Source organism: Schistocerca serialis, chromosome 3 (genome assembly GCF_023864345.2).
Source record: "Schistocerca serialis cubense isolate TAMUIC-IGC-003099 chromosome 3, iqSchSeri2.2, whole genome shotgun sequence".
NCBI lineage: Eukaryota > Metazoa > Arthropoda > Insecta > Orthoptera > Acrididae > Schistocerca > Schistocerca serialis.
This window is the reverse complement of record NC_064640.1, coordinates 511,584,721-511,656,809: the sequence shown is the minus strand read 5'-3', so window position 1 is coordinate 511,656,809 and position 72,089 is coordinate 511,584,721.

Sequence of the window (72,089 nt, the reverse complement as noted above, 5' to 3'; positions counted from 1 at the left end):
CGACCAGGCTGGGCCACGCCCCTTCGATCAGCTGTGGAGGGTCCAGGCAAGCGGTTTCTTGTTATTTGAGCCATTCAATATGCCCACAGCGTAAGCATAGCTGTTGTTAGGCGCGACTGCTCTGTTGTGACGTACCGGTCCGGCCAGCCCTTCCGATCCCTTGTAGGTTCATACTTGGATCGTCTTCAGGATTCTGTCTCACACTCGTCCCATTCCCTTAGATGAAACACAAGCAAGCAGCAAGATACACACTGTACTTATATGTGCCTCAAACATGAGTCGGTTACTTAAGGAGGAAATTGTCATGACATGATCCACTGCACAACACATGACAAATTCTTATGGTAGTAAGTGTAGATTTACAAAAGATTAAACAAAGAAACAGCATGCAACGGAATAAACATTGGTTGTAAAATTCAAGTAATAAAAAAGTAAAGTTCTTAACAAACAAGTTTAACAAAAATAGGCATGGACCAGCATTACAATCTCTGTTACCGCGTTGGATCCACGTGGAACTTTACAGTGTGCTGCCGTAAATGATAAATTAGGCGAGTAAAATTGCTTCCCACATGCAGACAATAACTACGCCACTTGATTTAGCTGGAACTGTTCAAGTACACACTTATGGTTTCTATAGTCAGCGATAACGCTACGCGAAATCACCTGTTGGAGCACAGAAAAAAAAGAGTGAGAGCGTTAATGCGCATTTTAGCATCCTAGTGCTCGTAATCCATAAATAGTTACCACGCAGGACCTAGGTATCATCAAAAGAAAGAAAAAGTAATATCAACCTGGTAAGGTATTATGAAAACAAATCTTATATCACTACTGAAATAGGGCCAGAGGGGTTCGTGTATAATAGGATTTATGGTTAGTAGTGCTTCTGCCGCACACACCACAGGTAGTTTTCCAGCATCATCTTTAAGATATTCTACAGTAAGACACATATATGTAAGTTCATGTTCAGAAACAACAGAACACCTTGAACGACGAGAGATACATGTACATTAGTATGTTCTGCTGATATGATTAGCATTTCAGTCACTTCGGTTCAGCATGTGTCCTGTTTCCTAGTAGGCACAATGACCGCCATGGGTCCTAATGACTTGTCCCGTGCGTGATGGCGTCGATGCGTATAAGGTGCGAATAGCCTCTTGTCGTATAGCTATCAATGCTGCATTCACCTAAGTTTATCTGTGGTAGTTGGCATTGGGTCACAACACTACACCTGTCATTTCACCATATCATACACATTTTCGATTGGCAAGAAGTCTGGTGATCTGGCGAACCAAGGCAAAAGATGACATCCTACGACACCAAGAAGGGACATGTTTGTACAGCAACATGTGATCGTGTATTGTCTTGCTGTAAAATGGTGCCTGGGTTATGTACGGAAAGCGTATGTCTACGGATCACAAGATGTCATTCATGTAGATCACCCTATTCGCAGTGCCTTGGACACGCACCAGCTGTGATATGTGGTTGTACGCTATAACACCCCACACCATAAGGACTTCAGCTGGTGGTGTATGTGTTGAGCAAATGCAGTCACTGTGATGCCGCTTCTCCTGTCTGCGGCGAACAAAAATGCGGCCACCATTTTCAAACAAACAGAACCTGGATTCGTACGGAAACACTATCTAATGCCATTCCTGTATCTAGTGACGTCGTTGCATACACCGTTGCCGTTTAGCATGTTTTTGCACATTCGTCAAAGGTAGGCGGAGAAGGGGACGACGCGCACGTAACCCATCTACATCTACATCTACATTGATACTCCGCAAGCCACCCAACGGTGTGTGGCGGAGGGCACCTTACGTGCCACTGTCATTACCTCCCTTTCCTGTTCCAGTCGCGTATGGTTCGCGGGAAGAACGACTGTCTGAAAGCCTCCGTGCGCGCTCTAATCTCTCTAATTTTACATTCGTGATCTCCTCGGGAAGTATAAGTAGGGGGAAGCAATATATTCGATACCTCATCCAGAAACGCATCCTCTCGAAACCTGGCGAGCAAGCTACACCGCGATGCAGAGCGCCTCTCTTGCAGAGTCTGCCACTTGAGTTTATTAAACATCTCCGTAACGCTATCACGGTTACCAAATAACCCAGTGACGAAACGCGCCGCTCTTCTTTGGATCTTCTCTATCTCCTCCGTCAACCCGACCTGGTACGGATCCCACACTGATGAGCAATACTCAAGTATAGGTCGAACGAGTGTTTTGTAAGCCACCTCCTTTGTTGATGGACTACATTTTCTAAGCACTCTCCCAATGAATCTCAACCTGGTACCCGCCTTACCAACAATTAGTTTTATATGATCATTCCACTTCAAATCGTTCCGTACGCATACTCCCAGATATTTTACTGAAGTAACTGCTACCAGTGTTTGTTCCGCTATCATATAATCATACAATAAAGGATCCTTCTTTCTATGTATTCGCAATACATTACATTTGTCTATGTTAAGGGTCAGTTGCCACTCCCTGCACCAAGTGCCTATCCGCTGCAGATCTTCCTGTATTTCGCTACAATTTTCTAATGCAGCAACTTCTCTGTATACTACAGCATCATCCGCGTAATCAACGGCGACGGACTATCGCCGCTCATAGTGTAAGATGTTTTACACCGTTCCACTGTTGCGTCAGAGCCGAGGAGGACGCAGGTCTGTCCTGCAGTGCCATCAGGATGAGGTGTCGATCTTCTCCGTGAGTTTGTGTGGGTAATGCGACATGACCCATCTCATCGTGTTCTACGGCCTTCCGTGAACTATTTTCTCACACCCATTACACTGGGGAAACACTTCGTCCCACAAGAACAGCAATTTCCTGAATGGGTGTATCACATTCTCTCACGGAAATAATGCCCCCTCTTTCAAACTCACTGATTTGACGGTAAGGTTCCGCATACGGGGATCCTGCACGTCTGCTCAAGTCACACTGATCCTATCCCTTCGGTTTATAGCGATAACGAGAGCCGCAGGCACATTTTACCGGTAGGTGGCGTTGTGAAACGATATCGAAGTTGACATCGAACCCACGGGGCGACATGTTTCAAATTCGAATCATTCCTGCAGAACATAATAATGTATGTGTCCTGCGAATATGAACGCCCTATTTCTAGACGTCCAAGGTTTCTAAACACGAGTGTGCATCACAGCACTCTCCTTGATACTTTGATTCCAGATCAGTGGCTTAGTATAATCCTCATTGTGGATAATCCACAATGTAGTGTAAGTACTGAAAGTAATCCACAAATGCACCTATATATTGAAAAGTACTGTTTTATAGAATTCATAAAAGTGGTGGAATGATATGTATCAGTCCATAACTGCGACTTATAAGTTTATCACAATATTGATACTAATGTGCCTATCTTCTCCTTCAATCGATATGTAAAGGTAAGAACAATTTAAACAATCCTAGCCTTTTTCTAATGAAATGTATGAATCCCTATTATAAAATAAACTACCATTGACTTAGTGAAGCAGAAACATTAGTAATAATACTTGATGAGCGTAATCTGATGTCAGTTACAAGAACAACATCAGCAAAAGTCATTACTATCATCTGAAACACGCCACCATAAGTAAATCGTATAAACGAAACAATATACATATACAGATATCTAATCTTGGAATCTTCAGATCGTCAAGTTTTGTGAGGTTACAAGACGTCTCATTCTTAGAGCTCCATCCCATCACTGCTGAAGAAACTCCAGTCACCAAAACAACGCTAGCTGAGCTCAGACAGAATGATGGAAATTGTTTAGAATAAACGTAAAGTAATGTGTCCTTACAGTAAGAGTCTTATTTGGATCTGTAGAAAGATAATTCACTTGAACCTGTGTCTAAAAATGTGCAAATCATCAATAATAACCGAAACCCAACATCCTGAATACATCGTCACAGACTTCTAGACGGTACCACAGGTCACTCTGAGTCAATGGCAATCAATAAGCTTCATTATTCATCATAAGGAGCATGCTCCTTTTCACCAGTAACTTCCCCATGTAGTACCTCATAAGTGTCACAGGACGTTCCTAGACACTGGCATATAAATATATTTCCCTCATGACAAGAAACCTCAACACCGCAACAACAGAGCACCCAATCCTAATACACTTAGTCCCAGGAGGACCCGTCAATATTCAGAGATAGGAGGGGAACGAGCATTTGAAGCAAAAAGCTTGTTATGGACAACTGTCCCTTTTCGAATGGTTTCCGATATAAAATAAATTTAATGTATATTGTTATTTACACTTCGTATTATTCAGTATCTTCCCCCATGAACCATGGACCATGCCATTGGTGGGGAGGCTTACGTGCAAGAGCGATGCAGATAGACGTACCGTAGGTGCAACCACAACGGAGGGGTATCTGTTGAGAGGCCAGACAAACGTGTGGTTCCTGAAGGGGGGCAGCAGCCTTTTCAGCAGTTGCAGGGGCAACAGTCTGGATGATTGACTGGTCTGACCCTGTAACATTTACCAAAACGGCCTTGCTGTGCTGGTGCTGCGAACGGCTGAAAGCCAGGGAAAACAACAGCCGTAATTTTTCCCGGGGTCATCAAGCTTTACTGTATGGTTAAATGATTATGGCATTATCTTGGGTAAAATATTCCGGAGGTAAAATAGTCCCCCATTTGGATCTCCGGACGGCGACTACTCAGGAGGACCTCGTTGTCAGGAGAGAGAAAACTGGCGTTCTACGGATCGGTGCGCGGAACAACAGATCCTTTAATAGTGCAGGTTAGAAAATTTAAAAATGGCAATGGATAGGTTAACGTTAGACATAGTGGGAATTAGTGAGGTTCGCTAGCAGGAGGAACATGACCTCTGGTCAGGTGAAACAGGGTTATAAATACAAAATCGAATAGGGTAATGCAGGAGTAGGTTTAATAATGAATAAAAAATAGGAGCGCGGGTAAGCTACTACGAATAGCATAGTGAACGCACTATTTTTGCCAAGATAGATGCGAAGGCCACGCCCTCCACAGTACTGCAAGTTTATATGCCAAATACCTCCGCAGGTGATGAACAGATGGAAGAAATCTATGATGTGATAAAAGAAATTATTCAGATAGTGAAGGGAGACGAAAATTTTATAGTCATGGGGAACTGGAATTCGATAGTAGGAAAAGGCAGGGAAGAGAAGGAAAAGTAGTAGGTGAATATGGAATGGGGGTAAGGAATGAAAGAGGAAGCCGCCTGGTACAATTTTGCACAGAGCATAACTTAATCACAACTAACACTTGGTTTAAGAATCATGACAGAAGGCTGTATACGTGGAAGAGGCTTAGAGACAGTGGAAGATTTCAGATAGATTATATAATGGTTAAAAATTAATTTAGGAACCAGATTTTAAATTGTGAGACATATTCAGGGCAGCTGTGGACCCTCGCCACAATTTATTGATTATGAACTGTAGATTAAAACTGAAGAAACTGCAAAAAAGTGGCATTTTAAGGAGATGGGACGTGGATAAACTGAACGATCCAGAAGTTGTAGAGAATTTCAGAAAGGGCGTTAGGGAACGATTGACAAGAACGGAGGAAAGAAATACAGTAGAAGGAGAATGAGTAGCTTTGAGAAATGAAATAGTGAAGGCAGCAGAGCTTCAAGTAGGTAAAAAGACGTGGGCTAGTAGAAATCCTTGGGTAACAGAAGAGATATTTAATTAAAAAATACGGTAAATGAGGCAGGTGCAAAGGAATAAAACGTCTCAAAAATGAGATCGACAAGAAGTGCAAAATGGCTAAGCAGGGATGTCTAGAGGACAAATGCAAGAATATAGAGGCACATATCACTAGAGGTAGGATGGATACAGCCTACAAGAAAATTTAAGAGACCTTTGTAGAAAAGAGAAATACCTTTATGAATATCCAGAGCTAATTTGAAAAACCCTTTCTAAACAAAGAAGGGAAAGCTGAAAGGTGGAAGGAGTATATAGAGGGTCTATACAGGGGCGATATACTTGAGGATAATATTGTGGGAATGGAAGAGGACGTAGGTGAAGACGCAATGGGATATATGATACTGCGTGAAGCATTTGACAGAGCACTGAAAGATCTAAGTCGAAACAAGGCCCCGGGAGTAGACAACACTCCATCAGAATTACTGACAGCCTTGGGATAAGCAGCTCCGTCAAAACTCTACCATCTAGTAAGATGTAGGAGACAGGCGAAATACCCTCAAACTTGAAGAAGAATATAATAATTCCAATCGCAAAGAAAGCAGGTGTTGACAGGTGTGAAAATTACCGAACTATTAGTTTAATAAGTCACAGCTCCAAAATACTGACACGAATTCTGTACAGACGAATGGACAAATTGGTAGAAGCCGACCTTTAGGAAAATCAGTTTGGATTCCTTCGAAATGTTGGAACACGCGAAGCAATAATGACACCACGACTTATCGTAGTAGATAGATTAAGGAAAGGCAAAGCTACTTTTCTGACATTTGTAGAGTTAGAGAAAGCTTTTGACATTGTTGACTGGAATACCCACTTTCAAATTCTGAAGGTGACAGGAGTCAAATACAGGGAGCGAAAGGATATTTACAATTTGTACAGAAACCAGATGACAGCTATAAGAGTCGAGGGGCATGAAAGGGAAGAATTGACTGCGAACGGGGTGAGACAGGGTTGTAGCCTATCCCAGATTGTATTCAATCTGTATATTGAGCAAGCAGTGAAGGAAACAAAACTAAAATTCGTAGTAGGAATTAAAATTCATGGAGACGAAATAAAAACTTTGAGGTTTCCGGTTGACATTGTAATTCTGTCAGAGACAGCAAAAGACCTGGAAGAGCAGTTGATCGGAATGGACAGTGTCTTGAAAGGAGGATATACGATGAACATCAACCAAAACAAAACGAGGATAATGGAATGTAGTCGTATTAAATCAGTTGTTGCAGAGAGAATGAGATTAGGAAATCAGACACTTAAAGTAGTAGATGAGTTTTGCTATTTGGGGAGCAAAATAACTGATGATGGTCGAAGTAGAGAGGATATAAAATTAAGATTTTAAATGTAGATTTTAAATTTTAATTTTTTTCTGAAAAAGAGGGACTTGATAACATCGAGTATAGATTTAAGAGTCAGGAAGTCATTTCTGAAAGTATTGGTACGGAATGTAGCCATGTATGGAAGTTAGACATGGACGATAGAGGAAGAACCATGCACAGGTTAGGGTAGCATGGAGAGCTGCATCAAACTAGTCTCTGGGCTGAAGACCATAACAACAACTACATCATTCAATATATTGTCAGGTTTACAAATGTAAACAAGTGCAAGAGATAGTGAACATTGCAACACGGGTTTTACAAAGTGCCAAAGAAAGAATACTAATTTTTGAGTCATTCACCTATAAGCATTATCGTAGATGTCGCATTACAACTTTTGTGTGTTACACAATAAATGTTCGAGAATCGCACAGTTAACTTTTAGACATTTGTGTACTCTTGGGAGAGCATGTCTTTTTGCTTGTCTGAGTGCCCCTTCTCGTTCCGTAATGAGGGCAACAGTGTCCATGACGTGGCAAAGCATTTCATGTCGCGTATTCACCTTACTTTTGTGCACCCCAGACTTCATCCAACCCCATCAACAAAAATATAATGGCATAAGGGCTGGCGATCTTGATGGCCAGTGAACGGTACTATCATGACTTGCCCTACGATTAGGGTAAATACGGTTGACATATTCCCTTATACGCGGGGTAAAATTCAGAGGTGCTCCGTCATGCTGGAAATACATTGAAGACCGCGTGGTCAAAGGAACGTCCTCAAGATGATCAACAAACGAATTTTCCAAAAATGCAACTAATTCTGTCGCTTCATTAGCTGTTCTAAAAGGATTGGACCATTCAATATGTTATTGATAACGCCATACAAAAAATTTATCAGGAAACGAACTAGTAAAGTGTTTTCCACCATAGCGTGTCGATTTTCCTTCAACCACCGATGTTGGTGATATGTGTTCATTTCATGCCGTAGTCCGTGTAAACGTGGCTTCATCAATGAATGGTATTAACAGAAGCAAATGACGAGTGTCACTTAATCAGTGCCAAAATTCAAATCGTTTATCGCTGTAGCTAATTTGAATATCTTTGACACGCTGTATGTGAAAAATGTACAAAGTTTCTCAAGTAATGTTCACCATACACATGTTCGTGGGACACTCATATGTCCAGAAAGTAGATGTGTAAGGGTAGTAGGACTGAGCTGCAGCATTTCAACAATACTGTTCCTACATGCATTGAACCAGACGCTCAAAAGAAAAATGGTACTCTGCAGTGTACCTTGGAACAAACTCTCGTAAATACTCTACGATCAGAAATAAGATGCGTCGGAAAAGCGCCGATGGTATTCTTCGACAGCAGTAGGAGTACTACCGTCGGAGAATCTGTACGTATACTTCATATCTATATATTCTTCATTTGTGTAGGTGTGTGGCATTTTAACCAATGTCTGTACAAATACAGAAAAACGATACTTCTCCCTGATACAATCTCAGTCCCTCGCACAACTCCACTCAGAACACATCTGCGCGTTTAAAGTGCTAGTTTAATGGCACAAAGACATCAACAGCAACGCCATTGAAAGCAACGAGGTAGATTGGGGCAGAATAAAACGTAAAATTTTTGTCGGCTAAGACACATACGTGCGTGTCACTAGATCAGTTATAAGTGTAAATTAAATATGTTCTATCTCGGAAACCATTTGAAATAAGGCATTTCTTCAAATGAGCTCTTTTGCTTCAGATGAGCATTCCCTTCACATCCCCGATTATTTACTATTCTTTAGAGGATACTCAGTACGTCTGCACACAACATCTCATCATTGTCTCAATATATCCCAGTCAGGCAACCATTCCCATCAAAATACTTAACACTTCATAAATTATGTTCCTCCAATTTCATAAGCAATCTCAGTAAGATGCCAGGTACACAAATGTAAGTTCGTGAACACAATACAACTACGGTAATGTCCCACAAGTAACAAAAAGGTTTCATTAAATTTGACTCTACAGACCAATTTGACATCTGAGATAGTAAAACGTGCGTTCACAAAGATGGATAAAGTGCAGCCTGTACACCTACATTATTTCTAGCTAATATTGTATTCCTCGTGCTGTATCTACCCATTCACAGAATCTTCTGCTGGAGCAATTTCATTCGAATATGGCTAGCCAAAAATGTCTCTGTGACAATGGAAGTAGCATTACATGGTATTTTCATATCTGTAACCATATAGACCATTCTCGAGAAGAATAGCCAACTCAGTAGTCCTTAATGTTTGAAGAGAAATGTTATATTTGTTTGTGAAAAGAAAATGCTAAATTGAACCCTAAGTGACATAACTAGGATCTATGGCCATTAATATCTCTCAGCTGATCTCAGCAACCTTTCACCAACAATATGATGTTGTCGCACAATAAGTGATGTAAATGATTCTACAGTATTAAGTAAGAAAATGCAGCATAAGGCGCAAAAACAGACATAACAAAATTTAATTCAGCGAAAATTACACACCATATTAATGTCAACAGAGTATATAAAGAATGAGAAACAGAAAAGCGCTCACCACTATATCATATCTCACCTTACATGGAAATAACAGCATCATCATGTAAAAAATATTGAATTTTGTCCTAAGCTTACAGGTTCCCAGTTTTGTTCCAGATCCCATCTCAATGGACAGACTGTAGTCATGCTTGTCTGCTCAATATTATCACAGCTGAGTCCCAAATGGACAATTCATACTTGATCTAACAACTATCAGTCTTCTTAAAGAAGTGATTTTATACATGTACACCCTTATTACCACAAGTCATATCATAATTTCACAGTCAACACATGATGGAAATTTCCCAATTTACACATCTACTAAATCTCCACTTCAGTGACATTGGAATGTGTAATTCCCTGAATCTGAAATGGACCATTATACACAAAGTATAATTTATGTTTGAGGGACTTGCCATTGTTAGACAAAGGGTGGGACCTGACTAGTGCCCTTTGCCTCACACATAACTCCGTTATACTCACTCATGAATATTGCAAAATCTATTACTTGTTGCCCACCTCCTTGGTATTTGTGATTGCAGATCAGCCACCTCATGCGAATGTAAGCATCAATGCTTTGCTAGTGTCCCTAATTCCTTCACCCAATCTGGTGACTGCCTGTTTTTCAGTATAAAAATGGAAGGCAGTGAAGAAAATTTGTTGAATACTGTGTTCAAGACATCCTAAAAGTCACTCGAATATTGCCCCACACCTTATGTCGCTGAAGACAATATAATGCATAGCTTTCCTTATTCCTTCATCACACACCCTGGTGGATTTGAGGTGGGATGGTAGTGGGAAATTAAAACTAGTTTTATCTTTATGCCTCATGAAGTTTGCATCCAGTGGTGCAAACAGAACCGAGATCCATTGTTAGCTATAACGTTGGCGACGTAATCAAGTTCACGGAAGAAATGCATCACATATGCTACAGACACTTCTTTGGCAGAAGCTTTCATTGTGTGGAAGCGAACAAATTGTGAAGTAAGTGATTTACGTTAACAACATAAGAAAAACCACAACTGGTCCATGATATGGTACCAAAGATATCGGCAGCTGCTACCTCTTTCTTTCCGAGATTACAGAAAACAATGGAGTGTTGCGTGAAGTAGCCATCTGATGAAGCTTGTACACAGCAACAACACAACGGATTATCTTTCCTATGTTATTGAAATGACATGCATCATTTAGTTGGTGAAATCACTCGCTATAACCAGTATATATACATAAATATGTATGTGTCTGTGTCTGTGTCTGTGCATGTATGATAGATAAGTTTATGTAGTAACTTGTCGAGTACATACAACTCAATAACCGTCAACTTGATTCTTATGTCCAAATAGAATATTATTCTTAGAGAATATTATAATCTCAGTGCCACAGTTTTCTTGTCAATCCACTTCCTGCCGAATAGAATATATTGCTGTTTTGCTACATCCGTAAGAGTAGAATGGACATAGTTCTAAGATACAACTTTATAAGATACAAAGGACTGAAATTACTATCAGTTAGAGCTTCTTAAATGCACTAAACCGACAAGTGCTAATAACAGGGCATCAGCAATGATATTCTAAGCCCTAGAAACATAGACCACAGAGAAGTGAAACACGTGCAGACAAATAACCCAGTGCATTATGCATCTGTGTGTTAATTTTGTAGACACAAAAACTGGGGAGCGGAGGAGGGAGGGAGGAAGATGATCAGCTTATGCTTTTGTATTTCTGCCAATTATGTAACAGACGAATCCTCCTGAACGGCCAAAGTATAGCAAAAGCCTCAATTTTGTGATACAGCAGTTGTGCTTGTTATTAAATGAAACAACAGGTTTACTGTAACCAGTCACTGCTTATTTATCTCCAGGATGCGTTTCAAAGGTTTAAACCTCTATCATCAGGTGGATTTACATTTGTTAGTATGACATTTGTGTGTGTTGTGTTACGATTTTTTGGAGGAACCTGTAGCACTGTCTAGGGGACAAGCAAAACACTATTTCAGAACATGGTTTTGAGTTTCTTTTGACAAAAAATTAAACGTATATCTATTTGTAAACTTAGAATAAGTGAAACCGATTACCTCCATTGCTCAAAGGTTCCTTTCACTGTCATAACACATCACATGTACACTGTCATATTCTGTAAGCAAATATGGCGTCTGGAAACTATTGGGTGCAAGGATCGTATAGCAGAAGAGAAAAAAACATTATCGAAAATTACCAAGAAAATTCATCGTAACAACATTATTAAAGAATAAATTTAAGAGGATTTGGAGGTGTCTGGTTGCAGGTGTAGAATACATGCATTGGCATAAATACTTCAGGTGGTATATAAGCAAATATGGCGTCTGGAAACTATTGGGTGCTAGGATCGTATAGCAGAAGAGAAAAATCATTATCGAAAATTACCATGAATATTCATCGTAACAACATTATTAAAGAATAAATTTAAGAGGATTTGGAGGTGTCTGGTTTCAGGTGTAGAATACATGCATTGGAATAAATACTTCAGGTGGTATATACATTTTGAGAAGATAAAATAGCTTAAACTTTATACTCGTTTATACAATCAAGTGAAATGTTACAAACTTTTAGTACATAATAATATTAGCTACAGTGATAAAATTGAATACCAATAAGAGTTTTTGGTTGGAATTCATAGATAGATATGGAAGGTTGGAGGCAGAGGGAGAGGAAGAGAAAGAGAAAATGAGAGGGAGAGAGAGAGGATGGAAAGTGTGGTGTCACCGCCAGACACCACACTTGCTAGGTGGTAGCCTTTAAATCGGCCGCGGTCCATTAGTATACGTCGGAGTTAGCATAGCCTTTAGCTACATTTGCTACGACCTAGCAAGGCGCCGTATTCAATTGATAATTATTATATGAAGTATGTCTCCTCAAGAGCGATGTTCTACAAATGTGGATTAAAGTTAAGTATTACAGCAACTGCGTCCATTTTCTAAGTTCTCATTTCCTTGTAATGTTCCAGACCTCACGTCAGTCAGCGTGTAATTAAACGCGTGCATTTCGGCCTCCTCTAACAACACGGTGTTGGCACTTTTGCCAACACTTCAGAAAGAGTGATTGTATGAGAGCAAACTTTACAAAGCAAGGGGTCTGAAGATTATATCTGCTACATGTAATAACTGCCTAAAGATTGGGGTAGTACATTGGTTAATGCTTTAAAATATGCAGATTGATGTACAGTTTGTGCCAGTAGTTGATGTACATATAGTTTCAAGCTGACAAAGGGTACAAGCTGCTGGTGTGATATCTGTAAATGAGGTTCGTGTACACTAGGCGGCTGTCATGGTAATACAACTAAATATTTATGTTAAATATTTAAGTGTGTGTTTGAGGGTATGTGTGTGTGTGTGTGTGCGTGTGTGTGTGTGTGTGTGTGTGTGCGTGTGTGTGTGTGTGTGTGTGTGTGTGTGTGTGTGTGTGCATTGCAGTTTTAATGCTATATGTAGTTGCTGAAAAAAGAAGTGATACTGTTACAAATACTATCATTTTTGTCATTTAAGATGGATTCAGGTTGTTTTGATTGGTGTTTGTATATTGGAGTGTTTAAGCAATTTCTATTTTTCTGCCTTTTGGTTGGATGTGTAGGATACTGATACATGTGTGGTTAACATGGTATTTTGTTTGATGCAGGTGGGTGGCTATTACTGATGAGTGGTATTTTTTTTAGTGCTGCCATGTGTTCTTTGAATTTAATCTCAATTGATCTGCCTGTCTGGCCTATGCAGAAGCAATCACAGTCCAAACAGTCGATTTTGTACACACCTGTGTGATGAAGTGGATTTCGTGTGCTGATGTGGGGTAACTTCTGTCCAATCTTGTTGTCTGTGGCAAAGGATATGCTTATGCCTCTTCGTTTGAAGACATTGGCAATCTGATATGAAATGTTACCTAGATGGAGGATTGTATGGAAGATGATATTTCCTTTTCTTTGTTTTCTGTGTAGTGATTGCTTTGCCATTATTGAGTGTTGTAGGGTGTCTACTATGGAGCTGTTATAACCATTTGCAATAGCTGTTTGTTTTATTTTTTCAATTTCTTGACCACATTTGTCTTTGTTTTGACGTCAGCCTTTCATATCTATCTCTGAACCTCAACCAAAAATTGTTATTTGTGTATAATTTTATCACTGTAACCAATATTATTATCGTAATTAAAGTCTGTAACATTTCACGTGATTGTATAAATGTAATACTAACAAATGTATATCTAATTGATGATGGAGGTTTAAACCTTTGAAACGTGTCGTGGAGATAAATAAACAGTGACTGGTTACAGAAATCTTGTTGTTTCTTTTAATGCCAATAATAGGCATAGGCTTATGACATAGAGCGACATTTTCTTCTATCAAATGAATTCGCAGCTGCGAATAAGGTTTACCATCAGAGGTAGAATGGAATGACAACAATGAAAATTTATACCGACTGGAACACGAACCCGTATTTCCCACTTATCGCGAGGGGTCGCCTTACTGTTTTATTTCTTTTTTTTATTTTTGTTTGTCCCATTTTGTTCGTTATTGTTCGTTCTGTTTGTTCAGCGAGGACGTTCCATAATGCTTGTTCATGTTCATCGTTGATCCAACCTCTGGCCAAACCGGCTGAGCTACCGTGCCGGCTCTGTTTGACCATCCGTGGATGACTCACGGCCAGACTCAAACGTCCATACGTCGTCAATGTCTGACCTGTATGGGAATATACTGTACACAATGGATGCACGAGTACAGGTCGTAGACGCGTGGTTGACGACATATGGAAGTTTGGGTCTGGCCATGAGTCGAGCACGGATCACTTACGCTTCGAGCGCCGTGCGGGAAGATTTTTGTTTATTTCACTTGCCGCAGAGTCGCTTCTGTGAAGTTTTCCTCGTTTATGTCTTTCTGTCTGCCGAGTGGGTCGTACCGCCACTGCTCCGCTTTACTGTCTGTGTACGTCTACTTGCAGCGGCGTCAGCCGCTTCGCTGTGGCTACCTTGGGTTCCACGTGCATTCCACGAAAAGGTACTGTAAGCTTTACTTTCGATAAAACAACGTGACACGTGCTGCCCGGGTCGCTGTAAATCCACGAATGGCTCGTGAACAATTCGTGTGAACTCTGATCATAAGCCGGCCTCTGTGGCCGAGCGGTTCTAGGCGCTTCAGTCTGGAACCGCGCTGCTGCTACGGTCGCAGGTTTGAATCCTGCCTCGGGCATGGATATGTGTGATGTCCTTAGGTTATTTAGGTTTAAGTAGTTCTAAGTCTAGGAGAGTGATGACCTCAGATGCTAAGTCCCATAGTGCTTAGACCAGTTTGAACCATTTGATTTGGAGCTCTGATCAGGTCCACACCACTTATTTTGACGCAGACGAGTACGTGCTTTAAACGAAATTTGTGGATCCCCTCACCTTGACAAATTACTGTCGCAACATAGTTCTCAAGTCTCGTTCAAGCATCGCGATAATTCCGTTACTATGGTGTCACACCCAGATGCTGAAATTAACTATGCTAATTTTCGAGTGTTCATCCTCCCGCCGGAGGTTCATGACAACTTTCTAAAGGACATATTGACTCCCTGGGGTCAAGTGAAAAACGTCCATCGTGAACGCTGGTCTACTGAACACCAATTACAGTGTTATAGTGGAATTCGTTCCGTGGAAATGCATGTCAGACGCAATATTCCATCACATTTAAAAGTGTGTGGTTACTGCGTTCGTGTCATGTAGACTGGTCAAAAGGAAACCTGCTTCCTATGTAGTGAAAATGGACACGTCCCGTTTAATTGCATGCGGAGCCTTTTTGTATTAAAGCCGTGATGAATGCAGCGTCGCAAATTGACGGTTGCTGATCTTTTTCCTTCCACTTCCGACTTCAGACCTACTTCTGCCTCATATCATAATGAACAAAAAGCCAGTTCTGATAATCGTGTCAATGAATTTCCGCCTTTACCTCCACGACAGGTTCAGAACACTATGCCCCCGGGATAGAACCAGTAACAGTGAGAAAAAAGCGACGTCGCACTCAAGATGGTGAGCGTGAGGATGTGCCATACGCCCCAACATTCTCCGCATCGATTATGTCCCCTGGTCCTCTCAATGCTACAATACCTCCCGTCCGTGGTACGGAGAGTGGCGAAGACGTTATCTCCAGCATCCCTCCTACTCGCGAAGTGGCTCCTTCTGAGCTGCCTATGTGTGGAGAGGGAGCGGAGTCTCCCCCTTCGTTTTGTGTCCTCCGTTAGAATCTGAGACAATGCAATATCCTCCTGCTCCTTCGTCTTCAGCCGCCGACTGTTTCCCGAATTTTCCGCTTGCAGCAACTCCAGAGGAGAACAAAATTAGCGGCCAATTGTCACCTGTTGCATTGGTAGTTCCACATAATGCTTCCGCCTTAGTGACTGGACCTGCACTACGTGTCCCTTGTTCTGAAGGGCAGGAAGCTGTGCCTATGTCCCCTCCCACAGCTCCGTCTGCTAGTCTTGAACCCCCTATTAATTTTGGACACATAGATTAGAAGTTAAAACACACTTGTGACTTGTGTCTTGCGGTGAGCTATTTAGGAGCGGACATTTTATGGAGACCCATCCTCACCATGCAATTCTTAAAGACACGTTGGGAAGCAGTCCCTTGCCCGAACCTTGTTCAAAGGGAGTCTTCGCAAACGACCTGGACGACAGTTTGGTTCCCCACGCCCGGGTTCCCGGGTTCGATTCCCGGCGGGGTCAGGGATTTTCTCTGCCTCGTGATGACTGGGTGTTGTGTGATGTCCTTAGGTTAGTTAGGTTTAAGTAGGGACTGATGACCATAGATGTTAAGTCCCATAGTGCTCAGAGCCATTTTTTTGACAGTTTGGTTGAATATAAATTTTCCGATTTTGCCGATGCGCGTATCGTCCTCGTGGTTTAAGGTAATAAATAACTTGATTCCAACGGACAAGCGACTTTTCCGTATCGGTCTTAGCGACACGTATTTATGTAGTCGTTGTACGTCTACAGAAACGATACGACATCGCTTTACTTGTGTGAGTCATATGGCAAATTGGTCTCGGATTTGCACACAATTGGCCTGTCTTACTCGATCTTCTGAGGCTGTATACACTACGGACATTATATTGCGCCCAGATTCTTCCTTCTTTCCACGGTCTAAGACCCGTAACGTTATGTGCTTGCTGGGACACTTCATTCATAATGTAGTAGAAGGCGAGGGGGAAGATCACAAGAACTTAATGCAGTACATGATCGCGGCCGATTGGACATGCTTGCGAATGGCTCTATATCGAGACCTCTTGACCAACATATTGAATCTTGTTTTCCGTCGACAAGGTGTTGGTTAATTTCATTTTTGTGATGATAGATGTTTTTCTTTGTTATGTATGTTCCTATCCTAGTTGCTTCAGCTTCTTCTCTCCTAGTTCCCTGTTCGTTTTTGTTTTGTGTTTTGCCTCAGCGTCGCTCCAGTTCTGTTGTAAAATGTGTATAAATGAAGTATATATACACACACATGAACGTATACAATCCTTGCAATCAAATTGGGTTTCTTCTTAGTTTTGCTATTTGGAATATAATCCGAATTCACTATTCTTTTGCTTTTAGATTTTGTGTAACAAAAAAAAAAAATACAGAATACAAAAAAGTTTTAAAAATTAATTAAAAAAACTCTATAAAACATTTGTTGACACATATCGCGAGAGCTTGGTGGTGGTTTATCGTCTATTTTCTCGATTTATTTTTTCCTTTCTCCTTTTATTTGTCATTCTGTTATCATAACAAATTTTTTCTCCCATTTGCAGCTTGTACAACATCATGATTTGACTATGGTCTACTGGAGTGTCACGATAGTACCAAGTCATTCTGATGATTAAAAAATGGTAAGGCGACCGTTAGCCATAGGCGGGAAATCATTGTTTGAGTCCCAGTTCAGCACAAAGTTTAATTGTTGTCATTCCATTCTACAGCTGATGGTAGTCCCTACTCGCAATTTCGATGTGTTTTGATGTGTTTTGTAACGTCTGTGGTCGATGCAGTGCATTTTCCTTTTGAGAAGCATGCTTTTCTAAAGAAACTTTGCATTGTAAACAGAATAACACAGGCACTGTAATATCGTATTTTCTTCTATATCTTGGAATAGCTGTATCCAAAGGCATGTTTTTAGCTGTCACTAGAGATACTGAAATCATGCAGGAAATCGGGATGTAGTAGCATTAATATATATTCGCCATCAACACTCAGAAATTTGACTTGTGGCCTGTCATTGCAATTCCATACAACAGTCTTTCCCATTAGCTCACATAACCTAGGAGTAGACAAGATTGACAGGTTGTCGTTGTGGGTATCTTTCTCATACCATGATTTGAGCCCACTCATTTAGGTTACCTTCAACCTGGTTGTTAACATTCTCAGCTCCAAATATTATCCGTCATTCTACAGTTTCATGATGAGTATTCTGTGGACATTTTCATGTTGCAAGATAACAAGACTACATGCATACATCTCTGGTTTGACGAACACTCGGGCAGCCTGTCGCACCTCGACTGCCTGCTGTATCACCTGATTTTAATCCCATAGAAAAGTTCTGGAAGTATTTGGATCAGCTGGGGAAACGCAGCGATTAATAAGTCTGAAGTTTAGAAGGTCGATGAAATCTGCTGATCAGTGAGTGGCTACATCTGGATATGATGTACCTGAATCATCTTGCGGACTCAATTCTGGAAGTCATGGTTCAATTGGCTCTGAGCACTATGGGACTTAAATTCTGAGGTCATCAGTCTCCCTGAACTTAGAACTACTTAAACCTAACTAACCTAAGGACATCACACACATCCATGCCCGAGGCAGGATGCGAACCTGCGACCGTAGCGGTCGCGCGATTCGAGGGTGTAGCACCTAGAACTGCTCGGCCACCCAGGCCAGCATGGAAGTCATGTTACGCAGTATTAGCGTCATGTGTTTTCGGGAGATTAACCTTTTCCTGTTTGTTTATTATTCAGTGCATAATTGTTATCTAGCAGCAGTCCTTTAAAGTTTCATCATTGCCCTTTGATCTTTTGCGTTTGTTTCATTAGACCCGTGAAGGAAACTGTTGTTACTAATGATTGTTTACAGGGGTTTGAAAGTATCTTCTAGAATAAAAGTACATAAACGTGGTCGAATCATGCTGCCGACCATTAAACGGAAGTCCTCCTCCATATTGTATTTGAGCCCGGCGTCTGCAGCATACGTGCGCATTTTGCCCAGACTCCTTTGTTTCGTTAGGCTGACGAAGAAATATCTTGTTATTATTGACTGTTTCCAAACAGCTTGAGGTATCTTTCACAAGAAACATATGTCATCGTTGTCAAATTGTGTGACTGAAAACTGAAAACTGATCTTTATTTATTTTCGATTTTAGCCTGATATTTTCACAATTCGTGCTTAGCGTTTCGCCACTGCATCACTTAGGTCGGTATCCCGAGCGCTCTGCAGCACCCTAGTATTCGAAGAATATTTGTACTAATGATCTAGGGTCACTGAAATGGATGGCGCATGTAGTCAGTAGAATCGTCGTCTTTTCAATCTTGCAATGAGGCAAGTGTACAAGAACTGAGAGTTTACTTTATGAGAAGGTTACAAGGCACACCCACCGTGATATTCTACGCTTTTTCCAACTGTCTTTTGTTTCCTGTCCATTTAAGTGAATAACGAGGCTGTTTTGCGAATACCCATAAAAACGTTAGTGGATGCAATGGTTTGCATGGTCTCTCCATATAAAAGATTCATTCATAGTATTAATTCATAGAGAACAGTAAGAGAACGATAAGTGGCAGTTGAAGTGCCTCTGAAATGTGGCCAGTAAAATTAGGGAAATTGACCGTGACCTGTTCAAAACGACAATTCTAGTATTCACCTTACTTGATTTACAGAAGTCACAGAAATGTGAAGTGAGAATGATATGATGGAGATTTCAGCCCTGTGCCTTCCTGACACGGGTTCATTGCCTTAACCAGCGCTCCAGTTCATTCTATTTATCCAGAGTGTCTGAAATTCATCAGCAGAATACCCGGTTACGCATTCTAGTGTCATGTTCCGGTGACATGTCATTGTAACAGTGTACGCACGCTGTTGGACTCTATACGTAATTCTGGAAAGCTATCTGGGCTTCCGACACGCAGCACGCGTCTCGCAGGGACATGTGGGTGGTAAGCTGAGCGATGTAACTTGGCTGGCTTGGAGGCCGGGCTAGGTGGGCCGTGATGTCGCAGATAAGACTGACTAATGAGCGTGCTGATGCGGCGGCCGGCCAGCCAGTCATCCTGATAAATGGCTGCTCGGCCCGCTCCGTACGTGCCGCTGCCAGCGTGGAGCGCAGCGTGGAGTGCAAGGCTGCTAGAAATTAGCGTTTCCATCAGCGACAGATTCTTTGTTATAGCATAATCAAAACACACTAACAACCTGCGCTGTTTTTAGCCTGTGAAAAAACTGAAAACTGGTACTTGAGCAAAACTTTTATACTGAAATATGAGCAAGCCTTTCAGATTTGCGTGGTCACCTTCGTTTCTACTAATGCTCGGTGAAAAATCTTGTGAAGTCAACGCCATCAAATGTTGTTGCTGATACAGTGCATTCATAAGTGAAAGCGAGGACGTTCGGGAGGAGGTGAATCCAAGTGTCTATCAGACCGACGACGCCGGCCTCTGTGGCCGAGCGGTTCTAGGCGCTTCAGTCCGGAACCGCGCTGCTGCTACGGTCACAGGTTCGAATCCTGCCTCGGGCATGGATGTGTGTGATGTCATTAGGTTAGTTTTGTTTAAGTAGTTCTAAGTCTAGGGGACTGATGAACTCAGTTGTTAAGTCCCATAGTGATTAGAGCCAGATCGAGGACGTCTCGGAAGATTTGAAATTCTTCGTAGTTATTGAAGTCCAGGATCAGATTTTCTTCCTGTAACATGCAATTAAAATTACTAACTAGTATTTTCTTTGGTGTACGCACTATTGAGAGGAATGGCTCATTTGTCGTGTGACAGAGCTCGCCGTTGCGACGTACATGTTAAGTAGTAGCAGATCGTGTTTTGATCGTGAGAAACCCATTTCTTTTTCTAATACTACTTGTATGCTGGACTGAATACTCAGACTATGCAAAACTGGCGTACCACACTCGCTGCTTATGACAATAATTGCATCAAAACTCAAGATTTCTGCAATTTATATTGTAACGACCCAGTTACATGATAATAATATCTATATTTACTGCCTACAAACACACTTTGAGGCACTGGAGTTAAACATCGAATTTGATTACGTTAATGTTCTGTGAGTATATTTCATACTGTTGCATTAGGTTACTTTACTGCTCCCTTCTGATCGCATTTTATTCTTGTCCAGGTCGTGCGGGCGTCGATTGCCATCAGTTTGGCTTCTTGCTTCTCTGCAGCCATATTAATGTCTTCTCTTCCTCTCTGGTAAAATTGCTGTTCCGCTTCATCAGGGGTAGCTCCATCAGTGCCATCTCTAAATTTTCCTTGTCAACTGCAACTTTCATTACAGCTCAGCGTATTATTCGCTTTATTTCTGCATTAACTGTGCGTATTTTAAGGGCTGTTTGCGAACTTTTTTCTTATTGGCGTTTTAAGCTACGATATTGCCGCTGTTATGACTTCTGGTTTAGGATTAATCAACAAAAGGATTTGCAGCCAGCTGAAACCGTACATTAGTTGTGATGCAACGAAAGTTTCTAGTATTTTCATGCTAGTACCACACTGCTGCTCGTTAAAGGATCTTATTTAGTTGTTGCTGCGCCTTGTCCCGCTTAGATGCTTCTTCTTCAGATCTTTTTTTTTATATTTTACTCCGTTATAGATTTTTAAGTGCTTGTTGTCAGCCATATTTCAGAACTAAATGGTGGAGAGTTGGATATTTGGGGGTTTCTCTGCTAGACTCGATCTGATTACATTTCGAACACGACTTCGAATAAATGCCAGTTCCCAGAATCAAATACTCGTAGGAAACAGTTGTCTTACAGATTTGATTACATGTGTACATGACTTTAGAAGACCTCTCCGTTTGTCGGAGTCGGCTCTACTAGTCAGAGACCTTAACGTTGGCAGCGTTTGTTAAGATGTCGTACTGCAGTCCTAGGGCATGCTTAGCCCTTACACAGACTTGTACGAACTGTTTCCTACCCCTCCTACATTCGGGCTTTTATATCCACAACAAATAAGGAATTTTAAAGTGTTTTCTCATTCTGTTATTCATAATAGTGGCCTTATATCAGTATTTACAATAGTAGTAATATTCTGCTGGCACTGCGAATCACGTGTAGTGTGAATAGTGGCAAAATATGTCGACACTCTGTCTCTACTGTAAAACGCCTTGTCGCTGCGTCTGTAGAAGCATGACATGCAACTATACTTCTCATAATACAGGTCTCTCACTTTTAAAATTTCACAGTAGCTTTCCTGCGGACGTCAATGGTCTAGAATTCTTGCCGAAAAGAACAAGGTGACGAAATCGCTTTGGTCCGGCCTGACTGTTGTTTTCAGGATAAATCTTTCACTCTACAGTAGAGTATGTACTGTTTGAAAGTACAGTGTCATGGTCTAGAACTGGAACCGAAACTCTACTTGTGGGCAATAGTCACACGACACGGATAATCAAGCACGAATCACGACCCGCCTTCAAAGAAGCGAGCATTTGTACCTTGAAGGACTATCAATCCTCTGATAACGGACATCGCTGTAACTTAATCTTTTCACTGTTCTGGAACTCTTCTAACTTCGTGTTCTGGATATAAACTCTCACGTCTTGATTATGCGTACTTGTTGGGACCTAGAAAATACGCTTGATCTTTGACTATTGGTTAGAACAGTAAGTATTAATTTTGGTATTAAATGATTTTTTATATATATATATATATATATATATATATATATATATCGAGTTCACACGAAAACACAAGGCGTTCGCCGATCTAGTGGGAAGTGTGAATCCGCTGCAGTACATATTACGTCAGAGAAAAGGACCAGTGTCATAGAGGTGGCGTAGCGATGTTGTCGGCCATTGACGTCGGCCATTGCCATTGAAGTCCGCCATAAAGAGCACTGTGCCTGTGTAGCTACGAGGGATAATCACAAATCATACTGATGTCAAATGAATACCACACATTCAACTTATCGGACCCTTTGTATGCACAAGCTATACCCATATAAAGAACTGTCGTAGACCCTACTTAATTCTCGTTTGTTCTCTCTCTTTACCTCGTTTCTTTCTTGTACATGCGATGCAATGTTGCCAGATAATGTACAGACACGAGTTCATAGTACGGACTGTAATAAATTAGGCTTTCAGGTAACAATGTAATTCTGTAATGGATCAGCATCTGTTTATTTTCTCATTCAGAATCAAATTTTAGTTGTAATCAGTAACTGGGATCTTTGCTTTCAGTTGCCCTTAGCTGGCCGCGGTGGCCGTGAGGTTCTAGGCGCTTCAGTCAGGAACCGCGCGACTGCTACGGTCAAGGTTCGAATCCCGCCTCGGGCATTTATGTGTGTGATGTCCTTTGACTAGATAGGTTTAAGTTGTTTTAAGTTCTAGGGGACTGATGACCTCAGATGTTTAGTCCCATAGTGCTCAGAGCCATTTGAACCATTTTTGGTATACGATTTGCGATGCAACTGCTCACAATTACTTCACGTTGGCCATACTGTTTATTTTTGCCGGAAAAATGGAAGACTTCAAAATGAGAATAAAATGTCTGTGATGGTAAAACGACCAGAATGTAATTTGTTTGCATTTTCTTGCCTTGCAAATTGCAAACTGAAAGTAGAATTTGAGATGGAAAATGCAGCAACGGTTTTGCAAAATGTTGTCTGTACTCTACATATATCGAAGGAATAGTTCGACTATTGGAATAGTTTCTCTCCTTCGTACATTTTCTGTTACGGTGTCACAAGAAGGGTTAAATGTCGACAGTAACATTTTATTCTTTTTCTGTTACGCCTAACATCTGAATAATAACATTCTCTGAAGGGCATGATGTCGAAGACACATTAGATTTTATCAAGTACCTAAAATTTGGGATTAGGTTCATAATTCGCTGTATGTACCGTGTTCAATTTGTATGTGTATTTTCGCATTGCCTATGTTGCCGAAGAATCTTGAGAGTTTCCACTGTCGTAGGTTCTCTCGAGAAGCTCCGAAGTGCCACGTGCACCTCCGCCGTAATTGCCTAATTCCGGAGCCATCAGGTCAAAGTAATTAATGTTAGACGGGGTGTGTAGCGTAGAGTCTCTGGGGAGGAACGGCCTAACTCGATTACATACCCACACACACAGTCCTCACTAACGTCCGGGCTTGATGATTGCAATTTCACCCATGCGGCAGCGGTTGGTATTTGGCGGAGTATAGCCACATTGCATGCACCATGCAGGATTCCCAGTTATTACAACGTAAGCAACTAGCTTGTTCGTCAGTATCAGCAGTAAACTTTCGAAGTGCCACTAGCAGTGATGGTAGTCGCTCATTGGAACACAATAAAAGAAAGGAGGTATCAAACTTAATTTATGTAAAATTCATGGCTCTGAGCACTATGGGACTTAACATCTGAGGTCACCAGTCCCCTAGAACTTATAACTACTTAAACCTAACTGACCTAAGGACATCACACATATCCATGCCCGAGGCAGGATTCGAACCTGCGACCGTAGCGGTCGCGCGGTTCCAGGCTGAAGCGCCTAGAACCGCTCCGCCACAACGGTCGGCAAACATTCATGCAGTAACATAACGTTTCCCTAAAAGCCTGTAATCAGGAGTGTACATTCAAGAATTAATTTCAAAATTATTATTATCTTAATGAATATTGCCTATTGCCTATTGACAGGCTACTGACATCAGTACAGTCTCCATCAGATCTAATTCCCGGCCAACTGTTTCCTAGTCTGGCTTCTTGACTTTTCACTTTATTTATCGTATTTATTGTTCTGTTTCCTATTTTGTGATAGTCTTCCACTGCCCCTTCAACAGCTGAGTTAGAATTGCTTTCTCACGTAGTGTGTAGCGCTGTCAGCCGTCAGCCTCCGTTGCTGAAGAACAGAGAGACTCATAAGTAAAATATTTAGATTTTATGTTCGTTTTCACAGCTTTATTCCTCGATTCTCTTCTTGTTTTTGTATGCTCCCACAGTTTTATTCTTGAAATCCTTCGTGTTTTGGCTTTCGAGGGGTGTAGTATCGTGTCTTAGTAACTGTAATGTGTACATTGACGCAGTATATAGTGCAGTAGACTATTGTCTGCTTGTTTTGTACGCCGGTAACTGTTAACTACAGCCAGAAAACCATCGGCCTTCGTTGGTAAAGCACCAGGAGACTCTTGTAAGGAGTGTGTCAGAACTCTCCATTACACTGAAAACAATATATCCAACTTAACGCTATTCTTTGCACTGTGTTAGCATATAGATATCGATAGTAACAAACTGAGAGCGGAACATGGGCGCGTGATTTTAAGCATTGTTGTGAGTCGAGGTCTGCTGCGAGAGTGAAAGTAGTAATGTCGGTCGGGAGCTCGCAGACAGAAGACGTGTCACGCTGCCCTCATGTCGATGATGGCAAATGTTACCATACTCAAGGCCTGATTTCATTTATATAGCCAGGAGAGATTTAAAAGGCGTCACTACGCTTGAAGGTGGAATTCGCAAGCATAGCGCAAAAGCAAGTGCTGGGTTAGGGTCGTGATAGTTAATACCAGTTGCAATAATCCCATGTTTTTCTTGTCAGTTGAAGAAGCCCCCTTAAGCTCCAAATAATAATAATAATAATAATTGTTCCTCTAATCTAATTAATAAATAAATACTGTGGTTATTAAGTGTTAATATAACTTTTAAACTGAAATACCTTGTTAATCTGACACTCAGCCATCATTGATACCTATGTCATTGTCATTGGCTATTATTGGTCTTGATGATTCTGAAGTTTTAAATAGACTTGATACATATAACCCCTTCTTACAAGTTATTTAGTAGTTAACAGGACGAAGAAAACTACTTTTCATTACATTCATTTTTAGCAACAATAAGCTTTAGTCGCTGCTGCTGCGAATTGCTGTGAACCACACAGAAAAAGGGCTTTCATGTAAAGACGTCAGTGCAAAACTTACGGCCAAAACAGAGAAACTGACGCACCACAACATGTCATGTACTCAAATCCAGTAAATTCCGTTGCACAAGTCAGATTCTGTATCGCTTGTAAACTCTTATTCAAATACGCAGTCAAAGAGCTTATCCAAATGTTAGTTTTAAGTTTCTCGTGTAACGATCTGGTGAGGGCTTAAATGACAGTGAAACTGACACTCATACAACGCGCACTCTGTGTTATGCAGGCTTGATTCCATTTACTGATAGCTCAGGTTGCTTATCGAGTCCATTTTCAGAGACGAACATAGGCAATGTTGGCTGTATCAACGTTACATATTGGTTACATATACATTACACTATCGAGTAGTACATTTAGATTTTCTGTTTGTGTCTTCACTTTAATTCTTAAATTCTTCGCATGCTACTGTGTGCTTGCAAAGTTCAGTTCCTCAGTTCACAGAGTGTTTTCGTATTTGAAAGGTAGAGTATCGCGTTTTATTAACCGTTGCGAGTACATTCGTGCAGTCTATAGCGCAGCAGTCATTTGTTTGTTTTCGACGGCCAGTAACTGTTGGTCACAACTCATTCAGCTGCTATCCTCCGTCTGTCAAGTATCAGGAGACCATAGAGTCAAATATTTAGCTTTGTATGTGTGTTTTCATAGTTAGTAGCAAAAGGATGGATAGGACGTGTGTATCCTGTGCGCCGACAGCATTAGCTGGCCGCAGTTTACGAACAGCTGAATATGTTTATGGCCACGGTGAGCCGTCTGCAGGCTCCTACCTCGGGCTCGGCTGCTATCATCGGACCCGACGCGAGGGATCCGCGCTCACAGCGGGTTTAGCGGGGGTTGCTACGCTGTCGCGTCGTTCATGGCGGAGAGACAATGTGGAGGTTGGCCTTTTGGCCTCGCCCGTTCACTCTGAGAGTGGACTGCAGTAGCTGCTTCACAGCTTTAATGAAGTAGCGTAAATATGGAATCATTATTTGCAATCATTCATGTAATTCCTAAGGTTGGAAGTCGCAACTCTCACCCACTCGCAGGACTATACATAAATCTTGACATATTTTTAATATAAGATCTTTCTGAATGATTTTCGACATATTTAGATTATAGAGGATATCAAAGTGTTCAAAATGGTGGTTTAAAGATCTGTATCTTCAATTCATATATCTAAGTATGAAATAAATTATTCTGTTAAAAAATTTAGTTTTTTTATCGGCTTTCGTGAGACTGTATAGTTTCATCATTGCTTACAGAATCGAATATCCTTTCCAGTTTGGCAAAGATTTTATGCTTTGCTCGATCCCAAATTGTCAATATTCTTTGATCCAGTGGCCAAATGTGCTTAAATGTTCAAGAGTAAACTTGAGGTATATTTTATATACCAGTACAATTTGCTTATAACATTTACACGTGATAATATTTCATACCATAAATGCAATGATATGATAAATTCTAAGTTGAATGTTCCGTCCTACGTTGAATCACAATCACTGACTATGTCAGATTCTTCTATTTATGTTTTTAAACTCTCAATAAATTTGAGGACATCAAATTGCAGTAGTACGGGCTAAACTGCATTGGTTCAGCTTTCCCACCCTGTGTCTGATAAAGGTTTCGTAGAAGGCTTTAATTTGTCAGAGATTAATTTCCAACGATTGCTTGATATTGAAACTAGCAAGTCAATTTTCTGAATAACACAAAAAAAAATGTTTTTGCTGCCATGGAAGAATTAGCTGCTTCTAACAACAGGAGATTCCAACTATGACATCCACTGGATAAAAGATACCCTGTGATCTATATTTAATATTAAAGTTTTAATTTCACTATTTATACCCGCCATGTTTTGACATCCATATGATTAATTCGTTCTGAATATCGTGCATTAAATGATGCTGTGTAAGTTGTTTGTCATTATTGTGTTTCATGCATTCGCGATTTGCTTATACTGAAAAATTCTCCATGCTCCCTAAATGCCGGATTATGAGAGGCTAAGATACTGAGGACATCAGTTAATCTCAGAAACAAATTGTGCCAGTGTTTTTGGGATTCACGAATTAGTCTTTCGTTTTCTTGGTCTACTGTTCCTCCATGTTGCATTCATCCATTGGAATATAAGAGGTCGTGTCTTATTTGATATTCTCATGCTTTGTTTAATACTTCTTCAGTGTTTCCAGTCATAGTACCCTCCATGTACAATATCAGTCTGAGATTTGCCAAATAGTCTGCATGGAAGAAAGGAAACATTATTTCGGAAATTTCAATAAACCAATCACAAACGATGTTGAATTTCACCATTATTTAGTTTTCTTAACTAACGAAAATTATAAAAGTGCATATGATCGTCGTTTTTGGGCTAATAATCATCACTGTTATTTAAGTGCTGTGTATGACCGCTTTGAACAATATCGTGATAATGAATAACTGTGTTAGAAAATGTCCACATGCCTGGATCCAAACTAGCTAATCCATTAACATCATCACTGAGATGTCTGTCAGCTGGCAGATAGAATATTGAAAAAAGAATTTTTACAAATCTAATGAATTATATTTCCTATAAATTAATGGCCAAATGGAGTAATTCACAGTGGTTCAACTTTGTGATTATTATAAAGGAAATAATTTAAGAGGATATAGTAAATTAAATAAAGCCAATCTATTAGATTCATTAAAAGACATCAAATACAAACTTTAATCAGTGAGGAGGAAGTCTTTGGAAGAAATTAACTTACTGTAAAATTAAAAATGGTGTTGACATTTTCGAAACTAAATAAGATTAAAAATTTAAAAAAATGCTTTCATTTTCAAACAACATGTGTGAGAAACAAAAAACTAGAACTAATAATTAAAAATAACCATTGAAAATAATGTTTCCATTTTCTTCTCGTGTGCTTGCAAAACAAAAGATTATAACTAATAAGGAAATAGTATTTCTTTTATGCTCATTGCTTTGAGAAACCAAGAGACAGAAGAACAGTTAGAGATTATCTATCTGGTACTGCATCTGAAAACGGATTACAAACTATAAATTTTGAAAATAATATAGACTTAATTGTACCTTATCATTTCTTAACTACAGTAAAACAGAAAATTATGGAAGTTCTAAGGGATGAACAACGAATACATTATGGATTGACAATAAGTTTTAAACTGTTTAGAGAATACCAAATGTGGACAAGCAAAAGTATTCTGGAACTTTAGTTCCAGACAGAAAACTAATGGATCTCAAATGAAAGAGAGATAATTTTAAAAACATTTTGAATGACAAAGTAAATATTTTATCAAAGTGGGGTAATTTTCTAACATATAGATCAGGATGCACATTAAATAGAATAATTTTTAAACTAGGACTTAACAGATATGCTCCATTGAGAGGATCATCTTACTTTGAATTACCTGATAAAATAGAAAAATAAGGAATGGTGGAGTAATGTGAAAAATAAAGATCAAAAGCATTTTCTGTAGGCTATAAAATCTGCTTCATATCCTGTAGATATAAATTCAAAAAGAGGTACAAAATATAAAAAAATTGGCCTTGATTCTAATTAAAAACTTGAAAATTTTGAGTTTCCTGTAGTGGTTAATCATATTCCAAAAATGTAAAATAAAATTAATGTGTCTATCAATGTTTATTCATTTGATAAAAACTAAGAAGTGTATCCAAAAAATTACGAAAATAGGAAAGAGAAACATGTAAATCTTCTTTATTTCATGGAAGGAAATAATTCACACTACTCTTGTATAAAAAATTTATCTACGCTTCTTTTGGCTCAAATTAATAAACACAAAGAAGTAAAATTTATTTGTGATACATGTTTACAGACAATGGTTCCTATGTAAGTTTTAAAAATTATCAACATTTTCAGAAAGTTCCATTTGTTACTTATACAGCTTTTTGAAGTTTGGTATTGAAGAGGGACAACTGTCAAAAAATACAGAAAATTCATACATAATCAAATATCAGAAACATAAACCAAGTGGGTGCTGTTATTATATTAAATATGTTAATGCACACTATAAAGACCCTGTTTTTTATACAGTTCCACATTGCCATAAAAATTTATTGAATGTATAAAAATGGTGAAATATTTGGAAGAATTTATTCTGAAGTTGAAAAAATGAAACCATTAACTGCTGAAGAACAATCAAATTATTCCAGATCGAAAAAGTATACATTTATTCACCAAAATATAAAAAGATTCATCACCATAATCAGTTAACTGGAAAAGATATAAATCCATTATTTAATAAATGTAATTTACAGTTAAAAGATCCTAGTTTTTACCAATTTATTTACGTAATGTATCAGGGTATGATTCACATCTGTTTGTGAAAGGACTTCTTTATGAAAGGAAAGAAACAGATTTAATACCAAACAATGAAGATAGATACATCGGTTTTGGTAAGAACAGAAGCTTTAAAAATGAGATTTATTGACAAATTTAAATTTGTTGCTTCTTTACCTGATAAACTTCCATCAAATTTGAAAACAGATCAAATGAAAATTTTTCCACAGGAGACATTCAATTTAATGGTCAGAAAATGTATATATCCATATGATGACATCGATTCTTGGGAAAAAATTGAAGAGATACAATTACCAGCAAAAGAAGATTTCTATAATAAACTAAACGACTGTTAAGTAAGTGGTGAAGGTTACAAAGATGCAAAAATAGTTTGGAAAAAATATAATACTAAAAATCATGATATGTATCTTAGAACTGATGTTTGATAATTGAAGAAATGTTTGTATAAAAGCATATGATATAGATTAGATCCATCTTAGCATTACTGCACCAGGCTTATCTTAGGATGCACTGTTGAAAATGACTAAACAACCACTTGATTTATTATGTTATTATGACTTGATTTTAATGGTTGGCAAGGAAATAAAAGGGGCAATATAATAATGTTTTAAAAGATATGTTAAAGCAAATAATAAATGTGTGAAAGGTTTTGATAGTAAAAAGATATCACATTATCCAGCGTATTTAGATGCAAATAATTTATAAGAATGTGCTATGAGTTAGTATTTACCTTTTGGAGATTTTAAATAGGTAACTCGCATTCTTTTGATAGTACAAAAATAAGTGAAATTTAAGATACTGATAAAACTGCATATATTTTTGAATTAGATTTACAGTATCCAAAAGAATTAAATCATTTACATAAAGATTTACTACTTGCTCCTAAAATAAAATCGTACAAGGACGCAGCCCTAAGACTGCTTCAGCTGTTGCTGCCACTTAAGGAAGCTAATTGTTAACTACTTTGAATTGTAGTGGTTCATTAGAGACATTTGAAGCAGCATTTATCATTAGGAATGAAATTAACAAAAATACATGGAGTTTTAAAATTTAAGCATTTGTATTGGTTGAGGAAGCATATAGATTTCAATACAGAAAACAGAAGTTATCAATAATTCAATCTTTGGCAAGACATTGGAAAATTTCAGAAACCGTGTTGATGCAAACTTAGTATCAGATCGAGAAAAATGTGATAAATTAATAGCAAACCAAAAGTTAAAGCAAGAACTACATTTAATGAAAATATTGCTGCTGTTCATATTAATTAGACAAAAATGACATTTAAAAATCAATGAATGGTGGAATCAGTTTACTACTTTTATCTAAAGAACTGATACATGATTTTCAAAATAAAGTAATTAAACTGCAATATGGAGAAAATACTGAATTGTGCAATCAACATATGAACATCTATAACTATAACATACAAACTCAAGGTCTTTTTGAAGAGATGAAGTCAATGATTGGTGTATTAGATAGTAATGATAATCCTGAAAATAATATTTGTGGTATTCTGCAAGCCAACAAGAAAGTTGTTGGAAAAATGGAAGATGAATGCAGTGGAAAAATAATGGAAGAATTTTATGGTCAGAGAGTAAAAATGTTTGCTTATAAAGTTGGTGATAAAATAAATGAATATCTGAAGGAGTTAAAAATGTATTTTCAAAAAAAGAAGCTTAGAAGATTATAAAAATAGTTTGTTTAAGAATAGTGAACAGCAAAGAAGAATTAATATGATCTGAAGTGAAAAACATAAAGCACACATGGTTAAAATAAAGAAGAAAGCGTAGAGTCTTCAAGATGTCAAACGGTATGTTTTGGAAAATAAAATAGATACATTAACTTAATGACATTACAAATTATAGTAAGTATAATAAAAAAAATGTATATAAATGGAGACTCCAATCAAGATGTTGAGCAATGCAAATGTATCAAAGAGATTACAAAAGTAAATGAGTAGAGATATTTCTTTTATACAATGTTACTGGATGTAAATATTTTTATACTACATACAGAGAAAAAATTGTATTGAGCTTAATAATGAGCTTACATTATTTTACCAGATAGATATTCTAAATTAATTACTGATTGGGATTATCAATTAAATGAAAACTAGCAGGTGGAAATGAAAATAAAGGAAGAAAGAAACTTTGAAATAGAAATAATGATTTTCATGATATTGAATTCACAATGTGAAAATTTTGTCCTTTTTGATGTGAATTTATTTATTTACTTACATTTTACCTTCACCGTAATTAATTTTATGGAAATGCAGAGTCTGGCGTCACTGACTCTAGAAATATAAGACCAATAAGGGATATGACTTATCAAGAAGAGTGAAAAGGAAAATTTTAGGTAAAGAATAGATCTCTTACATTCATAATAATTCAATTTATTTACTTTCTTACATTCACCTTTCATAAAAAAGTATTAAATTTTATTCTCTTACATTAACTTTTTTAAAAAGTTAATAATTTGTAAAAATCGGTGAATATGATACAAAAAGTTCACATTTATTAATTTTTCTAAGTTATTTAAATGAATTTAAGTGAGTTAGACCTGAAAAGTGGGTTATAGTTGGTAAAAAGTGTAGGTTGTAGTTAACTTTTCATTTTCTAGTGAAGAAAAGTGGAACTGGTGAGTGAGCTAGAAAATGGAATCTGAGCCAGAACCTACACTTTTTAAATTTTTATTAGAAGGCCTTATTGTTACACATGATTGGATCTGTCTCAACATCAGCTATCAGAAAATAAGTATCAAAGTATAGCATTCCATTCCACCATCCCATTTTAAAAAACTAAGTTGACCTTCATAGCTTTGAAGCTACCTGTCCTAGAAACAAAAAACCGACATCACATTATGGCGCCTGTTATCACATGCTACTTTTGTCCCACAACCTTTTCAGCTCCTATAACACTTTCAGAGTTCCTCTTGGTGGTATTAGTTAGTGACTCATCTTGCGTAATCGTGTACTCCTATGCAATCTTGTAGAGTGTGTGCAGACTGATGAATATGACAAGATGAGTTACTGTTACCATAGCCCAGGAGGAAAGCAGAAGGGGTTGTAACGGGGAGCAAGAGTGGGGCATAGGCGACAACTGATGTCTGTTTTGCATCAGAGCTATACAAAAGGGACAGTCATCCCTGGCCTGAATCAGGTGGCTAGTGGCGATCCCAGTGGAGCGCTCTGACGACAGTACAACAACCATGCTGGAGGACGCCGCGTTGGCAAACAGGTATGCCAGGCGTGAAGGCAGGTGAAGTCAGAAGCCAATGCGAAGGGCTCGTTTGTAAAGCCACAATAACATGCATACCCTTGAGAAAGACACTTGCGCAGTTCTGAGGAAAATGGGAGACGATAGATGCTGTTATACTATCATAACTACAGTCCGTGAATGTAATACTAGGTGACTCAGATGGATACAGGGCAATCTTGTGACATCGTCGCGAACATAGAGCTGATTTCTAGTCACCTAGGTCTTGTAGCCAAATACAGAAGCGCATGACGCGGAAGCATCAGTACCTGGTGTTCAACCCTCAATTTCTGACGATTCCATTTATTATTTTTACCACTATCAGAAGCAGAACCACCCTGAAAGCAAATTTAATCCCGACATAAGAAAGGAAGACTCTGAACAGTGCAAGTAACAGTGTTTGAAGGTACAAGAGAAGAATAAATGCAAGAAGTAACTCGAAAGACGAAAGAAAATAGGAGCTCAAGAAAACGAAGACATCAAGATAAAGAAAGGGCTTCTATACGCCCACAATCACGAGATGCCTAGCACACTAACAGCGGAGTTTAGTCTCCAAATATGAGGTAGCTCAGAAGCGCAGCCCACATATTTCCTTGTGCCACAGTACCTTGGTGTTTGATCAGCGTCTCATGCATCTCTGAACACTGATGATCATCATGAGAAATTACAGCGTACTTGTGACAGTATGGTAGCTCCGTCAGCAGTTGAGCAACTGCCATACCAGGGTCTGCGAGTGTCGGCAGGTCTCATTCTAGTGTCATGCCGTGCCAAACGCCTGCCCCTGTCCCAGAAGGTCTCATATCTTTGCGAGCGAGTGTGAATGTTCTCTGACGCAAAATAGTGTGTCCATTGTCCACATTGTTAATAACAAGCAATGGTCGACTCCGCATACCAGCCGTGTTTCCCTTGACTATTCTGTTTATTGTGCGAAAATGATCTGCATTTAATCGTCATACACGTTTTCTTCAGCATGTTCTGTTCTAGCTGCTAAGTACACATCCTGATCTATAAGGCCAGTATTTACTAATATTAAAGTGCAACTGAACGATTTTCAAAATGTAATTTAAAGATAAATGCAGATTGCCAGTAACTTATAACAGAGTAATTTTTATCTGAACTCGATCATAGTTTATGTTTTTCACATTGACGTTCTCACATCGTGGTCACTCTTGACTTTTGATAAATATCTCACTGGTCGCCGTATAGTACTTTAGTATTTAAATGTCATGTCATATGAACGTTTGCGGGAATGAATGTGTTAAGTCTTCAGGTTGAGTTACATAAGCCCACTCATAGATAGAATGGAGGCTGCGATTGCCAGAATGGACAGTGTAGAGGTTATGCTAACGTTGATACTGATCTGTTGGTAAATTTTATTTCGTCACTGGTTTTTCTGCTATTTATTTGTACTTGCCGGTACACAGAACCAAGGGTTCTAGTGCAAGGTGCTGGCAAGGGTGTAGCTAACGTCCAGTGAATATTGAGTAAAGAAAGCAGTCTCCAGACAAGAGGTATGATAATGATTGGCACAATATGAAAGTAGCCTGCTCTCAAGAACACGTAGAATAAGTCCTGTGTGGAAATTTTTGCTAGCTTAAGTAACATCACAACTGTTCCTGGCTCGTATTAAGATGATAAGGCAAGGCAAGATTTTGCCACCATACATTCAATATTCTTGTGGATTTATATTGATGTTAGATCACTGTTTGCAATGCAAAAACGAATTATTACTAGTTTCATTGGCTGATACTGGCTAGCGCCATGTACTATTAATATCTATAGTGCGGCATGTCGGGGAGTTAATTAGGTCTGAGAATTGACAGAAATCGCGAAGTGGGCCACTCATTCTTCAGAAGCTACTATCAGCTAAAGAAGGGACGTCAAGAAACTTGTTGTATTCTCTAGGGGTGCACATTTACTGCCCAGATAGAGAGAAGACCGTAGCCGGTTGATGATGTTAGAGGTGGCAGAACCCCTGCAGCATGGAAAGAGCATGTGGCAGATTGCTTTCCAGAGGGATGACAACATATTTCAGTATAGTGTACCTGGAAAATGAGCGTCGGGGCCAGAAAAATGTGAAAAGGACATCCGTTTAGAGTAAAGAAATGCGAAGGGTCACAGATGATGGTCACAAGCTGACCGCCAGGAAATCGTCTCACGACATATGCCAGAACAGGCTTCCTGAAGAAAAAAAGTAGAGACGCGTTTCTCATTGGCGGAGTACTAAGGATGTAGGAGGGGAAACGGAACCTTCAGGAAAAATCTTCTGATAGCATTATGAGTTTCAGGTGATTGGCTGGCAGAATCGTGACCCATGTAGTGGGAGGTAATGTTTTTTAATGGCCACCTGGATTCGTCGCCTGTGCGAAAACGTAGGTACCACGTGTCCAGGAGAGAGTGAGGTATATGGTGAGTGAGTACATCCCTCCAGGAACCGATTTAGAACACATCGCTGCCAGGTTCAATTGAGACCGATTCACTCCGGGCATCGAGTAAAAGATTACGCTGGGGAGAGCCATGGTGAAGAATCTTGTGGCTTGATACTGAGTGGTGTTGCTTTCGACACGGGGAGCACTAGAAGTCGTTTCTCTGTGACAAAGTTATTATTCTGATCACTCGAGTTATGATTCTTTTACTCTCTGATGCATCTGACACACGTTGAAGCGCTTCTTTACAGAAGAATACTTGAGTCGATTTTCTGTTCCTGGCTAGTGAGCAAAGAGAAATGTTGACTCATGTCTGTCTTGCAATGAGTTACTCCCAGCCATAGGAGTTTCAGGATGGCACACTACGTCCACTGTGTAGGCAGAGAACAGCAGGTAGCTGCATGTGTCGTCTGTACGGTGGTCAACGCCCCACCTAGCAGATCACTGGTGCAGTACAGCTGCAGTCTGTACTTCAATAGGTGATATACACACTGCGGTTCGGCACATGGGGAAACACTAACAGCAAATGTGTTGAGTTCCATTTGCTTGTTCACTAAGTGTTTTCTGAAAGTGACAGTAACAGTGAAGGTCTGCTGTTTTTAGCGCTAATCAGTATCAACCAACTTTGTGTCTATTTAATCATCTAATAACTTGTGTGTGTGTGTGTGTGTGTGTGTGGGAGGGGGGGTGGAGGGGGCGAGGGGGAGGGTAGGGGCGGAAGGTCTAAGGAAAATCAAATATATGTTGTGCGAATGATGGTCACGGTCTGAAGAAAGTCAAACATATGTTCTGCCATTATCGAAATTAGATTTAGGGTACAATGAAATATGTATGCTTTATGTTTATACAATTTTTTGCACTCAACTTATTCTTTGGGGCATCTTGACAGGAATAATTGGTTTTATCTACATCTACATCCATACTCCGTAAGTCACCTGACGGTGTGTGGCAGAGGTACCTTGAGTACCTCTATCGGTTCTCCCTTCTATTCCAGTCTCGTATTGTTCGTGGAAGGAAAGATTGTCGGTATGCCTCTGTGTGAGCTCTAATCTCTCTGATTTTATCCTCATGGTCTCTTCGCGAGATATACGTAGGAGGGAGCAATATACTGCTGGACTCCTCGGTGAAGATATGTTCTCGAAACTTCAACAAAAGCCCATACCGAGCTACTGAGCGTCTCTCTTGCAGAGTCTTCCACTGGAGTTTATCTATCATCTCCTGTAACGAAGCGCGCTGCTCTCCGTTGGATCTTCTCTATCACTTCTATCAACCCTATCTGGCACGGATCCCACACCGGCGAGCAGTATTCAAGGAGTGGGCGAACAACTGTACTGTAACCTACTTCCTTTGTTTTCGAACTGCATTTCCCTAGAATTCTTCCAATGAATCTCAGTCTGGCATCTGCTTTACCGACGATTAATTTTATATGATAATTCCATTTTAAATCCTACTCCCAGATAATTTATGAAATTAACTGCTTCCAGTTACTGACCTGCTATATTGTAGCTAAATGATAAATGATCTTTCTTTCTATGTATTCGCAGCACATTACACTTGTCTACATTGAGACTCAATTGCCATGCGTCAATTCGTTGCAGATCCTCCTGCATTTCAGTACAATTTTCCATTGTTACAACTTCTCGATATACTACAGCATCATCCGCAAAAAGCCTCAGTGAACTTCCGATGTTATCCACAAGGTTAGTTATATATAATGTGAATAGCAACGGTCCTACGACACTCCCCTGCGGCACCCTTGAAATCACTCCAACTTCGGAAGACTTCTCTCCACTGAGAATGACATGCTGCGTTCTGTTATCTAGGAACTCTTCAATCACACAACTGGTCTGATAGTCCATATGCTCTTACTTTGCTCATTAAACGACTGTGGGGAACTGTATCGAACGCCTTGCGGAAGTCAAGAAACACGACATCTACCTGTGAACCCGTGTCTATGGCCCTCTGAGTCTCGTGGACGAACAGCGCGACCTGGATTTCACACGATCGTCATTTTCGAAACCCATGCTGATTCCTACAGAGTAGATTTGTAGTCTCCAGAAAAATCATTATACTCGAACATAATACGTGTTCCAAAATTCTACAACTGATCGACGTTAGAGATATAGGTCTATAGTTCTTCACATCTGTTCGTCGTCCCTTCTTGAAAACGGGGATGACTTGTGCCCTTTTCCAATCTTTTGGAACGCTACGCTCTTCTAGAGACCTACGGTACACCGCTGCAAGAAGGGGGGCAAGTTCCTTCGCGTACTCTGTGTAAAATCGAACTGGTATCCCATCAGGTCCAGCGGCCTTTCCTTTATTGAGCGATTTTAGTTGTTTTTATATCCCTCTGTCATGTATTTCGATATCTACCATTTTGTCATTTGTGCGAAAGTCTAGAGAAGGAACTACAGTGCAGTCTTTCTCTATGAAACAGCTTTGGAAAAAGACATTTAGTATTTCGGCCGTTAGTCTGTCATCCTCTGTTTCAGTACCATTTTGGTCACAGAATGTCTGTACATTTTGTTTTGATCTACCTACCGCTTTGACATAAGACCAAAATTGCTTAGGATTTTCTGGCAAGTCAGTACATATAACTTTACATTAGAACTCGTTGAACGCCTCTCTCATAGCCCTCCTCACACTACATGTCGCTTCGTGTAATTTTTGTTTGTCTGCAAGGCTTTGGCTATGTTTAGGTTTCCTGTGGAGTTCTCTTTGCTTCCGTAGCAGTTTTCTAACTCGGTTGTTGTACCACGGTGGCTCTTTTCCATCTCTTACGATCTTGCTTGGCACATACTCATCTAATGCATATTGTACGATGGTTCTGAACTTTGTCCACTGATCCTCAACACTATCTGTACTTGAGATAAAAATTTTGTGTTGAGCCGTCAAGTACTCTGAAATCTGCTTTTTGTCACTTTTACTAAGCAGAAAAATCTTCCTACCTTTTTTAATACTTCTATTTACGGCTGAAATCACCGTTTCTGTGACCGCTTTGTGATCGCTGATTCCCTCTTCTGCTTAACTGTTTCAAATAGTTCGGGTCTGTTCGTTACCAGAAAGTCTAATATGTTATCGTCACGAGTCGGTTCTCTGTTTAACTGCTCAAGGTAGTTTTCAGATAATGCACTTAAAAATTTTCACTGGATTTTTGTCCCTGCCATCCGTTATAAACGTTTGAGTCTCCCAGTCTATATCTGGTAAATTAAAATCTCTGTTGTTTTGTTGTTGTTGTGGTCTTCAGTCCTGAGACTGGTTTGATGCAGCTCTCCATGCTACTCTATCCTGTGCAAGCTTTTTCATCTCCCAGTACTTACTGCAACCTACATCCTTCTGAATCTGCTTAGTGTATTCATCTCTTGGTCTCCCTCTACGATTTTTACCCTCCACGCTGCCCTCCAATACTAAATTGGTGATCCCTTGATGCCTCAGAACATGTCCTACCAACCGATCCCTTCTTCTGGTCAAGTTGTGCCACAAACTTCTCTTCTCCCCAATCCTATTCAATACTTCCTCATTAGTTATGTGATCTACCCATCTAATCTTCAGCATTCTTCTATAGCACCACATTTCGAAAGCTTCTATTCTCTTCTTGTCCAAACTATTTATCGTCCATGTTTCACTTCCATACATGGCTACACTCCATACGAATACTTTCAGAAATGACTTCCTGACACTTAAATCAATACTAGATGTTAACAAATTTCTCTTCTTCAGAAACGCTTTCCTTGCCATTGCCAGCCTACATTTTATATCCTCTCTACTACGACCATCATCAGTTATTTTGCTTCCCAAATAGCAAAACTCCTTTACTACTTTAAGTGCCTCATTTCCTAATCTAATTCCCTCAGCATCACCCGACTTAATTAGACTACATTCCATTATCCTTGTTTTGCTTTTGTTGATGTTCATCTTATATCCTCCTTTCAAGACACTGTCCATTCCATTCAACTGCTCTTCCAAGTCCTTTGCTGTCTCTGACAGAATTACAATGTCATCGGCGAACCTCAAAGTTTTTATTTCTTCTCCATGAATTTTAATACCTACTCCTAATTTTTCTTTTGTTTCCTTTACTGCTTGCTCAATATACAGATTGAACAACATCGGGGAGAGGCTACAACCCTGTCTTACTCCCTTCCCAACCACTGCTTCCCTTTCATGTCCCTCGACTCTTATAACTGCCATCTGGTTTCTGTACAAATTGTAAATAGCCTTTCGCTCCCTGTATTTTACCCCTGCCACCTTTAGAATTTGAAAGAGAGTATTCCAGTCAACATTGTCAAAAGCTTTCTCTAAGTCTACAAATGCTAGAAACGTAGGTTTGCCTTTCCTTAATCTTTCTTCTAAGATAAGTCGTAAGGTCAGTATTGCCTCACGTGTTCCAGTGTTTCTACGGAATCCAAACTGATCTTCCCCGAGGTTGGCTTCTACTAGTTTTTCCATTCGTCTGTAAAGAATTCGTGTTAGTATTTTGCAACTGTGACTTATTAAGCTGACAGTTCGGTAATTTTCACATCTGTCAACACCTGCTTTCTTTGGGATTGGAATTATTATATTCTTCTTGAAGTCTGAGGGTATTTCGCCTGTTTCATACATCTTGCTCACCAGATGGTAGAGTTTTGTCAGGACTGGCTCTCCCACGGCCGTCAGTAGTTCCAATGGAATATTGTCTACTCCGGGGGCCTTGTTTCGACTCAGGTCTTTTAGTGCTCTGTCAAACTCTTCACGCAGTATCATATCTCCCATTTTATCTTCATCTACATCCTCTTCCATTTCCATAATATTGTCCTCAAGTACATCGCCCTTGTATAGACCCTCTATATACTCCTTCCACCTTTCTGCTTTCCCTTCTTTGCTTAGAACTGGGTTTCCATCTGAGCTCTTGATATTCATACAAGTCGTTCTTTTATCTCCAAAGGTCTCTTTAATTTTCCTGTAGGCGGTATCTATCTTACCCCTAGTGAGATAGGCCTCTACATCCTTACATTTGTCCTCTAGCCATCCCTGCTTAGCCATTTTGCACTTCCTGTCGATCTCATTTTTGAGACGTTTGTATTCCTTTTTGCCTGTTTCACTTACTGCATTTTTATATTTTCTCCTTTCATCAATTAAATTCAGTATTTCTTCTGTTACCCAAGGATTTCTACTAGCCCTCGTCTTTTTACCTACTTGATCCTCTGCTGCCTTCACTACTTCATCCCTCAAAGCTACCCATTTTTCTTCTACTGTATTTATTTCCCCCATTCCTGTCAATTGCCCCCTTATGCTCTCCCTGAATCTCTGTACAACCTCTGGTTCTTTTAGTTTATCCAGGTCCCATCTCCTTAAATTCCCACCTTTTTGCAGTTTCTTCAGTTTTAATCTACAGGTCATAACCAATAGATTGTGGTCAGAGTCCACATCTGCCCCTGGAAATGTCTTACAATTTAAAACCTGGTTCCTAAATCTCTGTCTTACCATTATATAATCTATCTGATACCTTTTAGTATCTCCAGGGTTCTTCCATGTATACAACCTTCTTTCATGATTCTTAAACCAAGTGTTAGTTATGATTATGTTGTGCTCTGTGCAAAATTCTACAAGGCGGCTTCCTCTTTCATTTCTGTCCCCCAACCCATATTCACCTACTATGTTTCCTTCTCTCCCTTTTCCTACACTCGAATTCCAGTCACCCATGACTATTAAATTTTCCTCTCCCTTCACAATCTGAATAATTTCTTTTATTTCATCATACATTTCTTCAATTTCTTCGTCATCTGCAGAGCTAGTTGGCATATATACTTGTACCACTGTAGTAGGTGTGGGCTTCGTATCTATCTTGGCCACAATAATGCGTTCACTATGCTGTTTGTAGTAGCTTACCCGCATTCCTATTTTCCTATTCATTATTAAACCTACTCCTGCATTACCCCTATTTGATTTTGTGTTTATAACCCTGTAGTCACCTGACCAGAAGTCTTGTTCCTCCTGCCACCGAACTTCACTAATTCCCACTATATCTAACTTCAACCTATCCATTTCCCTTTTTAAATTTTCTAACCTACCTGCCCGATTAAGGGATCTGACATTCCACGCTCCGATCCGTAGAACGCCAGTTTTCTTTCTCCTGATAACGACATCCTCCTGAGTAGTCCCCGCCCGGAGATCCGAATGGGGGACTATTTTACCTCCGGAATATTTTACCCAAGGGGACGCCATCATCATGTAATCATACAGTAAAGCTGCATGCCCTCGGGAAAAATCACGGCTGTAGTTTCCCCTTGCTTTCAGCCGTTCGCAGTACCAGCACAGCAAGGCCGTTTTGGTTATTGTTACAAGGCCAGATCAGTCAATCATCCAGACTGTTGCCCTTGCAACTACTGAAAAGGCTGCTGCCCCTCTTCAGGAACCACACGTTTGTCTGGCCTCTCAACAGATACCCCTCCGTTGTGGTTGCACCTACGGTACGGCTATCTGTATCGCTGAGGCACGCAAGCCTCCCCACCAACGGCAAGGTCCATGGTTCATGGAACCAAAACTATAACATGGTCGGGAAATCTATTCGAGCCAGTCTCTGCGGTATACATTCCAATCTGAGTTTAGAACTTCATGTATTAAACTTATGCGAAGCAAAACCACAGTACGATACTTCGTGTTATGAACATTCCCAGATGTAGATTGTGAATGCGATGGTCATCCTAATCATTTCTAAGCATGAGAATTCCAATGTTGAGACAACGTTAGACAACCACACATACACATGTCATATGTTACACACTCCACAGGGTTTTACACTTTATGCTCTGTCAGCATCCAAGTATTATTGAGATGCTTCGTGAAAGCAAATGGGAATCACTGGAGGGAATATGACGTTCCTTTTGTGAGGCGCTATTAGCGAGGTGCTGTTGAGGATATTTATCTTTCTAGTAAGGACGACAAAGGTAAATTGAGACAAGTTTTGGTTCATACAGACGCTCACATTACATGTTAATTTGTATATGTGGTTACATGCTGACCATCTACAGACTTTTTTCCTTTTTAAATACTGATGTGAGTTAATAATTCCTATCCACCACGTTTTTCTAACTACAAAAATAGGAAAGTACTTCAATGGGATAGAAGGAGTTGCCAAAGGGAAACTGTTTCAGTCTCAAAAGTGTTAAATGTTTCGTGGCCACTTGTTGACAAACTGCCTGTTGGCTTCTGTCTCGGATTCTGTGGCCAAAGTTTATTTGATTTTTCTGGCGTTTCGTCGGGACGAGTGGCTGGCATTTTCTAAACTTAACCCTCCATGGTCGGTGGTGGACTGAAGTCAAGCTCGTGGTAACAGATTATATGTACTTGGAGCGCAGATCGTGTATGTATTCTGTGGACCACCTCTTCTAAAAGGACTGATGCAACTGCTGTACAAGTTACTAAGTGTGCAACCTATTGGCTGGAACCTCAAGGACAGAGGGTTCAGAATGAGCATAAAGGGCCTGTCCAATTAAGAAATGACCAGGAGTTTGAGCGACAGGAAGAGCTAGGTCATCAGAGAGAAGGCACAATGGCCTTGAATTCAAGAATGCTTCTATCTGAATTAACACAGTAGTCAGTTATTCAGATGTCAGTACCGCATTGCCGATGATGCATTTGAGATGCGGCTTCATGAATTTGATTCGTGCCTCCCCGAGTCCACCAAAGTTAGGGGCATGAGGTGGAGTGAACCTCCAACTGATTCTCCCTGAGGTCGAAAAATGCACCTCACCTTCAACAGTAGCATCATTACAGAAAAAAGGTTTAAGTTCATTGTGTGCACCTTCAAATGTGGTGCAGTTGTAACTGTACATGTGAGAACGTTTCCCTCTTCTAGCAGTGAATCTACCGAGGGTGGCCAAAAATGAGCTTGTTACCAAGACACTAACTATTTCTAAGTGGATGGCCTTTGTACCTTCTGTCAGGCGAATATTCTACACTAAGTGAACTACAGGTGGTGTAGTCGAGTTCACAAGTCTATAGCCATGACAGGCCAGACAACAACTGAACAAGTGAACTTGAAGCAGCTGGATTAATACCACATGATAAGTGGTCAGCAGGATTATCCTCTGATTTGACATGTCTGCAGTTGGCAGCTGAACTCAGTTCCTGAATTTCAGAGACTCTGTTGGCAACAAAAGTTTTCGAATGATCAGGACTACGCTGCAGCCAACAGAGGACTATTGCGGAGTCCATCCACAAATGAATGTCACCTCCATTTATGATGTGTAAGGCACTTGCCACCTTGTGAATGGGTCGAGCAAGAAGCAGAGCAACACATAATTCAAGGCGTGGAAGCAACTGCTGTTTTACAGGGGCAACCCGAGATTTGGCTGCAGCCAATGAGACTAACATATCGTTATTGGGAAGAACACATCTGATGCATACACATGCACCATATGCCACCTGTGAAGCCTCACAAAAACCATGAATTTCTAATATAACGTACTGGGTCAAGGAATGATCTTCCTGCTAATCAAAAAACCATTTAGGGTACTCAATTGCACACAAATGGCATTCCATTCATCAGTCAGGTTGGATGGAAGAACTTTATCCCGATCAAGGCTTAGTTGCCAAAAGCGCTGCAAAAACAATTTACATCTTATGACTGCTGGACCTAGAAGACCAAGTGGGTCATAGATTGATGCTGTTTTAGACAGGACATTGTGGTTGGTAATTTTTGAGAGCCGATGACTCTTCAGCTGCACAAGGCACTGGAATGTGTTACAACCTGGGTGCCATAATTTTCCTAACGTTTGTATGCCTTGTTCACAGTGGTAACACTGGTTCCCATCAGATCACCGAAGTTAAGAGCTGTTGGGCTCGGCTAACTCTTGGATGGGTGACTATTTGGTCTGCCAAGCGCTGCTGGCAAGTGGAGAGCACTCAGCCCTTGTGAAGCTAATTGATGAGCTACTTGACTGAGAAGTAGCGGCTCCAGTCTCGTAAACTAACATATGGCCGAGAGAGTGGTGTGCTGACCATATGCCCTCCATATCCGCATGATGCAGTGACGCCAGTGGGTTGAGGACGACACGGTGGCTGGTTGGAACCGCTGGGCCTTCCATGGCCTGTTTGGACGGAGAATTTTATGCCTTGTTCACCAGTAAGATAACAAGGAAAACATCTTTCTCTGTCCTGCAAAGGAATTTTTTGCATGGCCTTGTGACTATTGGAACACCATTTCCTCAGTGGTAACCCACCAGAAGCAAGTAGTTGAGTCAGCTGGGTTTTAAGTTCCTGAGCATTAGCTTCCATAGCTGAGTAATCTAAGAAGTCGTTTACAGAAAAGCTGGACATCAACACTTGCAATGCCGTTGGAAACCTGGTTTGATTTTCCAAAGCCCACTGTTGAAGACATGTAGTAGTAAGAAAAGCAGCAGGAGCGGTTCCATAAGTGAATGTACACTGTCTATATTCTTCTATCCGTTCAGATGGTGATTCTGTCACAGAATTCTCTTGAAGTTCCTATCATTAGGATGAAGGGTGACTTGGCAATACATTTTTGCTATGTTAGCTCACAGAGACACAGCAGAGGAGCGAAATTTTATAATAATGGAAAATACATCTGACTGGACCGAGGGACCAACTATCAAAATGTCATTGAGAGATACTCCATTTCAAGTGGCAACAGAGCCATCTAATACTACCCTCAGCTTAGCAGTGGAGCTGCATTCCTTGGAGACAGCATGATGTGGAAGGTAACACCTAGGACCAACAATAACCTGAGAATTAGAGACCTCCATGTGTCCCAGTTCAACATATTAATGCATGAATGCAGCATGTTCCTTCTAAAGATTCGGTTGCCGTTTAAATCTCCTCTCAAGGTGGGCCAGTCTCTGAGAGACTTGCTGTCGTGATTTACTGAAGTGTTTACAGTCGGATTTCACTGGCAGTCGAACCACAAATCTCCTCTCTTCATTTCATGCCGTGTGGTGCTGAAAGTGAGCCTCACATATTTTATCCTGCCTGCACATCGTTTTCGTAGACAGTTCCCCTAGCACCCAAAATCACTGCAGTTTGGCATCTAAACTGTCGCCTCTAACGAAGCATGAGGTCACTGTAGAATGAGGCATGTTACATGCAGGTAAAGGCATCCTAACAGAAAATATCAGCCGAATTTTGTTTCGATCAGTGAAGGATGACTTGGTTTCACCAACCTTTCGTTACATACGACATCAAAGAAAACCTCAGCAACAAGAATTAAATCTGCTGTGGCATACTTGTAGAATTCTGTAACAGCGAGAGGAAGATTACATGGGACACTCTAGGACCTTGTGTCTACGTAGCTCGCTGGTAGATCACTGGTGACATTGTTCAAATGGTTCAAATGGTTCTGAGCACTATGGGACTTAACATCTGAGGTCATCAGTCCCTTAGAACTTAGAACTACTTAAACCTAACTAACCTAAAGACAGCACGCACATCCATGCCAGAGGCCGGACTCGAACCTGCGACCGTAGCAGTCCCGCGGTTCCGGATTGAAACGCCTAGAACCGCTCGGTCACTGCGGCCGGCTGGTGACATTGTCTACGATAGCACAAGTGGTTCTAACATGAAAGTCGTTGAGCCTAGACGACAGTTCAACATTACAAGTGTAAGACACTGAGGCTGCAAAGGCACTGATTATGCCTTTCATAGGAAATGCATGTTTATTTTTTTCAGTTTTAATTACTCTGCCATTCCTTTAGATATAAAGGATAGCTGACTCGCACTATCTAGCAGAACCCTGCAGAACTGCTGTCTACCCATGCTGTCCTTAATATTGAAAACAGTTGTTGCGAACAAAACTTTACAATTGATTTTCGCTTTCCTCTTCGTAGCTTCGTAGCTTGGTGGCCAAGGAATGGCCTCCAGATTCATTATTCTGCCCATTCCTTGGCTCAGCAGGCTTGTGGAGCAGTATATTGTGCCTTCCCTTACAGGTCTTACAAGAAGAAATCATGCATTTACTCAAGAAATGCGCAGAGCAAATGCACAAAAAAAAAACAAAGTTTACTTCTTGTCACATATGCCAGCCGCTGATCGTTATTTAGTGCTTGAAACCCCTTGCATTTCGTGATAGCATGAGGTTCAGAACAAAAATTACAAAACTCCGCCACGGTGGCCGAGCGGTTCTAGGCGCTTCAGTAGGGAACCCCACGATTGCTACGTTCGCAGGTTCGAATCCTGCCTCGGGCATGGATGTATGTGATGACTTTAGGTTAGTTAGGCTTAAGTAGTTCTAAGTTCAAGGGGACTGATGACCTCAGATGTTAAGTCCCATAGTGCTCAGAGCCATTTGTACCAATTTTTTTACAAAACTCCTCAGTATCAGTATTAGCTGGATGAGCCCTCCTCACAAGTCTCGTTTGATTTGAATTATTGGCATTTCCTAGCGAATCACTTGTTTTCTCTGAACCTGATCACTTCAAAGGCCTTACATATTATTTCCAAAAAATCTATCAGTTGAGTTAAAGGTGACGGTCTATCGAGAAATCTTTACTTCCCACTCATGAGGATCTGTATGTCGCATACTAGACAGAATCTCTTCTATAGGAATAACTTCATGAAGTGGAACATCAGGTTGGAGAGCTTCTAAGGCCTTCAAATGGCTACATACATGATTGCCCATAATCGCTCGCTCCGCCATGGCCGACTGTAGGTAAGGCCAACAAAGCCTTAGCACGTCTGGCTGCAATTATTTTCGGGTTATTATACCCTGCGTAGTAAGTCTTCAGGCTGTCGATTGGTTTCCTGCAGTGACAGGTATTTGTTTCAGTGGGTCTTAAACTTCACTTTGCAAAGTCTAATTAAGGTAATGAAGTTTTTGAACTTTGAATTATTATTCATAATGGAACTCACAAATGTATCCCTGTATGATGACCACTTAAGGTAGTCGTCTTCAAAATATGGCAAGTTAATAGCGGATAGTTTCAAAGAACTAACACTGCCTGATGGATTCGAGCCCAAGGTATGCGAAAGGTGTGTGTACCTTTTATTGAACCCTTGATAGTGGATGCAACGAAGTCCCATGAATCCTCGAATTCTACGCTGTCCTACAATGATCTACTGATTAGCCTCCAGTTTCCAGATGTGCTTGAGACGGCTCAAAATCGGTCTGAATCCGAGTCAATCGACTTAATTTTGATTCCAGCATTTCGATACTGGCCCTGTCCACAAACTGCACAAAGGTCGCTAAGTGTGCGGAGCGGACTTCGCTACACCTCTCTGCGGGCTCCATTTTAGGACTGGGATGATGATAGCAGGAAGCCTACAGTTACACTTACCAAGTTGCAGCGGCAATACAAGGCAGTACGGACTGGACGAGCAGCGGAGTCACAAGCACTGACAGCTGGCATGGCAGACCTTGCAGTCTCCGGCGGGGTGAAGTTTCGGAGGGAGCAGGAGGCGACGTCACAGATGATGCTGGCACCGACACGTCTCTGTGCTTCTCACGTTTGAGTTCGACACACATTAAACGTTCACAAATATGTCCCCGATTATCGGTGTTAAGGCTGTTATTGTCGAAGTCCCGAACAGGCCTAGGGACACTCGATAGTGGTCACCTACGAAACCGATAACGTGCACAGCTCACACAAGGTTCTTTTAAAAAGTCACAAATACCGGAATATAAATACGCGTGAACGTAAATTCCACGTAGTCACTCTGTCCGACCCGGAGGACAAAAAAATGTACGCACGGGCGCTTCCTCCTATGTTGATACATTTGAGTTTGAGCGTATAGTGCGAGAGGACTCACTGTCACCCCTTTATTTCCACTCACAATAATTAGACGAAACACAACATCTAGTATAAATATTTATTCTAACAACCTTTACAATGTGCACAGGCAGCTCGCCAACTGCGGCTACTGGCTACAGGGTCTCGAAGCTACCTGTTTGGCCGTTAAGACGGAGCTAATCATACACGCGCGCATAAGAGACCTTGGAGATCCACTTCTGCGTTTAGGTTACAAGGTCTCCCGACAGGGAGCAGCTTATACTGGACAGTCTGAACTGCCCAGTTTGGAAGCTGCCACAAGATGGCAGTTGGAGTGAGTTACAGAGTCCAAACATTGCCATTCCACGTGAAATAGCTCGTGATGAGACATGCACGAAAGAGCTTGGTGATATCTTGCGTGAAAATGGAACCATTGTGCTCCAGAGAGTAACTGAGTGAAGCAACATCAAAACTGACCTGGATGTAGTTTGGCCAAAGTTTTAGTTTCTTCAGCTTCTCGGTAAAATTTCCTGAGTCCATCATGTATGTGTCTGTCTTCTTCTCCATGTGCGGCTGGAGCAGAGAGTCCAAGCATTTTGAAAGTTTATAGGAGCGCCAACAGTCGGTCTTAATGGAACATTATTCTTACGGATCGTTGGTAATCCATATAGCTAAGGTTGTAGGACTTCAGTGTTGCGCAGCTTCCTGTGTATGTCCGCCGAGAGAGAAGTCGCTTTGATTGACCGATTTGTATTCCTGGTGATCCACTACGTCGGATCTGCACCTATTTTCGGTAATGTTTGCGAGATTCCGGAAGTAGATTGACAAGGCGAGCCCTACATGTCATGCATAGTGGTCAACCTCAGTGAACGACAATTGACCAAAGACGAACAGCCTGTACTTTGAAAAGGAGGGAATTTCGCTATCATCGCGAGAACTATACCTATGGAGGACATCATTACTAATACCGAAGCTACCGTAAGGACCATTCCTTGTGAAAGAGCAGAGGAAATCGAGCTGGAACAGCAATGATACTGCGCCGAACAAAACCACCAGCTTGAAACCTGAACAAAGAAGAGGTACAAGCTATGAATGGTCTTAACGCCGACAAGAATATATGGGAACTGCCTGCCGATAAGGGAAATACTACCGTCATAATGAAGACCGAGGATTATGAACAATAGATGCGGGACCTATTAGGTCCAACGACATACCGAAAACTAAACGCAGATCCGACGCAGCGGATCACACGGAATGCGAAAGGTGTATTCATTTCATCTTGTCTCTCGGTAGACATAAAGAGGAACCTGCGCAACACAGATGCCCTACCACCTAGGTTGTTTGGATTACCTGCATTGCCAAAGATCGATAAGAATAATGTTCAGTTAAGACCGATTGCTAGCGATCATGGTGAGGAAAATCTCAATGACTTCCTAAGACACTTTAACAGTCTCTGTGTCTACATAAAATTTACCATGGAAGTAGAAAAGGACAAACAGCTACCATTTCTAGACGTGCTGGTCACAGGAGATAGTGAAAACATGGGACACAGGGTGTATCGAAAACGCTTGATTAATACGCTCATAACGCAAGCAGAGGAATATGTGAGCTGCAGCACCTCAGACGTGAGATACAAAACTTGAAAAGCTCTCTCAGGAGCAATGGGTGCTCCAAAGAGTCAAACACTCTGCTCAGTGACACATGGGATAAAGAAATGTCGGGCGCGGCCTTTATGTGATACATTACCACATTGACTGACTGAATCGGCCGTATATTGGGCAAAGTCAGCTTAAAGACCTTTTATAAACGGACAAAGAAGATCAAAGAGTGTCTCTGATCGGCAAAGATGAATAGGAGCCCACTTGTAATGTCGGGTATGTATCGCATACCATGTACATGAGGGACAATTTATGTTGGAATTACTGAATGATCAATCGACACCAGGATCATAGACCATAAGCGGCATTGCAGGTTTGGGCAGGTGGAGAAATCGGCCATGGTAGAGCATGAGCTGTGTAAGACCGATTACATAGTTAAATTTGCGACGCGGAAGTTCTTGCTGTAGAGACCTATCACGTGATAGGTGTGTGTGTGTGAAATATTATGGGACTTAACTGCTAAGGTCATCAGTCCCTAAGCTTACACACTACTTAACCTAAATTATCCTATGGACAAACACACACACCCATGCCCGAGGGAGGACTCGAACCTCCGCCGGAACCAGCCGCACAGTCCATGACTGCAGTGCCTCAGACCGCTCAGCTAATCTCACGCGGCACGTGATAGGTCTTCCACCGACAATGGAGGGTAAAGTTTTGATAGTGGCAACCACTCGTGCTGCGAAATGTTGCAAAAATCATCGAGCAAACGTGGGCCAATAACCAGAGACAGAACCCAACAGGCAGTTAGCTCCAGCTGGTTTTCAAATTTTACTTTGCTCTCTTTTAGGCATTTTATATCACTGGGAAAGTGACCCAAAATTTTGCTTGCAGCATTGTGCACCTCTTTTTGTGCTAAAGACGACATTAATGTGAAGTAATGATCGTTATTTTTCCTTCTGGTATTGTAATTATGTACATCATTGTTCCTTTTGAACTACAGTAGCTTATTTACAATAAAGAAGGAATAAATGTACTTCGTAGCAGTAGTCAAAAAGCATAGCTCCTTAAACAAATATCTACAAGATGATCGTGGGTGAGCATCATCTATTATTCATGCAGTACGTTTTTGAAAAAAGAAGATTTTTCTTTTTCTTAAGGATAATTTACCAAAGAAGGTTATTCGATATGGCGGTATTGAATGAAAATACGCTAAATACGTCAAGTTACTGATTTCTCTATACCCAAAAATTTGCAAGCATTCATATCGCAAATGTGGTTCAAATGGTTCAAATGGCTCTGAGCACTATGGGACTTAACATCTATGGTCATCAGTCCCCTAGAACTTAGAACTACTTAAACCTAACTAACCTAAGGACAACACACAACACCCAGCCATCACGAGGCAGAGAAAATCCCTGACCCCGCCGGGAATCGAACCCGGGAACCCGGGTGTGGGAAGCGACAACGCTACCGCACGACCACGAGATGCGGGCAAGCAAATGTGGCTGAGCTAAGTTTCTTAGGAGTTCCGGAATGAATATTTTTTTTTCGTTTTAAATTCTCATCAATATGGAGGCCTATAATTTTTTAAATTTACACTTCACTTATTATATCCTTACCCTTCGCTACATTCATCACCGGTGTAGCACTTCTACATCTACAGAACTGAATACGTTGTGACTTTTTCAGACACAGAATGGCATTATCCGCTAAAAACCTCTCAATAATACTTTTAATAACATTACTTAGCATTTCTTCTGTTGTTGTGTGTATGTTTCGATTGCTTACAATACTAGCGTCATCCCAAAAAGGCATTAATACTACTTGTTGTATATTAGACAGAAGTTCGTTTACATACATTTGAAACGGAAGTGGATCTAAGTCAGAGCCTTGTGGAACCCCATAAGCGGTTTCTTCCTAGTGAGGAGAATCTGACCTGCTTACGATGGTTTGGATTAGTGAATACAACTTTCTACACTGTCTTGGCTATATTCGACATCCATGATTCTGTATACCATTATTTCCATAAAAGCTCAGCTTATCTGGCAGAGTATTGCGATTCTCATTATCAGGTCACAGAAAATTCCAGCCATTGATAATTTATTACTTAATGCCTGCAAAATGTAATGAGTGACCCTGTAAATGGCATTCTCAGCTGAGCAACTCGTCTGGTATCCAGACTGTGATTTGCTGAGCGTATTCTTGTCCCTGAAGTGGGATACTATTCTAGTATACGCCACCTTCTAAAAAATTTTGGAAAATTATGTCGATAGTGAAACAGGTTATTGTAGCTACCGTCGTTTCTCCTATCACCTTTCTTACAGAGTGGGTCAACAATGGCATATTTTAATCTCTCTGGCCAAGAGCCCTAATATAGTGAGGCATTACATATTTAAGAAAAGACAGTTCGTATTATAGGGAAACAAGTCTTAAATACTCTGTTCGAAAGTCCAAGAAATACATATGAGCTCTTATTTTTTAGATGTAACGCAATCATTATTTTTTGGTGCGAGGGAATTAAGTAACGAAGGTGCAGGAGACCACAGAAGTGCATCAGGCCACAGTCTAACAGACGCAGTTACGTACATCGCGGGATACATGCTGACATGGCGAGCAATGGCTCCAAAGTGCCGATACGGTTACCATATGCTACAGCCAAACAGAGGCACTAGAAGGCTAATAGCATTGACGCACCAGGAAGGCAGAGCCGTTGTGGCACAGGTTGTAAGTAGGCTGTTTATGTTTTCTCTATGTAAGTAGGCTGTTTATGTTTTCTCTATGTAAGTAGGCTGTTTATGTTTTCTCTATGTAAGTAGGCTGTTTAGGTTTTTTATTGGTAACGCCACCTCTGTATGACAATCACTGGCTGTGCTGTGGGCAGTCTGTGTCTGCTTTGCATTGTTGTAATACTCGCCATTGTAGTGTTAGGCAGCTGGCTGTGAACAGCGCGTAGCGTTGCGCAGTTGGAGGTGAGCCGCCAGCAGTGGTGGATGTGGGGAGAGAGATGGCGGAGGTTTGCAATTTGTCATGAACTGATATATATATTATGACTTGTGATGATATTAAGGTAAATACATTGTTTGTTCTCTATTAATATCTTTCATTTGCTAACTATCCCTATCAGTAGTTAGTGCCTTTAGTAGTTTGAATCTTTTATTTAGCTGGCAGTAGTGGCGCTTGCTGTATTGCAGTAGCTTGAGCAGCGAAGATTTTTGTGAGGTAAGTGATTTGTGAAAGGTATAGTTTAATGTTAGTCAGGGCCATTCTTTTGCAGGGATCTTTGATAGTCAGATTGCGTTGCGCTAAAAATATTTTGTGTCAGTTTAAGGACAGTAATGTATAATTGTTCAAAGGGGAAGTTTCATATGTCGACCCTTAGCCTAGGATACCTCACTGGAATCTTCTGATTTTTTTTTCTTGTAGTTTGTGTATTTAGTGTAGCTTTTGTTTATTGCTAGCGCGTAATTGTAGAGAGAATCTCCTTTGTAGTTGTAGTTTTTCATTGTTGTAGAGTAAAACAGTTGTGGCATGCATGTAGATTTGCACCAAGTATTTCGCAGCTGCAATTAACTAGACATTATTTCCATTGCTACGTTATTTTATTTTGCTCTTCAAATTGTGTTTTTCTGTGTTGTCGTGTGAAATACTGTGACAATAATGGCGTGTGAAAAACGTAATACTAGGCTCCAAAGTAAACTGAGAAATGACAGTGAAGACGAAGGCAGTGTGTTAGCGCCACCGAGTAATGAATTAACTGATGTTCAAAGTAGTAATTTGGTAATTGTGCATAGGGAAATGGAGCGGGCGGCAAACAATGGCGTGGACAGTGAAACAATTAGTGAAGAGGGAAGCATTATCGATCGATCGGTCGGCAACAGCTCGCCTCAGGAATCCGAAATGACAGGACACAACTTTGCAAATACTGTAGATTCAGGTTTTGCGTCCTCACCGTTTTCCCAGATGAGTCAAGACACGTTTTCCGCTTGTCAAAATGTGAATGTTGCCGGTGCAAATTCACTGCCGAAAAGCACTGAGGAACATGTTTCAGACACCAGTGCATTGTTATTACAGTTAATGCAACAAATGGGACAAAAGCTACAAAAGTTAGACACAACACTTGAACAAAATCAGAAACAAATGGGACAAAATCTTCAAAAGTTAGACACAATGGAACAAAATCAGAGACAAACACAGCAAAAGCTTCAAAAGTTAGACACACTGGAACAAAATCAGAGACAAACACAGCAACAGCTTCAAAAGTTAGACTCATTGGAACAAACTCTTGAACAAACGCGTGAAGATTTAACTACTGAGTTACATAACATTGAATCGAAATGTCAAAAAGTCTGTAATGACGTAAAAACTCAAATTTGTGAGCATTTCCAACCTATTTTTTCGCGTCATGAAAATGCATTACAGAATCACGAAGCAGCCATAAAAGAACTGCAAACTATTGTTCATGAAAATCACAACACCTTGCAAGCTAAAATTGACGCAGTTGCATCTACCGATTCGGTTACGCAACTTGCAAAAAGTCAAGAAAACTTAAAAGACACAGTAGATACGATTTCAACACAAATGGACACTCTGAAACTTGGTTCAGAAAAACACACTGAGGAAATGTGTTCACTATCGGAGAAAGTAGCCGAACTTTCGGATCAGGTCACTAACTTATCTACAAAGGTAGATGATGATCTGAATGACACAAGACCCGTAGCCTTCACTGACACAGAAGAGTATGAACAAATAAGAAAATTCAAACAGAATCAAAATCAAATCAATACACAGTACAAAAGAGAAATCCGGGAAGTACAAGATCAGCTGACACAGGTAATACAAGAATTACGTATTTCAGAGGACACTCGCGCTCCAATACGGGAAGAGGGACATAGAAATACGGAACAACCACAAAATAATAACACAGGACACTTCGGAAATTATGAAAGAAATTGGCAAGGCGCATTGGATTTTGAGATGGAACCGCCGAAACGACGTAACAATGACCGACATGCGACTTGCCGACATGATGATTTTGACTATAAGCTGTTCATTACTACACGTAAATTCAGAACATTTAAGAATTCTGGCAACGACATTCATCCACAAGCATGGCTCCATCAATTCTCTCATTGTTTTCCTCCCAACTGGTCGTTAGAACACAGATTAGAATTTATGTGTGGCTACTTAGAGAATGAACCAGCTGTAAGAATGCGATCGGTCATTCACGATTGCCACAGTGAGGGAGAATTTTACCATGCCTTCCTCTCAGCATATTGGTCTCAAGCTACACAAGACCGTGTAAAACATAACATCATAATGATGAAACACTTCGAACAATCTGAATTTTCCAGTCTTGTGAAATATTTTGAAGACATGTTGCACAAGAATCAATACCTGTCAAACCCATACAGCCCCTCAGAACTCATCCGCATTTGCTCAATCAAACTGCCTAAACATTTACGACATATTATTTTAGCAGGACGTTGCAAAGACGACATTGAAGCTTTTCAGGGACTGTTACAAGAATTAGAAATTGACACTGACAATCGCGGAACGCGAAACCAGGAACACAACAATTACAGGTCACATCCGTCGCAAATCCGCGATGAAAGAAGTAATAACTGGACACGACAAGGCTATTCTCACAACACAAATCGTGACCAAAACAGACACCACCCGTATGACAACCGTTGGCAGAGTAGTAATAACTACAGGGAAAGATCACCTCTCCGTGGTAATGACTATCACAGAGACAATAAGAGAAACAGACAATATGGGAACCAAAATAAATACTATCAAGGGAGACAGAATAACTTTAGACGCAACGGACCAGCGCGCAGTTACGATTCAGGGAGAAATTCTCCACCATGTGACCGACAGGAAAGAAGCTATGGAATCTACCGACATGACGACAGACGATATGATCGTAACGACAGACCTGAACTGCATCAGAACTGGCGGGATTCAAACAGAGCAGGGCCCTCTCGGCAAGGCGAATTTGTAGAAGTTAGGTCTCCTAATCCCAATAACGACGCTCGCCAACAAAGAGACAATAGGCAATGACTCACACCGCTGGCAGCCACAAAACGTTCTTATGACACTAACGAGGCAGCTGCCGTAGCTAGTAATTACGTAAAAATGGAAGACATTAGGGACATCTTACTCCAAGAACACGACGTAAAACATAACAACATTGCATATCCTGTGGTTCACATTACAGTAAATGACATAAAATTTACGGCAGTACTTGACTCTGGCAGTCCCATTTCAGTAATCAGTGAAACAGCTTTTAGAAAATGCAACAAATCGAACGATTGCCCCACACTTCCGTTACGTAAGATTAAATTACAAGGTGCAATCTTTGGAAAAAGTGTAGATGTACGCCAACAAACCAACTTAGAATTCTTTTGTCAAAGCCACAGCTTCTCTACGAACTTACTTATTGTTCCATTATTGTCGACGGAAATTATATTGGGAGTAGACTTTTTGAATGAATTCAAAGCAATCTTAAACTTTCACGATGCTGAAATAAGTTTAGAGAAAGAAGGTAAGTCAATAGCTTTGAAATTTGAAGATTGGCTCTCAAACCATGACGAAGAAATCAATCGGCTTTACCTTCTGCTGGACAACAGTTCGGAATTTTCTACGGAACTAGACACTAACAATCACTCTGCAAGAACTGACAGGGATGATATCGACGGCATATTTGAAATTAATGAGTTAATTCAGAATAAAATTCAAACAATTGAGAATTGTAATGACACTAATAGGCAGGACCTTTTTGAGATTTTACAAGAACATTCCACAGTTTTTACTCATAAAACAGGAACAATCAAGGGATTTCAATACCAATTTCGTGTTCGTGAGCATACTAAATTTTGTGTTAGACCATATGTAATTCCAGCACATTATAGGGACCGTGTTAGAACAGAAATACAATCTATGCTTGACGAGGGCATTATTGAGCCTGCAGTAAGCTCATACAACAATCCATTATATGTTGTTGAGAAGAAAAATGGATCGATCAGGCTTGTCTTAGATTCGAGACAAATCAATACGATCATTATTCCTGAAACAGACAGGCCGCAAACGTTGGAAGAACTTCTTCAAAATTTTAATGGTGTAAAAGTGTTGTCTTCCATTGATCTCAGATCCAGCTTTTATCAGATCGAACTTCATCCAGAATGTAGAAAATACACAGCTTTCCTTTGTTTCGGCGTTTGTTATCAGTTTCGGAAACTTCCCTTTGGTTTGAACATTTCTTCAGCAGCATTCATTCGCAGGCTAAATTCCATATTACCTGAGTTCTTAAAACGTCACATCACCTTATATGTGGACGATATTCTAATAGCAGAAGCTTCATGGGAAATACATAATCGCATCCTCAACAGTTTGTTACGTATTTTTGCAGAATCTGGAATTACAGTTAACTTGGAAAAGTCTGAATTCGGTAGGACAAAGGTGAAGTGTTTGGGACATATTATTTCTTCTGAAGGCATTCAGCCGGATCCTGAAAAGTTAGAAGCAATCAGAGCCATTCCAGTTCCATCCACAAAAAGACAAGTCCGCAGTTTTCTAGGTCTCGTAAATTTTTATCGTCGTTTTCTGAATATGCAACTTCTAGTTACACCAAAACTTTGTTCTCTCACTGGAAAAAATACTATTTGGAACTGGGACGAACAAGCACAGTTGGAATTCAATTCTTTGAAAGAAGCGTTACTTCACGCGCCAATACTAGCTCATCCTGATCTGTCACAAGATTTCTGCCTTAGCACGGATTCTTCTAAAGTCGGTCTTGGTGCTCATTTATTTCAAGAAGCCACAGAAAATGACACTACTGTTCAGAAAACCATTGCTTTTGCTAGCCGAGTGCTAACAAAATCTGAAAAAAATTATTCCGTTACTGAATTAGAAGCTTTAGCTATCGTTTGGGCATTTAACAAATTCCGTTTCTTTCTTTCTGGTAAGCACGTAAAAGTATACAGTGATCATCGTGCATTACAATTTCTTATGTCTTCAAAATTAAATCATGACAGGTTAAAACGTTGGGCATTGTTTCTGCAAGAATTCCGCTTCACAATAGTCTACATTCCCGGCAAGGAGAACATTGTTGCGGACGCACTGTCACGCGCACCGGCTGGGCTTGAGAAAAGTACCACAGAAGGCAACCTCGAGAAAAATTTCAGTATTCTTTACATTCAGAAAGTCGCCTTTGAAAACTTCATCACCACATCTTTAAAGGACATTGCTCATGAACAAGATAAAGATCCGATTTGGAAAGACATCAAGAGCAAATGGCATGAAAAGACACACACACAGATTCGGCATTATTACCTGGTTAGAAACAACATACTCTTCAAACGCTGCACTGTTGATGACAAGCTATGGGTACTTTGCATTCCTGACGATTTTGTTAATAAGCTCATTTGGTACATTCATTTCAGCTACGCACATTTTGGTCCACGAAAATGTTATCATATTCTTCGAACGACTTGTTATTTTAACAATATGGAAAAAAGAATTCGAAGAGTCTTATCTATTTGTAAACTTTGTCAAAAGGCGAAACCATCTACTGTCTCACATCGTGCTCCGTTGTTTCCTATTATTCCTTCTAAATTAAAAGAATTTGCTGCTGTTGATCTCTTGGGACCGCTTGTCAGAACATCTAATGGATTTTCGTACGTTCTAGTCGCTGTTGAACTTACTTCAAAATTTGTTTCTTTCACACCGTTACGTAAAGCCACTGGACGGTCTGTATCCAACGCCTTTGTTAAAAATTTCTTACGTGAAGTTGGACACGTTAGCAAAGTCATTTCAGATAACGGACCGCAATTCAGATCTGCTGTTTGGTCACGCATGCTTCGCAACCATAAAATCAAACCTGTTTTTATTTCATTGTACTCACCACATTGCAACCCGTCTGAACGGATTATGAAAGAAATCAATAAGCTTTGCAGACTTTATTGTCACAGAAAGCATCAGCATTGGGACAGATATTTACACTTATTTCAAAACGTGCTGAATGAAATGCCTCACGACTCCACTGCTTTACCACCTACTCTTGTACTGAAGAATGAAGAACCACCGAACAGAATCAGAGAGCTTGTACCTTTCCCGAATACACGTAAACTTCGACACAAAGACATAATTGATTTGGCTCTTAAAAATATAAAATCTGCAGCAGACAAAAGGAGAGAACTACACGGTAAAGCAAATGCAAAGAAATTATATATTGGTCAGAAAGTTCTCATTAAAGCTCATTCATTGTCACATAAGAAGAAACACTTGAGTCACAAATTCTTTCTAGTTTACAATGGACCTTACAGAATCCGACGTATACCACATGATAATTGCGTTGAAGTTGAAACTCTGCGTACTAGGAAGAGTAAAGGTTTACACCACATTTCACATGTAAAACCGTTTATTGAAAGATAATCTGCTTTTTAACTTAGTCTTTGTCATAAAATTTTTCGCTTCACATTACTAATATGCTTTGTCAGACTTAGAAACTGTTACCATGCAACAATGTTTGAAGTTAAATATCCAGCCAAGAACCAAGAGAAATTATTTAAACAGAAATTACGAATGCATTGTTATTGCGAACAGACGACACAGTGTAATTGTGTGTGTACATTCTTGCTTGTTAGTTGCACGATTAGAACATTTACCAGTACTGCTAATGAGATTTTAATGCAACATTTTGGTTTACTTGAAAATACATTCTGGATTTAAAGTACTTTCTGTGAGATACCAGATGACACAGTAGTTAGTTTATGTGACAGCTACACGATTTTATCACGACGCTACTAATGAGTGACAATTTACAATGTTGCTTTTGCGGTGTATCTGTTTTATATCTGCACAGTTTTTCTGTATTATTCTGGAAAGTAAAACATGTTTTAGTAGTAACTTTTATGGTATAGCAACAATGAGACAGCCTTTTTTCGTGGCACAACAATACGTTATTGTACAGTACTTTCTTCATCACGCCAATAAGCATTATAACTACGATATCTATACGCAAAGCATTTCACTTTTGTTTATCATGAGGTAAGTACATTGACTTCTGCAGAACTTAGCTTTCGGAGGACGATAACTACGACACTTCCACAGAGATTATGTTACAAGACGCACAGTTTAGCGCTACAGTACACGTATTTGAGTGATCAATTTTATACTTAACACATTTATTTTTAAAGATTTTTGAATTACAAAGAAAGTTTTCCGTGATACATTTCATTCCATTGCTGTAATCTGTAACACCTGAGGGTATAATTACATTAATCCTCAGGGGGGTACACGCCTACTTTATGTACCATGTGTGTGGCAACCACAAGGAACCCTAGCTAATATGGTATTTGCTTATACAACTTTACACATCGGTACCATATTTCTCTAACACACAAATTACACAGCTATCTGATCATGTAACTGAGAGATAAACTTTTTTATTACATCAGTGACAAATGTTTACGCAATACACAGTTGGGTAACTTCACACTTATGAAACTGTATTTTGTCTGCACTTTGAGAAACGCTCGTATTTTTCGGAATCATTGTGATACTATGAGAGCTTTGAAAGATGTATTTGGTATGGATTCATGATTTTTAAAGTACATTTGAGGCAGATGACACTTTTGACATGAGCAGAGAATTTTTTTAATTATTGGAGGAAGCTACGACGATTTTGAGATTTGACTGAGGTGTTATGATGTTATTTTTACGACGACGATGTGTATTATGCTGCTGAGGTATGTTTACGATCAATAGGCTGAGGCTACTATATGAGTTATTTGATTATGCTTCATATTTATAATGACGAAATATTGACGAGTGTCGATGGATACGTATATGTGTAATAAGGTAAGGAGTAATGAATAGTGGGTAGGGACTCTTGACTTGTGAAAAAGGATGTTGGAAACCAAGAATCGTACTTTAAGAGTTATGACATGTGTGAATCATGTGTGAATGTATCACAATGCCACTGAACACTTTTTGGACACTGTTATATTCATAGGATTTTGTTTCTACAGATTTGCAACGCTAATTCTTGACCTGTGAAGTATTTTTATGTGAGACTGTCACTTTAGCGAAAATTGCTGTCGTAAATATTTCCGTACGAAAGTTAAGTGACCACCTGCACGTAATGCGTCGCGGGCACCCAGCTGTGTCAGACGCCTGGAGAAAAAGTCATTAGCGCGTGCCTTTCAGAGCACAGGAAAAAAAAAAAAAAAAGAAAGGGAAGGCCATTATCCTGGCCATTGTCATTCCTTTAGAGAAAGCATCGCAAAAACGACACGGTCGAACTTGAAAACATATGATTACACTAGCTCTTAATTTACGATATTTACTGAAACGCCTAATAAAATGACAAGAAATATTTTTACATCTGCACACCTGATTATGACAAGCGTCTTTCTATGAGAGTTGAGAGAATTTCTACTAACTTACGAAATGTCACATGACTATTGAATGATATTTTTATGCTTTGCTTTTCATAGTTGCTTATTTCATTTGACATCTGGTTTCCAGCTGTGTTGCAGCATTGCTTTTATAAAATAAAATGCATTTGCTAATGTGAACACTTTCTGTCAACAGATCTATTAAATAATTATTTTATGATCCACATTCTTTAAAAAAAGGAGCACTTGGAAAGGAAAGAACAATAAGAAGGAACTAGTAACTGCATTCATAATTTTCTTTTCAAGTAATTGGTAACTTTTTGGTAGAATAACTTCTTGTGGTGCACCACTTTAATTACTTAGACATTAAGATGTGATTATACATTTCCCTTATCTGCATTGTTATCTTTAGTGTAATATTTTTTCTGCTTGCGCTATGTCATGTTTAGGTATAAGTTGCTGCTGTTTGCCAGGCATAGTGTTATTGAATTTGACTTTTGCTCATTTATGCTGCTAGCTTTGCCAATTTGCATTTTTTGCATTGCTGTTTGTGTTATTTATTTTGTGCTGCTGCATTGCCTCGTCCCTTAGTTTAGCATCTGAGCTCAGTAGATTTAAGTTAGCTTAAGAGGGGGTAGCCTCTAAGAGAATGAGTTGCGATGAATTGGAAGAAATGCATTGAGAAAACAGGTTTAGGTAGGATTTTCTTGGAAATAAATGTTGAGGTAAGAAATGTGTGAACATATAAATACAAAAAGCATGCTTAGATAGAATTTTTTTGGTGGAAGCAAAGGTTGAAATAAGACGAAAGATCTATAGAATGAAGTTTTGGGATGGACTGCAGTACCAAATGTTACACTGAAAACGAACCCTGTCCTTTCCTATTGGTGTTATCCCACTATGAGTTTGTGTACCCTTGAGTATTTGTTTTCTTCCTGTCTCTGTGTACTGTTTCATAGAATTTTTTTCTCTTCTAATACAAAGCTATATTCACTATGATGAGGAATACTGTTATCCTCAAATATAATTGGCATTAATAATATGTTATTTACTTTGTAAAGATGTTAGACATTATTCATTCTGTTTAAATGCTCATGTGTGAAGTTGATGTTTCAATAATTATTCTGATCTTCTATGTATGTACTCATGTCATAATTCCTGTAACACTGACGTATATGTCTATTTCTATTCTTTTGTAAAGCCCCTATTACTACAAATGTTATCTATATTGTTATGTTTTTAATGATGTATTGTGTACCTTTGTTATTGTATTCTCATGTTATAAAATTGTAATTGTTACCAGTTCTTCAAATTAAGTAACATTTTACTGCACACGTTTCTGTTGGTCATAGTACATGGACAATATGTGAGACGTAGGGACTGTTAGTGTTTGCACGTGTGTTACTAATTCAGAAAGGGACTGGATAACAGCATTGCTGGTTCTAAGGACATTTCAAACAAATTTTTTTGTGAGTGGACATGTGGTGGTTTATGGACTTGCCATATTCTCCACAAGACTCTTCGAGGGTGATTGTGCACCTGCACAATCGCAACAGATGGCTGCTGGTCATCTCTACAAGGACTACAGTGGGTCTGCACCTCTGGTGGCCCACCAATACCATTATCTCTACAAGGACTACAGTGGGTCTACATCTTTGATGATCCATCAATACCATTATTTCTACAAGGACTGCAGTGGGTCTGCACCTCTGGTGGCCCACCAATACCACAATCTCTACCAGGACTACAGTGGGTCTGCTCTGTGATGACCTACCTACAATATTCTTCAAAACGTCGAATGAACTCTGCTGTGGGTTTGCTCTGTTGTGGCCCATTACCTGTCTGCATGTCAAGAGTCAGCACTGTTTTTCCGTTGGAAGGACAACACTACTTCTTCAAGACTGCATGGAAATCCACTACTTCCGTGTGCATTTTCTTTTACTGCTCAGACTTTGAGAAAAACACTGCTATTCTACTGTTATGTACGATTAGGACTGTCTTTATGGACTGTGAGAAAATTTGAGCTTTTGACCAACGTTGAACTATCCCTATCAGTAGTTAGTGCCTTTAGTAGTTTGAATCTTTTATTTAGCTGGCAGTAGTGGCGCTTGCTGTATTGCAGTAGCTTGAGCAGCGAAGATTTTTGTGAGGTAAGTGATTTGAGAAAGGTATAGTTTAATGTTAGTCAGGGCCATTCTTTTGCAGGGATCTTTGATAGTCAGATTGCGTTGCGCTAAAAATATTTTGTGTCAGTTTAAGGACAGTAATGTATAATTGTTCAAAGGGGAAGTTTCAAGGTGACCTGATTGCTTCGCGTCCCAGCCGTGGTTCTGTTGAGGCTTATTTTTCAGAAACCCATGTTTTAGCAAATCAAGGAGTGGTCAAGTATGTATAAATACTCCTAATTTCCAGTCAAAATTGCCGTAACCTGCGAGCCGTCAGTCCCTAGAGGGGACATACGGATTTCACCGAGGCTGCAAGTCTACATGAATCAAAAAGTCTCCATCTTCTGTCTCCGCTGCTGCCAGACCAGTGGTACGGATAGAGCGCCCTCCTAATAGTGGGCCGCTTGTGGGCCTACCTGAGCTGCTTCCAGTATCCTATCCTGGAGGTCTACAATTCGAGTCTGAGGCCGTGCAGCCGCTCAGCTGCCATCGCTTTTGTGCGCAAACTCGTTGCTGCCCGCCTCTAGTCTTGTGAACTGGCACTGTTGCTGCAGTGTATCTTCCCATCCACGTAGGGTCCGCAGCGTGATTCTACGATCCTCATCTTGCCCCTCCTGGCCAATCAGGCTAACTTTACCCTGCACTGTGGGCTGCCTCGCGCTTCTGTGGACAGCGCTTGCAGAGCAGCTGCAGACATCGTTTCATCGTCCATGGAAAGCTGCCAGCCACCGGGTCACCTTCTGATGGCCACCCCTTATCGCATGCCACCTGTCTTTTACATTCAGGAGACGTTGTTATTTCCGAGTATTGTCTGGATTGTTGTAGCGTATTCAGTAACCAACACATGCTCCAAAACGGACATCTTCATGTTGATACATCGTACGACAACCAGTCCCCCACATACCGCTACTCTGCTACCTTGTGCAGGGTGGTGTAATGCTGGCTTCCTGGAGCTAATTACTCATTTCCACTTCTAACTGTAGTGACCATCCACCCCTGGCCATTACAGGTAGAATACATAGAATTGTCCGAACAGTAGGAAAAGCTTGTATGAATGTTGCAGTGTAGGTTGTGCTTGGAAATAACTGTTAAAAAAAATTCGATACGTTCCTCTGTTTCCAATTTAATTGTCATTGGAGTTAGTCAATCGGGCCGTCGCGCCGGAATATCCAAGCAGTCCGCCAGAAACAGTGTCGCCAAATATGTTCTTCGTTTGGTTTCCTAGAACTGATGAAAAGAGCAACACAAAAATCACAGATGGGATGGTCGTAAGGATCGAACCTGAGCCGAAGGCTGAGCGGTCTCAGGCACTATCATCTACGCTATGAGAGAAATTGACACTAATTGTATCTGGTATGCTGTTTCAATTTCTGCTTGCAACGGCCTGATTGTCTAACTTCAATGCTACTTAATTCGGAAACGGCGCAGCATATCGAATTATTTTCTTAACGTTTGTTCCTCACCACAAACCTACCCTGCAGCACCCATACAAGCATTTTAGACTGTTTCTACCACCCTGCATAATTCCTTTAATTTCTGAAGACGTCTGTAGGACAGCCATATAATTGAATTTTATGTGAGTTGCTTGTTCAACGTACTGCATTAATATTTATTTTGAACTGTTTGTTGCTATGTTTTCTACCACGTTTAAGAAATGATCGTTTAACACACCGCCACGCGGGGTAGCCGTGCGGTGTAAGGCTCCTTGCCACGGTTCACGCGTCTCCCCCCGTCGGATCTTCGAATCCTGCCTGGCGCATGGGTGTGTGTGTGTGTATTGCCATTAGTGTAAGTTAGTTTAAATTAGATTAAGTAGTGTGTAAACCTAGGGACCGATGACCTTAGCTGTTTGGTGCCATAGGACATTACCACAGATCTCAAATTTAACACACCAGCTGCCTGTGACAGATAATATATGGCCTTTATATTGAAATCAGTAGTAATGATATGTTATCTCTCTAGTTTAATTACATTCCATATAGCCTTAAGTCTGCTGACGGAGGTACTGATATCTGACATAATGCGCATGTTCTTTAATTTTTAATAAATTTTTTTAGTAGTTTAGTAATTAGGATCTGCAGCCGGTCTTGTTTACAGATACAATTCTCTTCTTCTTTCATGAAATACTTTAATCCCTATAATGATCCACGGTTTTTTACCACTCTGTTTAATGCACTTTCTGATTAATTTAATCAGAGAGCAATAATCAAATAATGATATGAATGTATTACGAAATATATTAAAGTTTACTTCATCGTTTGGTTCATTTAAAAAAACACTCTATAAAATGTATTAAGCAAATTTGTCCCTAACTCTAACCCCAGTTAGCTGCATAAGAAGCCAAGAGGTTTCTGGAAAGCTTGCTTTTGCTTTGCATTTCATGATTTTATTTATTTTTTACTATTTTCTTAAATCAGATAGAACATTCCTCAAATTTCTCTTCTGTCCAACCTGTTCAGTTAGATTTTCTTTTCTTTTCAGTTTCATAATTTCCTTCTAATGTACACTTGCAATGCTTATGTAAGTATGGATAGTGCTTTTTGAAGAGATCTCCAAGCAGTACCATGTCATAAGCAAACGCAAAGCAATTTATCATTCAACTTCATATGTGTACTTGTTTATTCTCTGTTTCTAGTGTTTTCATTGTCAAGTTCACGATAAATAAGGTAAACAGTGTTGGTAAAAGACAATAACCTTGACCCACTCCCCTCCCCATTTCACCACCAATCTGTCCTACCGTTTCTTAGCTCCATTGGAATTTCCTGTTCTGAGGATAGCTCCTAAATTAATGTCCTGTCCTTTCTGTTCACCTTCTACAATTTTGCAATTACCATCAACTTGTCCTGTTACACACGATCGAAGGCCTTTTCTAGAGTTATAAAGCACGAACTAATTTATATAATATATATCAGAATGTCTGACGATATATATATCGTCAGACATTCTGACTAACTGAATAGGGTCTCTTGTACCTCTGCCTTTTCTGAAAACAAATTGCGCTTCCGTTATAAAGCACGAACTAATTTATATAATATATATCAGAATGTCTGACGATATATATATCGTCAGACATTCTGACTAACTGAATAGGGTCTCTTGTACCTCTGCCTTTTCTGAAAACAAATTGCGCTTCCGCTGCGTTCTCTTACATTATAAATCCTAATGTACAACTGAATATCCTTCATATACACTGAAGCACCAAAGAAGCTGGTGTAGGCATGTGTATTCAAATACGCAAGGCAGACTATGGTGCGGCGATCGGCAACGTCTACATAAGACAGCAAGGGTCTGGCGCAGTTGCTAGATCGGTTACTGCTGCTACAATGGCAGATTGTCCAGATTCAAGTAAGTTTGAACGAGACTTTGCAGTCGGCGCACGAGCGATGGGACACACCATCTCCAAGGTAGCGATGAAGTGGGATTTTTCCCCTACGACCATTTCACGACTGTAACGTGAATATCAGGAATCCGGTAAAACATAAATTCTCCGACATCGCTGCGCCCGGAAAAAAGATCCTGCAAGAGCGGGACCAACGATGACTGAAGACAATCGTTCAACGTGACAGAAGTGCAACCCTTTCGCATATTGCTGCAGATTTTGATACTGGGCCATCAACTAGTGTCAGTGTGCAAACCATTCCACGAAACATCATCGATATGGGCTTTCGGAGCTGAAGACCCACTCGCGTAGCCTTAATGACTGCACGACACAAAGTTTAACGCCTCACCTGGGCCTTTCAGTACCTACATCGACTGTTGATGACTGGAAACACGTTGCCTGGTCGGACGAATCCCGTTTCAAATTGTAACGAGCGGATAATGTGTACGGGTTTGGAGACAACCTCATGAATTCATGGACTCTGTATGTCAGCAGGGGACTGTTGAAGCTGGTGGAGGCTCTGTAATGGTGTGGGGCCTGTGCAGTTGGAGTGATATGGGATCCCTGATACGTCTAGATACGACTCCGACATGTGACACGTAGGTAAGCATCCTTCTGATCACCTGCATCCATTCATGTCCATTGTGCATTTCGACGGACTTGGGCAATTCAAGCAGGATAATGCGTCACTAAACATGTCCAGAATTGCGACAGAGTCGCTCCAGGAACACGCTTCTGAGTTTAAACACTTCCACTTGCCACCAAACTTCCAAGGCATGAACATTATTGAGCATATCGGGGATGCCTTGTAACGTGGTGTTCAGAAGATATCTACACCCCTTCACACTCTTACGCATTTATGGACAGCCCTGCCGGACTCATGGTCCCAGTTCCCTCCAGCACTAGTTCAGACATTAATCGAGTCCATGCCACGTAGTGTTGCGGCACTCGCGAGGGCCTTAAATGATATTGGGCAGGTGTACCAGTTTCTTTGGCTCTTTAGAGTAATTTTGGCAGCATGACAGGCAATATTGACTGTTCGGTATTTTGTGCATTCCTTGGCATCTAATTTTTTGGGCACTGGAACTATCACCATGTATCACTCTGAGATATCGCATTAATCAAAGTTGTCGTTTCTTCTGTGAGTTTTTCATCCGTATACTGGAATAATTATGTAGGAAGACCAATCAGTCCAGAAGATGTAACTGTCTTCAATTACTTTAATGAAATTGGTAGTTCCAATTCGGCATTAAAATTACTTTTTCCCTGCTTCTATCACATCTTCTATTTCGATGGTTTGACCTGGTTTCTTCTTAGTTCTATAAAAGGCGTCCATATACCCTTTAACGTCTCCTTCTTACGTCTTCCTCCCTGTACAGTATCTTATCATTTTCATCGTTAATTTATCTCCCTCTACAGTTTATTTTCCAGTTGGTGGTAGTAACTCTTTGTATTTCCCATAAAATATGGCATATTGCCAATTTCTCTCCAGGCTTTCTATATCATCACATTCTTCTTTTAACCAATGCTCCCTCCCTTCTTCTGTCTTCCATCTGAACTGATTATTTATATTCTGTATATTGTCTCAATATTCTCATATTCTTTGGTTTTACATTATCATCTTTCTTCTTTTTTCTTTATCATGTCTTTTATTACCCGTGGCTTCTTTGCTCCATTTTCTTGGAAGTGTCCTATTCCGTCTGCCACTGTTTTTGTTATAGCACTTTTTATTTGTGACCACCTCCCTCTTTGATTTTGTGTTTCTTTTGTTTCAGTTGTCTTCTATATTAGTGTTTCTATTCTTTTTCATTTATTCTTGTTACATATTTCATCTTCAGTTTGTGTGCTTCCTTCAGTTATTTCTACGTAACGCTCATTTGCATCATGACTAACACGTGATCTTAATCAATGTCATCTCCAGGTAGTCCGTGTGAGTTTTTCACTGCATTCCTGCATCGATATTCACAAAAATATTACCCATTTTGTACTTAGGTGTACATCCTTGTAAGCTTCATGTACAGCGTGGACTGCGAACCATCCATTAGCGATAAAAACCTCCTTTGTCCGCGAAAATTCAATAAACATTTCTCGTCTCTCACTTTGCTTATTAATTCAAATTTTACGACTATACTCCCTTCACTGCCTTCTCCTGTCACTGCATTCTCATCACCCATTAGAATTCTTCTGTAGTTTTCCTCCATTAAAGCATAAATACATTCGTACCTTCACTCCCTTACTTGTACTTCGTAAGGGAATGCTGGCGTCTACGTCTGGAGTATTAATAAATCTTTTCATCAAATCTATAATCCGAGACCATTGTGTCTATCATATCCACATACTACTCTTGTTACTCTACCTGCTACCTCAGTTGGTACTATAATGACGACTACAGTTCTAAATTTTGTAACACTATGATTTCTACTGTAAATTCCGATGTCTTTTCTTTATTTTTTAGTCATAGACAAACAATCAAACTCAAACCCCAGACGAAGAAGATGTCGATCTACAGCGTAATAAAGCAACAGTCAGAAAAGACAAGTGTTATAAGAAGAACATCTGTTGACCATATTAACACATACCGTGCAACATGCGGCAAGCGTCGTAGATTGGATCAGGACGCTGCAAGAAACGTCACCCGAAACATGCACACCCAGCGGGAAACAGGGGCAAACGCCGACATAGGCAGAAAGCAGCGGAGACTCGAAAGGGTTTGACCAGAGCAGTCACCAGACGGCTGCAGACACGAGCAGAGGGTTAAGGACAGATGGCAGATTGGGAGTGATTAGGTCGATTTGAACGGATAGGTTTATCGACAGGTGACAGTGTGAAGATAACAGACGTGTGATTATAATTGCGTAAACAAGTTCATCTTGACTGAGTGAAAAATATGGTGCACTCAGGTAAAAAGTGTCTGGCAACTGTTGCTGTCACAACTGCACTAATATTTACACAGAAATAATAAAAGGAAGTGCTTCGTCTTTCTTATTTTCAATCTAGTCCACTGACAAGAAATTTACTTAAAGACAAAAATGACGCAACCCATCATAGTGCCAAGTCATCACGAGTTAACAAAATAATAGATTAATTACTTTGCACAGAACTCTCCAGTCGCAGAGGAAAACACTTAGTGATATTTTATTATATCAACGTTGTTTACGTGTCGCTGAAATTATACGTAACTCTTATTTGCAGTTAAATTCAGTTGAGAAAAATGGTCTGATTTCGTCTTAGACACCGTCGGAACTTAATTATATCGTGCAGAAAAATTTGAAAAACTGCCTGTGTTGTAAACGGTCATTTTCGTTTGGAGCTCGCTGCTAAATAGACTTCCAAGCTCTCTGTGTAAAGGACGGCTGCGTGGAAGCCAGATTTCTTACTGTGGTATTTGAAAACCCAATGAACTGCTGTGTAGCTCAGGGTTCCGACCCCTTGATAATCCTCCGGGTCCGGGCACCACTGCGCCAAGTTGAAACCCAGCAGACATAAGAACGGGAACTTACGCCTCTAATCTCCTTATCTAGCTACGTTTCACAAGGAGGATATAACGCCCACTAGGCTGCGGGTCTTTTGAAGCAGGGCGACCTGCGTCATTAGTATATGATATAGAATGTATGTCTGCCGCAGTTCAGATCAGTACATTGTAGACTAAATTACTCAAAAATAAAAACAATGATCATAACACTGACAAGTTAGAGCGGGATTTATGTATGTACTGTAAATGCAGAGTTCAACTCCTATCCGTCTGACGGAATTTATGTCCACAACCTTCTTTTAAAAGGTTAGAGGGGTTTCGAGAGAGCTTTAAAACAATGTGTAGTGCATTTTCTTCCTCCGCATTCCCACTGGCAGCCTCTAGCCGGCCGTCTTGGTCATGGGACTGGTGCGTTGGTGCGGGAAGTACGTCGCCGGAGCACGATCTAGTTTCCTCAGTCGCTCTGTCGCCAGCGACGTATGCTGCTCTCTGCCATTGTGCTGACAAGAAGCCCTTGTCTTCTTCAGCTGCCATTACGGGATGGTATTTCTACGTAATGTTGAGGCTGCTACCCTGCTACCACAATGTTTGGTTTGTTTGAGGAAGGAGACCAGACAGCGAGGTCATCGGTCTCATCGGATTAGGGAAGGACGGGGAAGGAAGTCGGCAGTGCCCTTTGAAAGGAACCATCCCGGCATTTGCCTGGAGCGATTTAGGGAAATCAAGGAAAACCTAAATCATGATGCGCGGACGCGGGATTGAACAGTCGTCCTCCCGAATGCGAGCTACCACAAAGCAGAGGGCGGTATCATTTACGTCTCCGTCACCTCTTCCAGGGCCACCTGCCTGCCGCCAATGTCCTAGAAGTAGCGGGACGGTCCTGACGATGTCTGTGTCACCATGTGTAGGACCGTCTCGCTATTACACCACGCTGGGGCTTTCGTGGAACGCAATGTTAAAGAAGATATGTATGAACTTCGAACTGTTGACCGATGTTGACATGCTGCTTTTTCTCCGAATGCAGGATGTGCTCGGGATTTCGCCAGAATGTCTACAGGTAAGCCAAGACGAATAACCCGCAGCTGAGTAAGGAGGGTTACAGGCCATCTGGAGATCCAAGCTACATCCTTCTCTTGGATGTACACAATCTCTACAGAAAAGCGATTTAACAAGCTCTGCCGTTACGAGGGTCCCGATGGCTGTCCAAAGATGAAATCGTTGAATTGCCGGATAAGATCCACGTGCTTTTGCTGGCAGGGAACATATCCTAGAGGTAGACCTGGAATATCCCACCCATTTGCATTACAAGCACATTGACTTAACACTGTGCCGCGCGGGATTAGCCTAACGGTCTAGGGCGCTGCAGTCATGTACTGTGTGGCTAGTCCCGGCTGAGGTTCGAGTCCTCCCTCGGGCATGGCTGTGTGTGTTTGTCCTTAGGATAATTTAGGTTAAGCTTAGAGACTGATGACCTTAGCAGTTAAGTCCCATAAGATTTCACACACATTTGAACATTTTGACACTGTGTCGGGAACGCCCAATCCCGAGAAACAGTTCCGATCCCAAGCTAATAACACGCTGGGGAATAAGGAGACATACATTCTACACTATTACAACCTCCAACAATGTTCAATACCGGGAATGTGACTTTTTAGAATCACACGGAGCATCTGATTCGGCCATAGTACCTGGTTACAAGAGTACAGGAGGTTTCAAAAAGAATAACCAGATT